The 56,744-nt window shown below is 37.3% G+C and overlaps 1 long non-coding RNA gene and 1 pseudogene across 2 annotated transcripts; both read left to right on the top strand.

Moving 5' to 3' along the window:
* The first annotated feature begins 11,128 nt into the window (after positions 1-11,128).
* On the top strand, positions 11,129-37,986 carry LOC143682413 (uncharacterized). Of its 2 annotated transcripts, XR_013175121.1 has the most exons (4): positions 11,129-11,210; positions 13,904-13,979; positions 37,135-37,251; positions 37,644-37,986. It is a non-coding gene; the product is annotated as an uncharacterized LOC143682413 (long non-coding RNA). The 2 variants fall into 2 exon arrangements; XR_013175122.1 differs by lacking the exon at positions 37,135-37,251.
* LOC143682162 (Na(+)/H(+) exchange regulatory cofactor NHE-RF3 pseudogene) lies at positions 14,326-17,128 on the top strand (annotated as a pseudogene).
* Positions 37,987-56,744: the final 18,758 nt, after the last annotated feature.

Here is a 56,744-nt window from a genome sequence, read left to right on the forward strand (position 1 = left end):
CTAATGAAGACCCACCTTGAAAGGGCAGAGTCACATCTCCATCTAATCAAAAGGCTACATCCACAGATTGGGTGTGTCTCATCTCCATGAAAACATCCTAAGCAAAAGGTCATATCCATAAATATTGGATCAGAATTAAAAGAACATGGCTTTTCTGGGGTACATAATAGTTTCAAACCAGCACAGGAGAATAAGAAAAATGGTAATTTGAGTTTTCATGTACTAGTTGTGTGACTTTGGTCAAGTCTCTTAGCTTTCTTTCTGTAAAATGGAAGTAGAAATATGCATTACACAGCTTCTTTGATAATGTATGTAAAAGAATAAACAGTGTAACTGTTGACATAATAGGTGCTCAATATTATCAGTTTATTCATTTTAAAATTCATCTTAAATTCTCATAAACTATTTCAGGAGTTTATCCAGATACTTATAGTCAAAATTCCTATTAAATGATCCATATTTTTCCTGCATTCAGAGTTTATAGCAATAAAACAGATTGTTAAAGATGGATTATAAAATCAAGAAGAGTTTGATTTAAATGGAATGAGATGGTGAACCATTGTAAGGCAGTTTCCCTTCTATTCCAACAATTAGATGTGCCAATGAGAATATGTATGCAGACTTTTATAAAATCCACATTTCTTAAATACAGTTTCAATAAATGGTTAAATGTATATCCTTTAAAAACCGCCATTGTTTTAAAGGAATAACGTATTTCAGTCAACCATTGGTTTCATAGATTTCTTGAAGCAGCTGTAAGAAAATTAATTCTGTTCAACAGGAGTTTCTTTCATTATCTTTTACCATACTTAAATCAATGAATTTCTATATTTTCAGTACTTTCATCTTTGTTTTTCTTTGAGGCTTTGTCATACTCCAGTCTGAGAAGTTCCCATAGAAACTATGTGGGTTAAAATGCTGAAATGTATTGTAAATCACTGCATGCTAATTAAATTCAGTGTTATTCAGTGTTAGTTTCCTTTTTACAGGAAGATATCTAAAGATAATTAGCAGAAATGTTGCACTTGGAGAAACATTTATGTCTTTGTGCATTCAAGGAAAAAAGAACTCGTAGCACTAAGGCTGAGTTTGTGAGGAAGAAAGATGTCATTTATATTGAAAAGTTTGTAAATTTAATTAAACCATTTCATTTTAGTAAAATGGTTGGTAAAATGAAAGTTTCTCAAACGATATCTTGCCCTGATAATGATGGCCTTTTACGTTGGACAAGTGATGTCTCCAGGAGATGGGATTCCTTAGGCCGCTGAGCACAGAGCCTGGTGGAAAGCTGTCCTGTGTGATGGTTAAAAGCACCAGGTCCAGGCAGTGCTGTGGTGGCTCAGCAGGCAGAGTTCTCGCCTGTCGTGCTGGGGACCCTGGTTCGATTCCCGGTGCCTGTCCATGCAAAAAAAAAAAGTACAGGGTTAGATTGGCTTGGTACCTCAGTTTGCTCATCCATGAAAGGAGGGATACTTTGGTACTTAACCTCAAAGGGTTTGGGGAGGGAAATGATAAAATAATCTAGAGTGATTGGCCCTGGTATACTGTAAATGCTTGATCAGCTTTAATTCAATTACTTTAATTTATGGCCCCATTTCCAAAAACAATTTCTGTAATGACAACCCAATGCTTTTCTATTACCGCCCTAATAGCCTTTATTTCTAGAAAACCTAATGTTGTTCAGGCATTACATCAAACTGTGGCTGCCAGGCCTCAATCCCAGTGGGATATCCTTATATTTCAGGGCTAATCCTCATTTTAGATGAGTATGGTGGAACAGTTCAAATGGCCAGTGGAAGGAATTTAAGACTGTTTCCTTTTAAAACAATGAATCCCCCCAAACTGTCATGAAAAAGTTAAAAACAAAAACAAAACCCAACAGTGGTATCCATTATCCATTATGTAAAGGAATCAATGGGATACATAGCTGAACTGTTACTTTCCATCTCCAGAGGAAGAATAATCTCAACTCAGACCAAACTATTACTGTCCCAATATGTGGTGTGTTGTAACTGCTTCTTTTCCCACAGGAAAGTTCTCCAACACCCCATTAATTCCTCCTGCAGTCTCATTCTCACACCTCCAAAAATTACTCCTGGATTTTTCCTCCACTTTCCCTTAATAATCTATTTGCTCTGCCTTGATATTATTTAATTATCTTGATCTATATTTAACCTGATTGTTTGTACTGAACAATCTGTTCAATGCAGAATTTCAGGTTCTCCTTCAGTTCTTCCTTTCCTGGGTTCTGTGCTCCACAGCCCACTGGCCAGGATTACTCTACCCCATTCCTGGTCCTGGCACCTGGAACATAATTCTTGTCCATCACTCAGGTGCCTGCTGTTCTGGTGATAAGCAGTCAATAAGTGACCAGAACCATGGGTTATTCTCCAGTCTGGAGAATTGGGGACCCATGTTCATTCTTATGCAGGCTAATTCAGAATGGGGCCTCTGAGGTCAAATCAGGCCCCTGCCCAGGTAAACTGGAGCTGATCCTGGTATGCTCTGCACCTTCTCCAGTGGATGTCAAAAAAGCAATAGTGTAACAAATTCCTTAAGTGTCATAGGTGAACCCAGCCTGAGTCCATTCCTTGGGGTATTAGTTTAGAAGTGCATAGTCCTCTAGATATGAGAAACAAGGGTTTGATGAATGTTTCTCAAGATCAGACTTGCAAGAGTTGAAAAAAATATACAAAGTTAATGCCATTGCTCAGAGATTACTTTTGCCCCCAAGCTTGAGATGAGTTTATTCTGAGCAATTTCTCTGACTTAGTCCTCTTGCAGCCAAGAGTACTCACTGGTTAAAGGTACTCTTTCTGCCAATTTTTAGAGAATTTCCCAGCCAGTGGCAACTGGCTTCTATAGGTTCCTGAAACTATGCCCAGCATAAGGCAATATCAACGCCACAGTAAACGAACCTGTAGCCCAGCCTAAATTTCCAAGCTCCATTACTTAACTGGTAGATTTTTTTAAATGCATTTTTCACTCCGCATATTGCATTGTTAGATTGTGTGGAGAATACAAAAAATGCATGGATATTGTTCTTACCCTTGTGCAGATTATGAGCCATACAAAAATTCGGAGAAATGATTCAAAGACAAAATATGCTTTTAGTGCTCTAATGCTCTAAGAGATCAGAGATGAAAATGACCATTCTAGGTGAGTGGCAAATGACTTCATGGATGAAGTAGATTCAGGTGGGGTTTGAACAATGCACATCTGTGCAGCTATGGAGAACATTGGTTGGGGAGTGTTCAGAAGGATTCACATTACAGCTGGAACAAAGCTGACTGTGTCATTCCCATGATTAAAACCTTTCAAAGGCTTCTTATGCTTCCCAGACTTGAATGTACAAATACAATTAAACTGAAGACCTTGTTAAATGCAGATTCAGATCCAGTGGGTTTGGGGTGGGATCTGAGATTGTATATTTCTCACAAACTCTCAGCTTCTGCTAGACCTTAGTTGAAACAGATAATGGTCTGTACCAGGGTTGGGCAAACTAGAACCCATGGAACACATCTAGCCTGCCACCTGTTTTCATAGATTGTTTTATTGGAACACAGCCATGCCCATTGTTTATGAACATTCTATTACTACTTTTGTGCTATCATGGTAGTATTCAGTAGTTTGACAGACAATATGGCCCAGAAAGCCTAAACTATTTACTATCATATCCATTTCAGAAAAGGTTTACTGACCCCTTCACTATACTATAGGATTAAACTCAAATTCGCTAAGATTGTATTCTAAGACATGCAAAATTTGGCTGCAGCCATATTGTGTCTCCTTAGGGTACACTCCTGTCATATGATCAACTTGCTGGTACCCGAACCCGGAGTGGTCTTTCTCATGTTTTTGCATATGCCGTTTACTTGAAACAGCTCTTTCAGGTATCCACACCTCCCTTACTTACTCACCTTTAGGATTCCATTCTGATGATACCTCTTCTGGGAAGCTTTCTCAAGGCTGTGGTGCCATTGTATCCATCACATCTCCTTCCATCAGAGCTCTTGTCTACATGCACTATTTCCCTGTCTCCTTCAGTTGGAGCCAGGGATTGTGCTTCATAGGGCATAACATATACTAGGTGCTCTACAAACATTGACTTAGTAAATGAATGAAGTGGTAATACTTATATTATACTTGGGAAGAAGGCAGTTTTAACATAGAGTTCATTCAGGAGAGTGTTTGGAAAGAAGGTTGCACAAGGCAGATGCACCCAAACAATAATGGCCTCAGAACCAGGCACAAGAACTTGCTATTCTTATTCTTAGTTCAGACATCAATTCCCAAATGACTTCTGAGAAACTGTGAAACTATGAGATGCTCTGTGATTTTTTTCCATGCTTTTATTTTTTTAATTTTTATTCTAGTAACATACATACAACCTAAAATTTCCCCTTGTAACTATTTCAAATATATAATTCAATGCTGTTAATTATGTTTACAGTACTGCTACCATCACCATCATTCATTACCAAAACTTTATGATCAACCCAAATAGAAAGTCTGTACAATTTAAACATTAACTCGTTTCCCACCCCAGCTCTGTCCCCTGGTAAGTTATGTTCTAGATTCTGACTCTATGAGTTCCCTTATTATAATTATTTCATATCAGCGAGGTCATACTATACAATATTTGTCCTTTGGTGTCTGGCCTATTTCGCTCAACATGATGTCAAGTTTTACCCATGTTGTCTGCGGGTCAGAACTTCATTCCTCTTTATGGCTGAATAATAGCCCATTAATTTTAGTTCTTGTGCTTAAGTCTTTGATACATTTTGAGTTAATTTTTGTATCTGATATGAGGTAGGGGTCCACCTTCATTCTTTTACATGTGGTTGTCCAGTTTGCCCAGCACGATTTATTGAAGAGTCTATTCTTCTCCCACAAAGTGGATTTGGCACCCTTGCCAAAAATGAGTTGATCATAGGTGTGAAGGTTTATTTCCGAACTCTCAATTCAATTCCATTTGGTCTATACGTCGTATTTGTGCCCTAACATATATGTAATGATTACTGTACCTTTGTAATACTTTTTATTTTTAATAAGTTTTATTTACATACACCATATAATCCATCCTAACTGTACATTCAAGGGCTCCTGGTATAATCACATAGTTATGCATTCACCACCACAATCTATATGAGAACATTCCCATTTCTTCTGAAAAGAAAGGCAAAAAAAAAATTCCCATACCCTTCCCTTATGTCCCCGTTATTGACCTTTCACTTTGGTATAGCGCTTTTGTTACAATTAATGAAAGAACAGTACAATGTTACTCTTAACTATAGACCTTAGTTTGCAATAACTATACATTTTCCCCATATACTACTACATTATTAATACCTTGTAATAATAATGACATACACTTGTTCTAGTTCATGTAAAAGTTTTCTTGTATTTGTACTATTAACCACAGTCATTATCCACTCTAGGTTTCGCTAAGCTATAAAATCCCAGTTTTTATCCTGTAGCTTTCCTTCTGGTGACATACATAGCCTTGATCTTCTTTTAGCCATACTCACACTTAGCTTTTTGTTAATTACACTTACAATATTGTGATACCATCACATACTATTATGCTAACCATTTCTGAATCTTTACAATTAACCTTATTAAACATTCTGTGCTCCTTAAGCATCAATTGCCCAATCTCTGTCCTCTTTCTATTCTTGATAACTATGCTCTTGAATTTAACTCTCAGAGTTTGCTCATTATAGTTAGCTCATATTAATGAAACTGTACAATATTTGTCCTTTTGTTTCTGGCCTATTTCAGCCAGCATAATGTCCTCAAGGTTCATTCATGTTGTGGCATGCACCACAACTTCATTCCTTCCTGCAGCCACTCAATATTCCATCATATGTATACACCACAGTTTGCCCTTCCATTCACCAGTTGATGGGCCCTAGGGCCACCTCCATCCATTGACAATCGCGAATAATGCCACCATAGACATCGGTGTGCCTCTCTGACCTTTTAAGATCTCTATGGTCAAGCAAGTTTCAGATGTCTGCACAATATGTCCTTCTCCTACAGATTGACGGTGCAGAGTTTTACGATAAAGAGTTTTACGATAAAAAGTTTAATGCAGGATAGCTCAAACTTTCTTGATTGGGATATTTTCCACCCTGTGGACAAATAGTACATTTTGAAGAATTCAGACTCTGTAGAATCCACTTTAGGAGATGGTGATTTGGCAACACAGAGTTGTGCAGTCCATGATTGAGGTAATATTCTCAGAGGATACTGGAGGCATAGTGGATGTACCAGAGGATGGCATGATGAAGGCTTAGGTAAAGGCAGAGTATATACATGCCAACTTAGAAGACAAGTCTTTAAACTAGTAAGATATACAAAATGCCCGTGCACCCTCCCAGCTATTTCTGCATGCCTTCTTAGAGCATCTCTAATAAGAAGGGCCAACTTTTTCTTGAATAATCCTGCAATAGGCTACTCCACATATTGTACTAGCAAGTCATTTTACACACTGTAAGAAGATTTTGTTTTCATAAAGCTATTTTCCTTATCTTCTTCTTAAGCAATAATTCTCAGGTCTTATCTGAAATAGCAATACAGAGTATCCAAAGTGTAGAAATACTGAGAAAAAGTATATTTATTATATTCTTCTAGTTTAAGAAGACACTCACTGCTTTAATTTTAGAAAAGTCCATCAGAAAAAACTGAAAATTAAACTAACATACTCATTTAAGTGTAAATTTGCTCTATATTTCCTAATTTTGCAGGGACCCTATAAAATATTATATATTCACATGTGAAGCATGCTGAGAAGTGGAAAGTAGGTGATGTAGGGATAATAGCTGTGGGTGAAAAACAGTTGGACACTTCTATAGCTTTTTTTTAAATATGTATCAAGCTTTGGGCTATATTCACATGGATTTGCATGCTTATCCTGAGCTTATATGAACATACCTGTATGTTGGTCAAAAATCCAAGAGTACTGTGTTTCCCATACTATGCCCCATTAGGATTTCACTAAGTGTTTTATACACACATTTTGAAAAATGCTGAATCACAGATTTCTTTCCTGCAGGAATTTTCAGACCCTTTATATAATAATGTACATTGTGATTCTCTAAGAAGGGCATGAAATATGCAGGACTTCTTCAGAATAATTGACCATGGAAACTTTCTGATGTGAGACAACATTTATCCTACACTAGCATTTTGCGGGATATTATTTGAACATTGCTGTACCAATGTACAAATATATCATATATATTTTACAGAATTACTATAAAATTACTGTACAGCCCAGCTTTAATGTCAGATTTTCCTGAACGGCTTTAACTGGCTTAACTGCTGAATGCATATGTGACCTTGGGCAAGTTGTTTATTCTCTCTGCAAGTCAGTTTCTTCATATTTAAAATGGATACGATATTTCTGATAGTCCCTATATCATAGGGTTGTTGTTAGGTTTAAATAATACAGTGTAAGTAAAGTGTGTAGCCTGGTGCCTGGCACATTATAACCACTAATAAATATTGTCTTTTCTTATAATTCTTAGTGTCACAATTCTGCACCTACTGTTTGGCTTCCTCACCACCATGTTTGCCATCATCCTTTGGTTTTCCTGCCTCGTGATCTGATCTGGAGTCATTGATAAGGATTCTTTTTCAAAAAGGCTGGAAGATATATACTGGCTTATTTTGTACTGTTTTGTGTCATTGTAGTAAAATAAGCTTTAATGTTGAAGAGGATGGCATTTTATCCTATAATTTCAAAACATTATGATTCAGTACACTTTAGAATTATTTTTCATATAATTGTGGTGGGTAGTAGGTAAAATGAATATTATTTTAGTCTTCTGAGGCTCATGAGACAGAAGAAATTTCTCATTTCGTGTAAAGATGACAAAAGTATCATTCCCTGAAATTTATTACAGTGAAATGCTGAAGATAACAACCCACTTACAGAATGTTTAGAAAGAAGCTTCTTGTTATTTATTTAGTTGATGTGGTCAGAATGTCGGAGAATAAAAAAATCTTGCAGAAAATATACTCTCTTTCTCTTTCTCATGATATACGCCTCTAGTTAGTGGAGAAAAACTTATCCTTGCATGGATCTTAATACCAATACCAATAATAATTAGAGTATGATAGTTTAAACTTATATTTTTCAAAATATGTACGTTAATGATCTCATTTGATCTTCAAATATATCCTTGCCCTAGGAAAACCCCAGAATTTGGGAATTATACATGGATTTATTCTGAAAATCCTTGCATAAGAGAAATACGTAAACTAAAATATAGCAGAAATCTGTATAGGTTACAGCTTTCTTTTTAAGTTCTACTAAATTCTTCAGCACTGAGTAAATGTAATATTTGAGTACCTATAGGTTCAAAGATATTAACAGAAGGCAGTACAAACAAGAATCAGTACAAGAGAACATTATAAACCCTCAAACCTAGATGACCTAAATTTAAAAATTTAAGTGAATAATAAACAGCAATTAAAACTTGTAGTTAAAAAAAGTCACAATTTAAAGTGAATCTTGTATATTTTACAAATAACTGAAACTTAGCTTCAGCTTTCTTTTTCTTGTCATCTGCGCTCTACGTGACGCTTGTGTTTCTCAACTAGAGAATATTCATTTTCTTTGGAATCACAGTATCAACAAACTAGGTCAGGAATCCCTGCAAGGGACAATCTATTGGTCCTCTCTAACCATCTTCAGAGCTCTCAAAAATCTAGTTTCTTATCTGTGGAATACAGCAAAAGATATCGACTGTATATTCTTCAAAATATTATTGTGAGTATTTAAAAAATTAATGTGTGCAAAGTAGAAGTGAAAAGCACAGATCACAATGTAAATCTTAAGGATCATTATGGGTCACAAGCCATCCAAATAATTTTTGACCTCCAAAGCTTTGCCAGGCTGTCTTCCTCTCATCATTTAAGTTTTAGTTTAAATGCCATCTCCTCAGAGAAGGCTTCCCTGACCAATTAATCTAAAGTAGAAATCCACAGCTTCCACCAGTCACTTCTGACCCTGCTACCCTGCTTTGTTCTCTCCATACCATTCATAACTATCTGAAATTAGCCTACCTATAGCTTTTGTGCATTTTAGATTCCTGCTGGGTAATGCAAGCTCCACATGGGCGAGACTCTTTCTCTTGTGTTCTTTGCTGTTCTCTAACATTTGGGACAGTGTCCAATGCAGAAATAGCCTCTCTGCATTCACTCCTCTCTCCAGACACATCTACTCAAATGGATTTTAGGCCTTAGAACTAAATGTTTTGTATATAACTTTTCATGTTCTCAGTAGTAAAAGCAACTTACGGCTCTCCAAACCCAATGATAAATTGTATCCTAAAAAGAGGACTTCCTCCATGGAGCCATTTTCACTGCTGATAAAGTTACTTACTCAAAACACCACACAGAATTCATCTAGCTCCAGAAAATCAGAGGGGAGATTTATTATCATTTTTTAAATTTTCACTGTTTAAGTAATTAAAATCATTCAGGCCGCTGTCTTAGAATTTCACTCTCCAGGACTAACCTGGAATTAAAGCTACTAGGTCAGTCTGGCATCATCAATTGGCACAATTTTGCCATTTATTCCTATCAAATAAGCACTACCAAACTTTATGATCAGAGGGCCAAATTATATTTACATTGCAAAACTAATGAGTAAACCCCAAATCTTTAAAATCGTCTATAAAATCTTATGGCATCCAGCTTCCTGTTAGCCTCTCTGACCTCATCACATACTGCTTTCCCCACCATGTCCTCAGCTCCAGCCACAATGGCCAGTTTGCTCTATCTATAGCCTTAGAAGTATGCTCCTGTCTTAGTCTTGCTCTTTATTTTCTCTCTGTCTCTGTTCTAGTTTAAAGCTGCTGGAATGTGATATACCAGAAACAGAATGGCTTTTAAGAAGGGGGCTTATTAAGTTATAAATTTACAGTTATAAGGCTGTGAAAATGTCCAAATTATGGCACCAACAAGAGCTTACTTTCACTTAGGAAAGGCTGATGAAGTTCAGGGTTTCTCCTTCAGTTGGGAGAGCACATGGTGACATTTGCTAGCTTTCCCCCCAGGTTTCTTGTTTCATGAAGCTCCCCCAGGGGCGTTTTTCTTCATCTCTGAAGGTCTCTGGCTGAGTCGCCTCTCATGGTTTGGGTGGCTCTCGTTGCTCTAAAGCTTTTGCCAAAATGGTTCCCTCTTAAAGGGCTTCAGTGAGCAACCCCAACTTGAATGGGTGGAGATGCACCTCCATGAAAACCATCTAATCAAAAGTTATCACCCACAACTGGGTGAGTCACATCTCCATGGAAGCAATCAGAAAAGTCTCACCAGCAATACTGGTGGTGGGGGGGGGGGATTAAAGGACATGGCTTTTCTGAGGTAGACCACAGATTCAAACTGGCCAGCCTCCATCTCTCTTCCCTCTAGACAGCCACAAAGCTTGATCTCATATATCCTTCAGGCTTTTGCTCAAATGCCTCCTTAGCAGAGAAGCCTTTTTGACCACCCTAGTTTTAAATCACAGAATCCTGCTCTATTCCCTACTACTCTCTGTATTTTTCCCTTATAGTACTGAATCACCATCTTACATGCTTTGCATTTTATTTCCTAATTTGCTCATTGTTCTTTTTTCTCTCACCATAATCTAAGTTCTATGAAGGTAGGGATTTTTCTGTGTTCACTGCTATGTTCTGTCTGCCACATGGTAAGCCGTTAATAAATATTTGTTGAATTAATTAAAGAAGGAAATTAATTTGTAAAAGAGTAGCATAATCTGAATGAAGTTAAAAAAATTCATTAAAATTGATTTTATACAGTTCTCTAACACCTGAAGCTTAGTGTTAATTAGATTTCTACAAGGAGCAGAAATTGTGGGAGTACCCCGGGTTGTGTGATTTTATTTTTTAGCATGGGCAGGCTCTGGGAATTGAACCTGGGTCTCTGGCATGGCAGGTGAGAACTCTGCCACTGAGCCACCGTGGCCCACCTGTGGGATTTTATTTTAAAGGATTTTGGGGGAGGTAAGAAAGAAGCTCATGGAGGACGGCCATGCAGGAGTTGCTCATGGAAATGGAATGCCATACAAGTCACTGTGTAGGGTACAATCACTGACCTAGTACCTGGTTCTAGAACTTAGTGGTACAACAGAATCACCTTGGGTGCTTACTAGAAACACTGTTTGCTGGACTGCACCTGCAGTTTTGGATGCAGTAAGTCTGGTGTAGGGCCCAAGAATATGCCTTTCTAATGAGTTCCTAGTTGAGCCTGATCTGGTCTGGGGACCACATGATGTTGGTATGAGTACTATGACCTAGCAGTATGACAGCCACTTTATTCACTTGGAACAGTCTAGGGCTTGTGACTTGGTTTCTTGAGCTTTATTTCCATATTCTTGTGTGATCTTACTTTTATACCAACTCTTATTTTTATCTTGTCTTCTCCTTACTCATGAATTCTAGTTCCTCATCACTTCTTCTTTCTGTGTGACCCTGTCTTTGCACTACTTTACTGCCTGTTAACTGTGTCTGTATGTCTCATATTTGAAGTTCCCCAGATAATTTAATGGCTTGGTTGGATATTCCAGTCACTCTTAAGTGATAGCACTTATAATAGAAACTTCATGGTTCCTTCGCTCTTGCAAAGATGCCTGGCTAGCAAGATCACATGGAAGAAAGCATGATCATTTATATAGAAGACATCTCATATAGCTCTGTTCAGTAGGGGCTGTGATAATGAGTGCACTCCAAGAGTTTTTGTAACAATGTGCATGTGTGTGTGGGGGGCTGTGGGTGTGGGTGTGTGTGTATCAGGGAATTTGCATGGAGCATCTGCTTCAATGTGGTTAAGGATATTTTGTAATAGTGTGGAAGAGAATACTTGCATTCTACTGCCAAATTAATCATACATTAGCCTAGTAATAATGGACACATCTTTGATTTTCTCTGTGCTTCAGTTTTCCTAGTGAAAAAAATGGGTGAATGGGACAGGATGAGCTATAAGTTCCCTTCCATCTGTAGTGTGCTATGATTTGATGAATTCAATTCATTTGTGTACGCGCATGTATGATCAGGTCAGCCCCCATTTCAAAGTTGCTATGATCCAATTTGTTGTAGTTGAACATTATATTCTATTATTTTCATTGGCACGAACAACGAGGTGGTTAAGAGTGTCAGAGTCAATTTACTTGGGTTTGAATTCTGGTTATGCCACTTTCTAGCTGTGGGGTCTTGGGCAAATCACACTCTTTGGACCTAAATTTCTTCATCCATAAAATGAGGATAATAATTTCCTTAAAGTTTTGCTGGATTAAATGAGTTAATACATGTAAATCTATTTAGAATATTGGGAGTGAATATATTCATATTTATATGAAAACATATATTTCATGAGTGAATATGTTTAGGAAAGTATCTGGCACATGGAAAAGACTAAATGTTTCTAAAATTATTTTTATGTATTTCATTAGTGCTATATTTTGTCTACTTTAATACTTGTGACACATTGTGCATGAGATTCTTAGAGTTGTGATTTGAATATGGAGTCATCAAAAATTCATGAAACAATTTGGGAAGTGTTCAGTCTTTCTGATATTTAAAAGGCTTTATGAAAGATTGGGGATAATTCTGCCTTAAAAGTTTGGAAAAATTTACCAGGGAAGACATCGCTCTTTAGTAGAATTTTGTTCTTTTACTTAAATTTTCAACATATCATCATGCTTCACAAGATTTCAGCACAAAAATTTTGCATAACATGTTCTTATATCTTTTATAAGGCATATAAAATATGTCTGTAGGGCTTATAGTGCTGTCGCCTTGGTTATTTGTGTTGCATCTTGTTTTTCTTGATCACTCTACCTAGAGTTTTAACAATTTTATTAGTCTTCTTAAATAACTAATCTCTGACTTTGTAAATTCCTTCCAATGTGCATGTGTTTGTTTCATTCATTTCTGCTCTTATCTTTGTTTCCTTCCATTTTCTTTGGGATTGTTTTGATTTTCCTTTCCTTACTTCCTGAGATGGAAACTATAATCTCCTTTAACACTTCTCCATCTGTTTTACATAAGTTTTGATAATTGAACTTTTGTGATAACTTATAATATAGATAAAGACCTTTTTTCCAATTTTTATTGTGATTCATTCTTTGACGCATGGGTTATTTAGAAGTTAGTTTCTTAATTTCCAAATGTAGAGGTTTTTTTCTAGTTATTGTTTTGTTATCTATTGCTAATTGAACTCCTCTGAAGTTAGGTTTTAATTTCTTGAAATGTGCTTTATGACCTAGCATATATTCAATTTTGGTAAATAATGTGCTTGAAAATAATATGTGTTTTCAGTTGTAGTTTTAGTGTTCTGTATAGGTCCATTTGGTCAAATTTGTTAATCATGTTGCTCAAATATTATATAACATTTCAAATCCTATATCTTCTTTTAGTATCAAGTACTGATGCAGATACGTTAAATTTCCACATTGATTGTAGATTTGTGTATTTTTTTGTAGTTCTGCCTACAGTTATGCAAACTTTTAAATGTTATATTTTCTTGGTGAATTGAACATTTTATTATTATAAAATGTCTATCTTTATCTCTAGTAATGCTTTTGCCTTAAAGTCACCTTGATCCAATAATATGGCTACAACTGTTTTTGACTTGATTAGTGCTTGCTGGCTTATCTTTTTTTTGTCCTTTTAATTTCAATTGTTATGAATGCTTATGTTTCAGGTGACTCTCTTATAAATAACATATAATTGTGTGTACGTAAATGGATTTATTGTTTTCAAAATTTCAATGAGAAGTTTCAACCATGCTGATAATTAACATACTCATATATATATTTACACACATGAAGAATTAATAGATATACATATAGACATAGAGTAAATACATGATTAATATTTCATTTCAGCCATTTCAAACTAATGGCTGCAAACATCATGCTATTTCATCCTTAAATGCTTTTGCGAGGATCTCCCAAGAATAAGGTAATTTACCCACATAAGTACATCACCGTTATCATATCTAAGAAATTTAACAGATTTTACTAATATTACCTTTAACCAGTCTATATTCCAATTTCTTCCACTGTTCCCCAAACTTCTAATTGTGTTATAAGTGTGCAAATGTCCATTTCGTGTTATCTTAAAGTTGGGTTTAAAACTGATTAGATTCCAATTAAATGTCCCATTGCCATTAAGGTCAGTTGTTGTGTAGCTGTTCCTCTTTTTAAAGCAGTGGTTTTCAAGCAAGGTTAATTTTGTCTCCCCCTACCCAGGGACATTTGAGAATGTCTGGAGACATTTTTAATTGCTACAACTGGTAGGGTGTGGCATGGGGTGCAAGTTGTATCTAACATCTAGTTCCTGGAAGCCAAGTGTGCTGCTCAAAATCCTACAAAGCAAAATCACAACTTTCTGTGACAAAAAATTATGTGGTCTGAAGTGCTGAGATTGAGAAACACCATTGTGGAGTAACAGTACTTTTCTGTCTAGATGCTTTTAGGCTGTCTTTTTGCTTTTGTTTTCAATGGTTTCACTACAATGCAGTCATGCATTTTGTTTTTTGTTTTCATTTTTCATACTGCTTGGGGTTTGTTGGAATTATTTTTAGATGTGTGAATTGATGTCTGTCATTACTTTGGGAACATTCTCAGCCATTTCTTCTTTAAATATTGTTATTGCTTAAGGATAGATGTAGGTTTCTTAAGCCCTGAAGATTTTACAATGTGGAAACCACTAAAAAACACAAGCAAAGTTGTGTATAAATGGTATTAATTATTTGTAGTGATAAAATAAATCACAATATGTTTCAAAAACTTTTTAAGAACACAAAATTTTTAAAAACCACATAATGTATTAATTGGCTGTCTGGCATCTCGATATCATTTTCCCCTTATTTGTTGTAAGCTCTTTTCTTTTCTTATAGCAACAATCTGGTTATAACATTTCTGTTTAAGGGAATAAAAATAAATGTAGAAGCTTTCCCAGCCCAGGGCCCAGCCAACTAGCAGGAAGTATGTCAGAAGTCACTTGAACTCAGACCACACGTCCCTGTGTTAGATACATCAGCTTTTCAATCAATCTTTGTTCAAAGTCCAGTGAGATCCAAGACTACTGCTCACCAGCAGAGAGAAAATGCTCAAGGGAATGGAGAAGCTCTTTTTCCTTCCAGATCCAGAAATGACCTCCATTCTCTAATCCCAAGAATGTAAGTTATCCAAGCAAAAATGGCAAAGTTATGGCTTCTTCCTGCGAATCAAGAAGGACACTGATAGCCACCTGGTCTGGGGGTTGAGCAGGGTAGCCCAGCAGAGAAGGCTGGCCTCCAGGATGGAGACTGAGTTCTTAGGATCAGTGGTGTGTTTGTTTACAAGGATGGGCACATGCAGGTTGTGGATCTGGTCGGGAAGAGTGGGCATTCGGTGACTTTACTAGCTTTGGATGGTGTATTAGTTAGGATTTCTCGAGAGAGACAGGATCAACAGGAAACACTCACAAATATAAAATTTATAAAAGTGTCTCACATAACCATTGGAATGCAGAGTCCAAAATCCACAGGGCAGTCTGTGAAGCTGATGATGCCGATGGAGGGTCTGGACGAATGCCACAGGAGAGGCTCACCAGCCAAAGCAGGAAGAGAGCCTGTCTCTTCTGAATCCTCCTTAAAAGGCTTCCAGTGATTAGAGTGAGCATCACTCATTGCAGAAGACACTCTCCTTGGCTGATTACAAATGAAATCAGCTGTGGATGCAGCTGACATGATCATGATCTAATTCTATGAAATGTCCTCGTTGCAATAGACGGGCCAGCACTTGCCCAACCAAACAGGTACCATTACTTGGCCAAGTTGACACATAAACCTGATCGTGACAGATGGGAATTCCTATGAGAAAGCCATTTTAAAAAATGGGTGGAATTGAAGGAATTGGGTCAAAATCAGAAGGTGCCAGGTTTCAGTGATAACGAACTACCCCTGGTGATGAATGGTGAACCAGACTTGGACCCAACTGTGGCTATGTTACCTGGTAAAGGAGGGGAATAGCTAGGGCTTCTCTCTGGGAAAAAAGGGAGTATACATGACTGATATAATATCCTCAAGGTTGGCTATGAAAGCTGGTATCCTAGCCGATGATCACCTGATTGGAGAGACTGCAGAAAATGCCAGCCATGACGAGGTGGTGGAAAAGGTGAAGTCAGGAAGCCATGCTATGTGTTCCCGCTAGTGGACAAGGAAAATGATATGCACCACAGTGAGCAGAAGATAAAATTCAAGAGAGAAACTGCCAGTTTGAAACTGTTACCCCACAAGCCCCAGGTTGTAAAGATGACGAAGGGAAGCAGTGGCTGTGGGTTTTACCTGAGTGTAGGTGCAGACCAGAAAGGTCAGACCATCACGCTCATTGATTCCAGAAGCCCAGTAGTGGAGCCTGGCCTAAGCAGCAATGACCAGTAGTTGTTGTCAATGGCAAGTCTGTGGAAGCCTTTGGTCATGACAGTGTGTTGGAAATGGTTAGGGAAGGGACTTCACTGTTGGTGGTGGACAAAGAGATGGACAACATGTATAGATTGGCTCATTTTCCTCCATTTCTCTACTATCAAAGTCAAGAATTGCCCAATGGTTCTATCAAAGAGGCTCCAGCTCCTACTTCTGCCTCTCTCCAGGTCTCAAGTACAGATACTATAGAGGAAGTCGGAAATCAGAAACCTAAACTCTGCAGGCTGTTTAGAAGTGAAAATGGTTATGGCTTTTGCTTAAATGTAATTTGGAATCTGCCAGGCTCACTTGTCAAAGAGATACAGAAGGGCCGCCCTGCTGATCTGGACATCAAGATGAAGACATCATCACTGAAGCGAATGGAGTAAATGTGCTGGATGAGCCATAAGAGAAGGTGGTGGACCAAATACACAGCAGTGGGAAGAATGCTGTGCTCTTGGTCTGTGGAAAGAAGGTCTATGATTATTTCCAGGCTAAGAAATTCCCTATTGTTTCCTCCATGGCTGACCCATTGAATGACCCCCTGAAATCCGAAGAAAAAACACTGGCAGAGTCAGAGCACAACTCATGTACCACAAAAGAACGAGCCTACAGTATAGACTCCTCTTCTTCCTCCAATTCTGAAGCTACAAAGATGTGATGAGAACAAATAACAGCTTTGGCTAATAGTTGTTTCTGGCGATTTACTAGGAATCCTTTCTCAAGGAATGAACTGCCATCCATTTATTGTCCCTGCTCGAGAAGAACTCTAGAAACCAGTTTATCATGTGTGATTGTTTTCCTTTGGCATTTGTCTTAGGGGTGGCTATTGCAGATGGCTTATTTCTAGTCCACTTAGAAAAAGCTAAGACTGGAGCCACCTTCTTTTCATGTGCTATCTTTCAAGCTTCAATTTAACTACATTTTCTTGTATGGTTATAATTCCTACTGCTATAAGCTCCATGAACATGAAGATAATTTATCAATCTTTATATGTAAGAACAGAGAACACTATTAAATTTATGCTTTTGTAAGAATGTCATGGTTGTGAGAATAAATAACATTAAAAATGTCTTTTGAGTATGCTTAAAAAATAATTGTAGTCTTTCTTTTAGCATGGATGATAAAAAATATTTATTATTGATATTTTACATAATGAGAGAAAAAAATGAGGAAGTGGGGCCAAATATAGCATGCTCTTTTGAGATGTTTACTGTAAAAGAGAACACAGAAATATGGAGAAATGAGGGCAGGGAAGAAGGTCACAGGTTTTTTAAATTTTTCTTTTAAGGTAGAAATATTAAAGAATGTTGGCTTGCTAACGTTAATGATTAAGTAGAGAAATACAGGAGATGGGAATTATTTCAGGAATTTATTCCTTGGGCAGATGTATATGAAGAACTGGAATTTAATGCACAATTAGAAGTGCTGGCCTTATCTGGGGTTTTTAGTCTGGAGTTCACAGACTACCAAGGAATCCATAGATAGAATTCAGAAAGTCTGTGAACTTCAATGGCAAAAAATTACATCTTTATTTTCACTAATCTTGAACGGAAATTTAAATGTCACTCATTTCTTTCAATAATGAATGTAGTCAACAAATCAGAATTAAGCTACCAATACAGATATTTTAAAATCATATAACAGCTTTTGCACATATCTTGAAGCGCCATTTATTCTCCTCAGCACATCTAGATATGGTAGTTATTAGACTATCTATCAGATCATCTTATATAATGCATTAATAAACACATATTTTACTATATCACAATATTTTAAATATTTTGATAAATGAATTGTAATATAATTTGTGTCCTTTGTAATCTTAGGCATTCTATTTATGCATTTAAAAACATTGCTCTGTAAATAGCCCATAGGCTTCACCAGCAGCTCATGACACAAAAAAAGATCAAGAACATATGCTATAACAGGAAGGGAGGCAGAGTATATGTGTACAGAAGCAAGAAGTTTAGCAGATCTGAGGTTGGATATTTGAGATATTTTTTGCTGACTGCTTCTAAATTTCTCAGTTAAATAAGAGACAATGTCATCAGAGGAGACTGAGAAAGGGGGGAGGAGATAATGGAGATTTGAGGATAGGAAAGAAGGTGTGAATTAATTTCTAAGAGAAGAAGAAAGCTAATTTACTAGGAGAATGCAAGATTGCAGGGCAGTGTCCAGTGCCCACTTGTATTTCCAAATTTAAAGGGAGACCACAGTTTTATGTTTTTCTCCTGCACTGCTCAGCTCCTTCTGTATAGGTATAGGATGAGTCGAGAATTGAGTTTGCAAAAAGAAAGAATTTTTACCAACCTGAAATTTAGGATCTCACGGTTTTATTGAGAGATTCCTGAATTGGGTAGCATGCCTTCCAGGAAACAGAGAGGAGCTCCATGGGGAAGTACTAAGGGCAGGGTTATCTAGACAGGCTTTCATAACCAACAAGGAAGCTAGCAGTATAAATGACTCCATTGGCTGTATCAAGATATTTATACTTATTTAGCTAATGCCAAACCAAAGGGGCTTGGACTCCTAAGTTAAACTGGAGCTGGAGGAATATGCTTGGGTGGCCTTAGGTTTCCTGCTTCTGGGGGAGCCTGGCATTACAAGAAACAAGAACAAGCAAAATTCTGGTTTGCTGACATGAGATTTAGCATGAGTGACTCCATCTTGTTTCCATGTGCATTTTTAAACAAGTTTAACGAGGGTTAGGGTTTTCTAAAAGAATGGGTGAAGGGGAGAGAAACAAGGAAATTAATGGTATATACAGAAGAGTGATTCTAAAAGTAGACTTGTCAAATCTCGGCTGTATAAAGAGGGAAGTGAGAACATCAGGTTTTGGGATCAATGGATAAGGGGTTTCTATAAGTTGGCTGAATTTGTAGAGTCAGGGATGCTCTAGTAAATAAACTAGAGAATCATGAGGTGAACTGAAGAGAGCAGAGACAAAAAATGTTTTAAGCCAAAGTGATGTTCACAAATTATGGTTTAAGGGGGTGAGAAGCAGGCAGATATTTTAGGAAGGTTCATAAGCTAATGACTAAAATGTTGACATTACAATCAGACTTTCTCCTTGACTCTCTCCTTCCTAAGTATCCATATCTGACATTCTATTCATGCTCATAGAACAGGATGAAGTTGGCTTTGCCCTTCTTATTTGAAAGACACGTGCTCACTGTCCCTTCTCCTTATGGAGTATCAGTCATCCTACTTAAGAAGACAATGGCTGAGAATTAGCATATACTTAATGTCTGCTTTGTGCTCTGCTCTGAAGCACTTTCCTTGTAACTTTCAACAAGACTTCACCACAATTCTGTGAAATATAGATTACTAAACTGAAGCTTGAAGAAGGAAATTTATAAGACTAATATAATAAAGGTAGCAACTGATAGGACTGGAATTTTAGGAACGAACTAACTATAAATGGTTTAGTCTTTCATGCCATTACCTGGGATACGAGTCTTATATTGACACCATTTGCAGGATATGCTTATACAGAAATGTAACATGGTTATTGTTGATAGCTCTCTGGAGAAATCCATTAATCTTATTAAATAACAGCAAATAGAACGTATTTAATTTTGCCATAATTAAATGATTAGTTAGATAATTGAGAATTTGTTTGTAGTTGACTGGTAGTAAGACAAATTAAGGGCTTGAACATATTAAGAGTAGCATTTCTGTTAGTTCCAGCTTAAATACTTTCCTTTCTCATTGTGCTTTCATCCTAACCTCATTATTATTCATCATGACATCCTTACTGAAAACAGTAGTTTGAATTTAAGAAATTTATTAAATGAGCTGATGTCCAATTTTTCTTTTCTTTTTTTTCCTTGTATTTTTCTTTTATGTCTATCATCTTTGAACCAGCAATCTCAGTTTTAAGGACATTTGAGACTATTTAAATAAGTTGTCCCTCAAATCCTCCCAACTTAAGAGTATTTGAAAGTTATTTGAATTCTTCCTTTCCTCTCTGTCATCATATTGTTTTCAGTTATAATTTCTGTAGGTCATGATTTAAATTGTTCCTATACAATACCATTAACAAATTAATTATAAAATCCATGGAGAGAAAAATCAAATTACTTGTTCAACAGCATGTATACCAAGCATGTGGTAGAGTGATTAGATTTTTAATTTTAATTTTAATTTTTTGAGTGATTAGATTTTAAAAGTATCATTGAGTGCTTTATGTGCTGCCTAAATTTAGCACATGTATTATAAGGATAAAGCAGTTTAATTCAAACTTCTAGTTCGGCTGAACATATTCATTCATCCATTCATGCATGCATCCATCCATTATTCATTCATACATGCACTCACTCTGAAATGTTTACTGACTTTCCAATTTATGCCAGGTACTGTGCTAGGCACCATGATTGCAATGACAGACAGGACAGATGCAACTTCGTCCTCGTGGAATATAGTATACATTTCAAGAGACAAGAAGGAAAAAGATAGTCAGGGTAGAAGGAGCTTCTTAGTAATGGAAGATGCTTCCAGACAACATTCAGCTTGGAAGGCATCTGCTCATAGCCTAAACTCTGGTTCCTTTCTTGTACAAAAGGATATTGTACAAAATCAGTGCTGTTTCTAAAATTGTCCTTAACCATAAGGAGCCCTTAGAAATCACTGGGGGTGGGTTGAGGAAGGGTGGGGAGACAGCTTGGGTCTTAGAAAATGCAAAAACAAGCAGACAAAGAACAGGCAAGGAGGGCCCAGTCTTATATTTTCATTCAGTTGTTCTAGGGTGAAGGTGAGATAAGCCCACTGTTGATTTATACAATGCCTCTGTGCACTAGAGACAATGGTACCTTTCTGGTGAGTGCAGCCATTTATGGGACGTGGCATGCCAGTCAGACATTGTGCTGGGTAGGCAGTCCCATGTGGGGGACTGAGGTTGGCGAGTAGAGCATGGGATGGATTTTAGTTTTCTTTATCCTTTTGATCAGACACATCTGTGTAGGGTACAAACTGCACAGCCCCACGTGGTAGCGCTGGTGTGCCTTAGGGATGGAAAATGCTTTCCTTCTGCCATTCTTAGGTGAGCCATTGCATAGCCAAGAAATTAGGATTTAAGGGATGAATTTAATTACTGAATCATTATACAAATATTCCTTTTTGCTTTCTGATATATTGGAGTAGACAGAGGGAAGCACCTGAAATTTCTAAATTGTACTCCAGCTGCCTTGATCTCTGATAATGATTGTATAACACTTATCTTTTGCCTCTGTGATTGTAAAAAAACCTTGTGATTAACCTTCATTTGTACCTATTTATTCAGTTTTTCAACTTTAGAGCCTTGTAATCACTAAAGACAGCCCCTAATATTTATTAATGAAGGGTCTTGGGTCAGTCCAGAACTAAACCACACCGAAGTTATCTTGATAACCAAGACTCTATCTAATAAAGTGGGCCTGCCTGACATGTGCAGTGGCTTAGATTTTAACCTACAAGTCACCTATATCTCATTATAATACTAAAAATCATGCCCATCTTCATATTAAAGCTGCCATTTCTTGCATATGTTCTGTGACTAAGCATGTAATCAATCTGCGCCTGCTCAATAATTAGATGACCTCTAATTACATCATCTGCCCATCTAAACTCTGCCTATCTTTTTCTCTAATAAAACAATAAAAATTACTGCAGTTCAGGGGAACAGTTTGTGGGCTGACAGGCCATCTGCTCTCTTGCTGTGGGCCTAGTAGTAAACCTTTTTTCTCTCTAGAAAGCTTGGTGTCTCAAGAATTGGTCATTTGAACACATTGGGCCAAAGAATTCACTGCCTTTGTCCAGTAACAATTGTTCTAAAAGATTCCCTAAAGTGAATGTTGCCTGTGAGCCTCTAACTGTCTGATTATTGTGTAGATGTGTTTTAGGAAACCAAAACTCTGAGTTTTTCTTTCTTTCATTGGATTTGTTTTAATGTTGCAGAGAATCGACCTCTTTATGTCCACATGGTGCCCAGTATTAGAATAAATACATCAATAAAATAGCCTAATATATTATCTACATAGAAATCATTTGAGTATTTCTAAGCTCTACCTTTGTCTAAAGTTTTCATGATTGGGTAAAATTAATAGCCCTAATTTTAATGCTAATAATTACAACATAGTAAATTTGTTGGCTATCCTCAATGGACTATTTACTGAGATTTGTAAGGGTGAATTTCTGTGATCAGAAACACGAGGATACCAAAAAATTATCTTCCTGGTGAAAGTAGTAATGGGGGACTAGAAAAGGTTGTGATTAAAAACTTAAACTTAAAAATATTAAAATACTTTGGTGTTTTCAGTATTTGACAAGTTATTTCTAGGAGAAGTGGTGTTCCTCTGCCAAATTCCAAATATATATAAAATCATAATAATAATGCCAGAAACAGTAAAATAGAATTGATCAGGGAGATATTATCTAGGTCCAACTAGGGCATAAGATAAAAATGACTTTGAATTCTCAGGGGGAAAAAAAAGGATAATTACTTTTCAGATGCTTTGGCTTTTCTGAAGTTTCTTGGTCCAAGATAAAGTAATGATTTTGGGAAATGAATGCAACAGATCAAAATAGCTCTCTTTTAAAAAAAGACCTAAATATAATGGTCATATTTAGGAAGCAGTGGTAAATTTTTCTCTTAAAAAAAAAATGAAACTAGTCTTCAAAGGAGGAAGAACAAAGGAGGGAAAAAGTGTAGAAGGCAGTTAAATAACTATGATGAAAGTGATTCAGAGGACTTAGGGCCATAATGAATTATGAATATATACCTGAAGTAGTTCTAAGATTTGCAGTGGTCTTCAGGTTAGTTCTCCAAGCCTTTTGACATGACCAGAAGCTTTCACAGCTTCCTCACTATATGTTTTGACAAGATTTCTGGCTTGTCTTTTACATTTCCTGTCCCAGACCTTGAATTAGTCATTTCTTCAAGAAGCCACCATTCTTTTATGTGGAAATGGCATTTGGAGACCATCCACAATCCAAAGGTTAAGGAGACTCATTGCTACTGGGTAGATCAATGCCTCTGGGCTCCTTTGTGGACAGAAAACATACATAATTTTTAAAGATAAAATATCTCATCTTGATGTCTGCAATTTAAATTTAGGACCACAGAATTTTTACTTAAGATCATTGTAGTGGCTTGAAGCTATATATACCCCAGGAAAATGTTGTTCTTAAATCTAATCCATTCCTGTGGGGTGTAAACCCACTGTAATTAGGACCCTTTGATTGGGTTACTTTAGTTAAGGTATAGCCCAACCCAATCAGGATGTATCTTAATCCTATTACTAGAGTCTTTTATAAATGGAATACATATGGAGGGAGAGAGAGAAAGCTACGGAAGCTAGAAGCTGAAAGGAACGAAACCTGGAAGAGAAGGGACAGACCAGCAGATGCTGCCACGAGCCTTGACGTGTGACAGAGGAGCCAAGGATCACCAGCAGCCAGCCTTGGGAAGAAAGAACCACCTTGACAATGCCTTGATTTGGTTGTTCTCATGGCCTCAGACTGTAAGTTAATAAATTCCCATTGTTTAAAGGTAACCCATTTCATGGTATTTTTCTTTAAGCAGCCTAGGAAACAAAATCATCTATATTACGTGTATTTCCCAGTTCTCAAAGGCAGAATATGATAAAATTAGAATAGCCCTGTTACTTTAGCTCATATTATACAGCAGCCTTAAAATAATTATGCTGTTTTAGTTTCCCTGACACCGCAAGCAAATCCATGAAATGGTTCTGGTTAAATAATGGAATTTATTTGCTCATGATTTGAGGCTGTGAAAAAGTCCAAATCATGGCATCATCATGGCCATGTTTTCTTTCTCCAAATTGTGGCATTCTGCTGACTACTGGCAGTCCTTAGTTCTTAACTTTACTGTCACATGGAAAAGCACATGGCAATGCCTCCTGGTCTCTCCCTTAATCTTCTTGGTTCCATTGATGCTCAGCTGCTCGCTTCCTGTGGCTTTCTCTTCGCCTTTCTGAATTTCACTCTACTTATAAAGGATTCCAGTAACAGGATTAATACTCATACTGATTGAAGTGGGCCACACCTAAACTGAAGTAACTTCATCAACATCAAAAGGTTCTACTTACAATGAGTCCATACCATGGAACTGGAGTAAATTTAAGAGCATGTTTTTCTGGGGTACATACAGCTTCAAACCATCACAAACACCAATACTATTATCACCAGTATAATTAATGAGAACATTCAAAATTATTTTTACACATGCTGTCACATGTTGCATTTTTTATAATTATACCATATTTTTTATAACTATACTGTATCTACATTGTCTAGACATGTAATTCTTCTAAGCCTTATTTAATCTTAGTTCTAAAAATAATTATATTCTCTGCATATTTAATTGTCTTTAGTCATACTCTACATATTTCACATACTATGTCCTCTTGGTTCTAGTATATTCTTTAGGAAGGGTTCAAGAAAGCAATATTTCTTGCATGTTAATGTTTCTTGCATTTTTGTATGGGAAAAATCATATGTGCCCTTTATATTTGAAGATCAGTTTTGCAGTATCTAAAATCCTTAATTCACATTTTCTTTCATTGGATATCTTAATATGTTACTCTATTTTGTTTTGTAAGAAAGTGAGACTATTAAAAAGTCTATTAACAAACTAATGTCATTCTCTTTTAAGTCATTTGTGGTTTTTTTGCCTAGGTGTTCAAAAATTTTTTTCTCATCCAATTACTTTACTAGAATATGATAGTCTCTAGTACATGAACTTTTTCAATATATGGTTTCCATTTTTTTAATTTTAGGAGAGTTTTTGAATAATGGTATTTAGTATTTGTTTTTTTCTGTTACTTTAGTTTTCGTCTTCAGGAAATACATTTGTATTCATATTTTGAATTTTTTCTTTTTTTACCTATTTTAAAAACTTACCAGTTTCTCTCAGATTCTTTTATATTCCCTTTACCATTTCTATTTTTCTTTTAATGTTCCTCATTTTTGTCTTGTGATATGATAGCTTTGTGAGGGATTTGACCTCCATACTTCACTCATTGTTATGTGACACTAGTTTTCCTGAAATTTTAGGAGACTTTGCTCATATAACTTTGCAACCTTCATAGTGTCTTCTATTCTGTTGTTTTTGTGTGGTGTTCTAAAATATGACAACTTGCCTCTTAGATTTCCTGACTCCCTTCCCCTTCCCTTCTTTTATCTGGATCTTACATTTTTTTAATCTCTGTTTTGCGTACCCTGCCTGACTTTTCTTCCACTGCCAGCAGTTTCTCCTTAAAGTGGACCCTCTCCTAAAAGGGGACCATGAGAAGTCAGTTTCAGGAGTTCACAGAGTCAGGAGGCTACAATGATCAACCCTTTTAGCTCCCTTCAGGGACCTTCTTCCTTCATAGGATATTGGATTGAACCAAACATCTCCGCTTTAATTTTTGTTTCCAAATCAGACTGCTGCGCTTTCCAATGATTAGCTGTTGGCTCTTTGGAATTTTTCCTGGTTTCAGTTCCATCAAAAATCCTATTACTTCCTCTGCTTTCTTCTGCTCAAATGCTGATCAGGCATATCTCTCGGCTATTGGCAGTTTTCCTTCACCTACTTAATTTTGAGATTCATGGGAATACTTTTTAACCTACTGTTGTCTATGGGCTTTTCTATGTAGTTCTGTATATATTTTTATGTTGGGATTCAAGACCTGTTGCTGATACCATCTTCCCAGAATAACCTTATACTGCATTTTGATAGATAATTTGTAGTAGGTACCAAATTTTAAGAAAAATATATAAAAGAAAATTAAGATTGAGAGCAGTTTGGCCATTAATTATTATTGCTGTTGGTGTCATTATTTTTCAAATTTGGAAGAAATTGAATCTCACTTGATTTACATAAGCAAAGCAGCTTTTTTGATACTGGTCTTGGAAAACCTCTGTGGTTCTGAGATAGCAATAGCGGGGAAATAGTTCTAGAAAATAAACTAATACATTCAAGTTGCTCATGGGAAACTACTTACCCATAGTCAAGAAATAAACTTCCTGATGTTTTTGACATGCATATATTACAAGAATATGATAATTATCTGAGGAAGGCTTTTTCCCTGAATGTATAACCATTTCCTTCTTTAACACATCTGTATTTTTAACTTAGTTGTGTAAGAGTTTCAATAGGAAGGTAGAAAAACTATTCAAGGTTGTTCTTTTAAAAATAAAGATGACAGTGGGCTTATCAAGGTCCTATGGGATCGAAATCGCTTCTCTGGATGAAATTGCCTCACTGGATTGAACAGCTAGGAAGGCAAAATCATTTCTTTCAGGTGACCAGAGCATCTTTAAGAAACTGCTAATATTACTACTAAAGGTTTTATCCTTGTGGGTCATGAGAGTTAATGCAGCTTCTAGGGAAGGGAGGCAGAGTGCCAATAAGCAAAAGTGTTAGAGAAATAAGATCTGATTCTAATCTTGGGGTCACCATTTATGATCTATGCAATTTTAGGTAAATCATTTAATTTATTTGAGCTTTTAGCTCTTTGTCTCTGAAATGTCTATTATTTATAATTAATGGCAAAATAAAAGCCCTTGAGATCATTTAAAATAATTATATTGCTATTATTTAAATGTTAATCTTATTTCTGAGGAGTAGCTTACATACATTAAAAACTGTACTTCTTCCTCAGTTTCCAATCTTCATTACCTATCCATATACTCAAACCAGAAACCCTGTTACTCTCTGCCTCAGTTAACATGAAACCAATCACCAGGGTCTATAAAGTCAACTTCCTAAATATCCCTGAAATCCATCAATTACGTACTGTACCCTCCACTATCATCTTATTTCAGCCGCTATTATCTTCTGTCTGAATTATTCCTAAAGCATCCTTATGAGTTTCCCTACCCATGGTCTTATACTTACCAAAAATTGTCTGCATGGTGTAGCCAGAAATGATTTTTCAAGAGTGCAAACCAGATTTATGACACTTTCCTTCCTCAATGCCCTTTAATGACTTTTATCATATTTAGACAAATTGCCAACTCTTTAACATTGCTTGTAAGGCTGTCATCTTTTCAGCCCCATTGGTAACACTACTATAGTCCTTGCTCATTACTCTTTAGCCCAACACAACTACCTTTGGTTCCCCAAATGTACTGTACTCTTACTTTACCTCTGCAACAGGGCCCTCATCTGGAATATATTTTTAGCTTCTCCGTGTTTCAGAGTCAACCCTGACTCTCCAAGACTGGATTTGTTATCCTTCCCATGTACTCCCACAGCACCTTAATTTGCACTTATTTCGCATTGTACTTGCCTCTTCATTAACAGCTATCTGGATTCAAACTCAACCTCCAAGCACCAAAGAAACAGAATATGAAATATTCATTTTTTTATCCCTTGTGCTTCACTAAGATATTTTTTTGATGAATGATTTAGCACATTGTTTCCAGAAAACTCACTCTTCAGTCAAAATGGTGTGCTGTACTTCTCTATTCAGACTTAAGAGATTATTCTGTATCAAATGACAAAAATGTCTCCAATTTTGAAGGACAGGAACTAGTAATATCTGACCAACCTCACACACCTTCATACTTTCCTGTAGATGTTACATATTGTGTTCTAGTATTTTAAGAAAATCTCTGACAGATGTAATGATGATTTTCCTAATAGTTCTTTTATTTTCCTTCTAGATATTAAGCAGAATCTTTGCTCCAGGTTGAAATTGTTCTGTATCCCAGGAAAGTCATGTTCTTTGACCCTGATTCAATATTATTCAGTGGGAGCTTTCGATTAAGTTTATTCCATGGAGATATGACTCACCCAGTTTTGGGTGAGACCTTTAGCTTAGGAGATGTGTCTCCATCCATTCAAGGTGGGTCACTTATTGGAGTCTTTTAAGAAGGACCCATTTTGGAAAAGGCTTCATCCCACACAGCCAGAGACCTTTGGAGATGAAGAAAAAAAAAAATGTCCCAGCAGAAGCCTTTTGAAATGAGAGGCCTGGAGAGAAAGCTAGCATTCTGTACTATGTACCTTCCCAGCTGACAGAGGTATTTTGGACCCATCAGCCTTTCTTGAGCTAAGGTATCTTCCTCTGAATGCTTTTAATTTGGATATATTTATGGCCTTAGAACTTTAAATTTGCAACTTAATAAATTCCCCTTTAAAAGCCATTCCATTTCTGATATATTGCATTCTGGCAGCTTTAGCAAACCAAAACAATTTTACACATAAATATGTGTGCCTCATAACCCTCTGTGATACCTGCTTTCTTTCCCTCAAATGTAGTGCCTGACACTCTTGAAAATACAGTTACCCATGAATCATTCTCGTTTGTCTTGTCTTACTAAACAAATAAATCACATTTTTATTGTTCTCAGTGGGAAACCAAAAAGAAATAGGTTGATTACAAACAGAAAGCCATTGTAATCCCTGGTACTTCTAAAGAGGAAAACAAAGACAAAAGTAAAAACAACAACAGTAAAAAAGAAGCACAAAAAAGACCAAGGTACTAGAGGGAGAAAAATCGTTTGAAGTAACTATTCATTCAAAACCTCCATGACTACCCTCTGTAAAGAGGATAAGGGAAAACTACTTCTCACGGGGGAAAGATTTTACTGACTGTAGCAGGGTCATGCTGTGGAGCCCTCTGCCCACTTTCCACATTCCAGATTTCCCCTTTTCAGGAATGTGGAATATGTCTGATCAGAACAAAGCCTACCCAATGGCTCTCAGTACAGACAGTGTTTGTCTACCTGCTTCTCAGGTGTATCTTTTCCCACTATAGGGATATCAGGAAATAAAAAGAATTATTACCTTTAAGACTGCCAAAGAGGGTTCTAATACCCTTCTGAAAATGTAATGGATCTTTTGTTACTATTTATTTTTTAAAAACTCAGGACATAGCTCAGCTAAGTATGTGGATCCCCATTTCATCCTAACATGTCTGAAACTGTATGAGTGCATTGTTTCAGTAGAGACATTACCAAATGACTATCAGTTTGATAAGAGAATCAACATTATCATATTTAAGGTAATAGCAGCATGTTGACATTAGTGCTGTAAGAATGTCCATGGACTCTGGATAATTTTAAGAACTGAAAATCAAGGGAAAACTCAGGAGTTTCACCAAATGGAAAGAAGGCTAAACTGAGAGCTTGGAATCTTGAGTGCAGGTCATACTCTACCACTAACTTTGGAATCCTTAAAAAATGCATGAATATGTGATTCAGTTGCCTATCTTACGGAAATGACAGTGGTTGTATTTAATATCTAGTATTACTGGGGGTTAAGTGAAATAAAAGAAGTCAGTGGATTTTGAGATGTTAAAAGTGCTTTACCAAATTTACTCTAATTGTCATGGAAGCAACTGAAGTACCACTAGCATACAGAAGACCTGGACGACTCCTGGTAACCCCTCTAGTGGGACTCAAATCAACCAGGCACCCTTTGTGGTCAACATTTTTAAGTGTTTTCATTGAAAATATATGATGAGGCAATTTAAAAATATAGTAATTTGTACCTTATAACTGAGACCAAAGTAAATGATCCAGAATGACTTTGCATGTATTCATATTTGACTTGTACTTTTAAAATGATTTTGTGCATAGACAATATAAAGTGTGACTTACAGTTGTCCTTTAGTGGCCAAATGATATATAGATATAACAGCTGCGATCAGTGCTCCACCTGTATCCCTCATTCTTATCACTTCAGTGCATCCTGGCCCATCTTCCTTCTTCTAGCACCTGTGAGTCATTGTCTGTGGGCCTTCTCTTTTGTGGCCTTTTGCCATCACCATGTCACCTGAGGTCGGCTCGGAGTGCTGGGAAATTGACACCACTCCTTCTCTGCCACCAGGCAGCCTTCAAAAATTCCTGTCTGGTATTGGTGTATAAATACCCCAGCTCCCTTGCCCCTTAGGGAAAACTTAAGCTTGTTCTGAATATTGACTCAGAATTTCTCTAGGGAGATTAAACTCCAGTTACCCATATCTGTTTTAAATGCACACTTTTGCCTGAATCTGTTCCCTCTCCCCTACTCAAAACTCCTGCATCTCCCTAATAAACAACTGGTATTTGAATCCTGTCTCAGTATTTCCTCTAGGAGAATGCAAATGAAGAAAATGAAATTGCACATTGTATTTCCAGTTACCTTATCACTGATCTTTTTAGAGTCCTTTTCCTTTGTTGTGGGAAGGGCAAGCAGCCCCATCTCCACTCCTTTCACTGGGGGACCATAGATTGTGAGAGAATGGAAGTCTTCTTTTTAAAAATGCCAACTTACCCAAAAGGGCAGCCTCCTCTCTCTTCGTCCTACCCTTAAAATGCCTTGTGGTGAAGGATAGTCCTGGTTGGTGTTAAGACATCGTCTTTGAACTGACATCTCTCAGTAGTCCTGGTTGGCAGGTGGATAGCTCAGGCATTGGTGTTTTCTGAGCTCAGGATGGGGGGATCCTTAACTAGACAGCAGGAAAAGTCCTACCCGTGCAGTGTCACTGGGTTGTTAGGTAGTCTCCAGTAGTGAGTTGAAAGGCTCTCAGAGAAATTCAAGGAGGTATTGTAAGAGCTTGTTGAGACAGGGACAATAACCCTGGGGCAAAGGTGAGCTAAGCCAGCTGGGGAAAGGAAATGCAGCCAACTGATTGGGTGGCATCCTCACTGTATATTCTTGATACTGATCAAATGTGAGGTTCTTTGCCCAGTGTGCATAACAGTCAAACTATGATATTGGGCTTTCAAAATGACAGTTTATTGCTACACAAAGCAAGGATAACAATGCTCTATCAGTCTAAAATCTGTCTTCTCAAACTACTGTAACTCTGATAGCTTTGTGGTATCAAAAGACGAGCAGGTTTTAGAATAATGAGCACAATGGCTCAAGATGACAAAGTTAGAGGTGATCTAATTGTTGAGCATGTGAGATTGATTACATTCTTAGTTACAGAACACATATAAGAAAATGGTAGTCATAATGTGATGATCGGCACGATTTTTAGTATTATAATGAGGTATTGGTCACATATAGGTTAAATTTTACGTTACTGTGCATGCCAGGTGGGCCAATTTTGGTAAGATCCAGCTTTGTCTAATAAAATAGCTTAGGAATTAAATAGTTTATGCTCTGTGATGACTCAAATCCTTCCACTAATAAACATTAGGGGATTGTCTGTGGTCATAGGACTCTAAAGTTGTAAAACAGGATAAGGAGATAGGCAGGGAGTTTTTACAATCACAAAGTTATACAATTATACAATTACTTTCAAAGATCAAAGCATCCTGGTTACAGTTCAGTGGGCTTTAGTAACTTCAGGTATTTCCTTTTGGCTCTTCTACAATATATTAGAAAGTATGAGAAAGGTATCTATATAATGATTAAGTTATCTAAATTATTTGTTCTTTCTTAATTTCTTGGTTACACTCTGAGTGAGGTCTAGAAAAACTACCAGTCGGGTAGAGGTGAATTGCTTCTAGCAAATCCATGGGGGAGGAGACTATTGGAACCTGGGTCTTGGATGCTAAGTACTGCACTGGTTAGTGGGGTGGGGGACATGGGGTGGGGCGGACTCTAGGTAAACAGAACTCAACATGCAAGTCATAGATGCTTAAAATAGCTAACATATTTACTTTGTGAAAGCATTTTCACAGTTCTTGCTGCTGCCTCTGCTGTCATCACTTATGGAATTTTGTATTTTAATTTTTAATTAGTATATTTAAAAAGTAGTTTTAGATACCAACTGTGACAGGAGTTATAATTACTTAAAAATTTGAAAGATTCTCCACCCATCCCACTCCCTCCAAAAAACTCATTATGACTAAACTCAAAGCTATCACCTGATGGCTGTTTAAGCCACTGCTTCTTGGCTGGCTTTTCTGATCTTTTCCCAAGACTTGTGGGTGATGTCACTGCTTATCATCTCCATCATCACTCATCTCTCCTCCCTGTGGGCCACCCGCACTCCAGAGGTCAGGGCAGCGCAGGTGATTGGCAACGTTGGGACTGAATGAAGAGGAATTGCCTTAGATGAAATGACTCATTACCTTCTACAGCCTTCCTGCTGATACAGAGAACCTAAAATTTCATAAGCGATCTGACCAGAGACATATTAAAAGCATAGTTTAGCTGTAGGTCATCTTTTTGTTTATTTTTGCTTTTGTGTTCCAACAAGACACCAGGAGTCACATTTACTAGCTGGCTGGCATATTGGGTGTTAGTTCTTAAAGACACATTGCTTAATCTTCCAGCTCCGTGGGACCCTATTCTTGAAGCAGGTTTTTTTGTCAAGAATTTAAAGGGAAGTGTCACTCCATGGGTAAAAATTCTTCTATGAGACACTTAATGTCATCTTGCTGCCTAGTTTCCTAAACTGGGATTATATTTTAATAGAGGGTGATTTCCTTTATGGCTAAAAGGAAATCTATGCTCAGAACATAGCCTAGCATATAGCTGACACATTTTTTAAAAAAAATCAATGAATATAAGAAAAAAATTTTAAGGGCCTATTTAGCTGTACATCTACAATATAATATTTTTTGTTGACAAAAATTCACTTGTATAACACATATTAAGAGCTTTAAATATAACTTCATACCTTCTGAGTAAAGTTATAAGACTCCTGGGAATTTATTCTAACTAAATAATCAGAACAGAAAGAAGGTTATATACAAAAAAGTTGTAAATAAATATCCAACAGAAAATAAAATGGTTTAATTATTTCACTCAATTGAGTAATAGGATTTATTGTGAAAATTTCTAATAGAAAAATTATGCTATAATGATTATGTTAAGGAAAATCTTTATTTTGAATTATGCAATTATTGATTGAACACTTATAAATCATTTGAAACAATGCTTCAATCTGAAAAATAAAGAATATGCCTGATATTTAGGGTTAAGAAACATCAAAGAAAGCTAAGAGTAGTTGCTTATGTGGCAAAAAAATGAGGTGGGAAAAGATAGCATCTAAATTTCCCCCCCACAAGCCTTGTAAAACTATTCGACACTAAATTATGTACATGCCTACTTTATAAAAATAAAAAAGGGAGCTATAAAGAGATTTGAAAGTTCAGAAAAGACTAGTGAAGATTATATATTTATTTTTTAATTAAAATTATCTAAGAATTTATATCTGTTTGATTTGGAGGGAATTATATGAAAAGAGGAAATAATAATTGCTTAGGGAATCTCTTTCAAAGGTTAATGTAAGAAAATAAGAAATATTATGCCTTCTCTCCCTAACTATTTTTGTTTAATTCTTCTAGCAATGCCATACTTATTGCGTTTTCTGTATTATTAAATTGTTGACACTGTCGTGTCTGCAAGAGCAAAGACCCATCCCAGTATTCAGAATGTAAGTTCATTCTTGGTGTGTCTGGTCTGCTAATGCAGCCAGAATGCAATACACCAGAAATGGGTCAGCTTTTATTAATGGGATTTATTAAGTTACAAGGTTACAGTTTGAAAGGTCAAATGGTGTTTGGGATTTCTCTGTCAGCTGGGAAAGCATGCGGCTGGTATCTGAGGTTCTTGCTCCCAGTTTGTTGCCTTGTGCTTCTGATTCCAGTGGCTTCCTCTCTAAGTGTCTGCAAGCCTTCAATTAGCTTCTCTGGAGCAAAACTCTGTGTTCTGGCTTTCTTAGCATCTCATGGGAAGGCACACAGCAATGTCTGTTGGGTTCTGCATCTCCAAATGTCTGTGTCTCTGTAGGCTCTGAAGCAACTGTTCTCCAAGGGCCTAAGCTTCCTCCAAAATATCTCCTATTTCAAAGGACTCCAGTAAACTAATCAAGACCCACCTTGAATAGACTGCATCACATCTCCATCTAATCAAAAAGCCACAGCCATAATTGAGTGGGTCAATCTCCATGGAAACAATCTAATCAAAGATTCCACCCTAAGCAATAGGTCTGGCCTCATGAGATTGGATCAAGATGGAAAGAAAATGGCTTTTCTGAGGTATATAACACTTTCAAATTAGCACAGGGTCTCTTTGTTTCTCACTGGCCTGGGAGGACTTCCTAGGCCAGTAGGAGGTACAGAGTCTGAGAAGAAGGCAGAAACAATTTTTGCCACCAGAATTATTTGAAGCCTGTGGGAAAAACTAGGTTGTAACCATGAAAGGTTGCTAAGGATACAGACAGAGGAATGTGTGTCCAAAATGACTTCCTAGTGTAAAGTCTTCTAAGGTGAATAAAAGGGACCAAAATTGGAATTCAAAGAGAGTCAAAGAGTAGGGAATACAAGAGCAAAAGAGAGTCTGGTCAAATGCTGGAAACAATACAACTAGACTTTTACATTTTGTTGATTTCATATTTTGTGGATGGCCCTGTTCTACTTAAAGAGCTCTAGGCAGAAGAAACTTCTATTCTTCCCCAAACCTCCATCTCGAGTTTATGTCTGGAAAGTCTGATAGGTTTCATTGCTTGCTGAGGAAGGAAGTGAGTTCTGAAGAAGTATTGTTCCATATCATTCTCATTGAACTATGTCCTGGAGAAGTCCTGGTATTGCCAAGCATCTGATCCTCTGCAATGATGGGCTCTTCTCATGTTCTTTATTTTGGATAGTCATGTGCCATGGAGTGGTGCCAGAGAGGGAACTGTCATAGAGGGAGCCAGTTGGAGTTGGCAGGTCATCTCAATAAGCCTGAGGTAGCAGGTCTTCTGTTTCTCCCATAGGTGGGTGGTATACATATATCAGGAGGACACGCAGTTATCATCCCCCTGGATATTTTCCTTCATACTTGTCCCTGGGTGTGCTGGATGGTTCTTTGGAGCATTTCTTTGAAAAGGGAAAAATTCCATAAGTTTTTTAGATACTGGCCAGGTGTTCCTATTATTGGGAAAATGGCAAAGAAGCAAGAATGGAAACTCGGTGTCGTCGTTAAGTCTATGACTTTGCATCCCATAGTGACTGGGGAGGTGGATCAATTACATTATATATAAAAGAAATGTAAGAGAAGAAATATTTGTTGTCCTAATGACATAGATCAGTGGGTCAACCATCTGTGAAGGTTGAGTAGCAGAAACACATGGTGGTTGCAAATGTGAAGAGCTTGGAATAGCATTCTAGAAAACCAGGATGAAAATTTTGGACTTGGGCTAAAGGCCAGGTAATTGGCAGCTCATTGAGCAGAGATTTTAACAAAGAACAGTGACTGTTGTGAACTTGGCTAAAAGATGGCTCTGGGACAGGTTTTGATGAATTCAAATTGTAGATGAAAAGTTTTACATTTAACTGGAAAAAAACTTCACTTCTGGTAGAACTGGAATTTGGTACCAATTAAATTGATGAAGTATCCATTCATAAGTACTATTATATTAATAATAACAATAGTTAGCAAATGGTTGACTGTTATGTGTGAAGTACCATGATAAATATTTTAGGTGCATTAAGTCATTATATAAAACCCGTTAAACAATAATATCTTCCATTTTTATAGATGTGCAAACTGAGTTACAGATATGTGATTAGATGGTTAGTAAGTAGTTGAAGTTGTGCATAAAAGGTGCTGTTAAGCAGAGAATGGAGAGAAGACGGCAGGGTGGAGCCCTGTATGACTAGAACTGAGCTAGAGGAGTTTTAGCTCTGGCATTCCTGACTCATGTTTAGCAGCAAATAAATGAATCAACACCCTTTCCTTCTCCATTGGGATGTATAGTCAAATGATTTTGTATTTTGTTCATTTCTATTTCTGTTAGCTTTCTTGCCCTGTCGCCTTGTAAAATATTCAACAGATGAATAAAAATCATATTTCATTTTTAAACAGTTCTTTCCTCCCTCCAGCTATTTTCGCCATTGCTTGCTTCCATTAATAAAGCAAAATGGGCTAGTTAAAACATTAATGTCAAATGGTGAGAATCAGGGATCATTTTCCTTGTGAGTTACTGAAATATAAGGTTCTGTACCAGTAGCAATGACTGATGGTGTTCTCAGAGGAAACAAGACCTCTGTAAAATTGTGAGCATGATTAATGGTTATTTCATCCTCTGTTTACATGGCACAGTTTGCACTCTATTAATCCTGGCCTTTTTGATATATGCTATATTTAACCATCCCCTTTCAATTTTAAAAAATGGAATGAACATATGGTATTTAGGCTTATTCTCTTCACAGGTACACATTGCCTAATATGTACACGATGCTGTTCTAGCTTTGGGCATATAGATTGAATAAGATGAAACCATTCTTAAGTTCATATAGGTGAGTGTGAGTCTGGTAGAGGTAAATATTAAACAGATAATTCTACAAATAGTTGGTTTTTACAATGGTGTCAAGGGAAAAATGTAAGGTTTTTGTGATATCAGGGATACCCATTCTATTGTTACTTCCAGGGAAGGGAGGTGGGCCAGATCATAGAATGCTTTATAGGCTTTTAGTGGATTTTATTCTGAGAATAATAAAAAGTCATTAAACGGAGAGACTGAAGAAGTAGACAACTCCAGTAAAAGACCAGTGGAATGGTGACGTCATCAAATGTAGGGTCTTGCCTTAGTGTGGTAGCCTCCAAAAAAAAGAAAAGTACACTTTAGAAAGATAAGTATGTATCAGTAGGTTCTGGACATTGACAAAATCTTGATATTAGAAAGAACAGGAAATTTAGATGGGAGAAACTAATTTCAATTTTTTGACATGCCAAATCCTATGTAATCTTAGAATATTCATAGGACTCCTTTATAAGCAACCCAGAACTTCTGTTTTCCCTAGAAATATAGAATTAGAAACTATTTCCAGAGCTTCTGTGTACATTTTGAACCATGGTTGACCAGTGGAAGGGGCAGGTTTTTCCAGTTTGCATAAAGGTGACTTCAAATTTGCATACAGGTAAGTAAATGAAAGTTCATTCATTCATTTAAAGTATTTATCTAACCCCCTACTAAGAACTAGGCATGTGCTGAGTTTTCTGAGTGCCTGATGATGATGCTAAGAGAGTTTAGTATAGAAAAAAGACGATGGGAACTAGAGGAAGGCCCCTTTATGAAGATTCATTCAAGAAAAATCTAGTTATGTTTAACATAGAAACATGAAAAGCAGTGAACAGAAAGAGATTATGGATAATAGGGATATTAAGTAGAAAAGGAATAAATACAGCTGCTGATATATATAATCACTTCACTCAAGCAGCCTTGAATTATTTTAAGCATAGGAAACCCTTGTTGAAATAGTTTGCTGCTGGACTAATCTCAATCTAAAGAAAGCCTACTCTCTGTTCCCAGACACCCTCCCTTGCTCTGCTTGCAGGAATGAAGCATCATGTGAACTAATATTAGCACCTTCTTCCTCTTGAAGGACAAAATCAAAGGCCTGAGTGGTCCACAAAGAAAGAAGGGCCTCCCCGAGGATAGGACGTGCTGCCCAAACAAAATGGAGCAAGTGATCATTACTCAATCTTACTGAATCCTGTGAATTTTACTTAGTTTTTAAATTTTTTCTGCTTTCTCTCAGACATTTCTTTGCCTATTTGGGGTTATAAAAACCGAAACCATCCTTCCCATTTTGGTCTTGGGAAGTTTTTCTTCCAGTACCTTGATGATCCATCTTCAATAAACTCACATTCTTACCAAGATAAAGTGACTTGTTTTTCTGAATGATGGGGTCCAGGCAGGCCTGATTATTTAGGACCATGTCTTCTGATAGTAACACTGCTAAAACAAAATGCCATACAATGGGTTGGTTTAAACAATGGAGTTTATTGGCTCACAATTGTCAGAGAAGAAAAGTCCAAAATCAAGGCATTAGCAAGACCATGCCTTCTCTGAGGTTGTAGTATTCAGGAGCTGGCTGCTCATGATCCTTTGTTCTTAGCTTTTCTCTCACATGGAAGTGCACATAGGGACCTTTCTCCTTTCTCTTTCTGGTTCCTATGAGTTTAAGCTTCTGGCTTGCTCCCTGTGGCTTCTCTCTCCACCTAACTTCCACTCTGCCTATAGACTCCAGTGATCCGGATTAAACCCCAACCTGGTTCAGTTGGGCCACACTTTTACAAAAGTAACATCTTGAAGAGATTTTATTTATAATGGGTCCATACTCACTTGAATGTGAACCAAGACCAAGAACACAAATATATATATAAATATATATATGTTACATACATATACATATACACAATTCAGTCCACTACCTAAGGGAATAAGGACTTTAAGAGATTTGAGAAGGAAAAAAGAGAGATAGTTATAGGATGAGAATGATGTTGAGGTACAGAAATATAAATTTTATTTATCATAGGCACTGGATTTATTGTTTAGATGATTTGCATGTATATTTTCTCTACTGACTTATAATGCTTTTCAAAATTAATCTCCAGCATGAATATCAGTGTGGAGGGACTACTAGATTAAAGGACATTTACATGTACAATTATATCTCCAACTAAATTAGCCAAGCAAAAATTATGCTTCCAAATTAATAATTTGGTTTATTAGTCCAATTCTTCCATAATTAGATGCTTGCCTCTTAAGCTCGGTTAAGCCTTTGACAAAGAGTATAGACACAGAAGGAAAGGCCTTAAAGGGAACTCGAAGATGCATTTGGTTAAATGCTTTAAGAGTTTTTCTTTCTAATGCCACTTATCAATTCTCTTTAATAGTTTTATGGATGAAGAACCAACCAACTCATTAAGAAAATGCTTGAAACTAAATTGTGTAAAATAAATTTCATGTGTAAGTAAACCACTCTAGTGGTTTATATTTTCATAACAAAATTTGATTTGCTTTTAAAAATATTTTTCACATGATAAATATGAGATAGTAGAGATTAGTGTTTCCATATATTAGCAATAAAAATTTGGAGAGCAAAACTTAAAAATAATAGACTTTATAAGAGCAACAAAAACATTATATACTTATGAATGCATTTATTAAATGTGTGCACACCTACACAGTAAACTGAAACAATCTCGAAAAAAAAATAAGGTTGGAGGACTTTCACTCCCTAATTTCAAGACTTATGAAGTGACAGTAACTGAGACAGTGTGATATTCATTTCCAGATAGAAAAATAGATACTTGAAATAGAAGAGTTTAGAAACAGGCCTACCATATACAGTCAATAGATTTTCAACACAGACACGAAGAAATTTCAGTGAAGAAAGGAATTTTTTTCAACAAGTGGTTTTGGAACAACTGGATAAACATGAAAAATAATGAACCTTGGTCCCTACCTCAAACCATTCACAAACATAATTTTGAGATAGATCACAGATTTAGACATAAAAGTATATAAAAAGTATATAAATCTTCTAGAGGAAAATGGATAAACTGGACTTTATCAAAATGAAAAAGCCATAGACCGGTCCTGGATACAGAAAATAGAAAGAATTCCTACAAGTCAATAGTAAGAAGACAAAAAAACACAATTAAAATGGGAAAAAACATTTTATCAGAAACTTCACAAAAGATGATATAGGAATAGTCGATAAACATATGAAAAGCTGCTCAACATCATTAGTCATCAGGTAGATGCAATAGAGAGGTTGAGAGCATAGCCTTCAGAGTCAGATGGCCTGGGTTTGAATAAAAGCTCCAGTACTTAGAAACTTTAACTAAAATATATAGCATTTCTGAGACTCAATTTGCTCATCTGTAAAGTAGTGTTTTCGTGTGTGTGTGTATGTTTTATTAGAGCAGTTGTAGATTTATAGAAAAGTCATGCAGAATGTAAAGAATTTCCGTTTACACCATATGATGGTTTGGAGGTTTTATGGACCTCAGAAAATTATGTTCCTAAAATTAATCCATTCCTGTGGGTATGGACATATTTTAAGCAAGGTTTTGGGTAAGTAGGATCTTAAGATGTGACCCACCTCATTTAGGATGGGTCTTAATCTTCTTATTGGGGTCCTTCATAAAAGGATGAAATTCAGAGAGAAAGAAAACCACAGAAGCTGAGAGAAAAAGCCCCAGGGACCAGAAGCTGAAAGCAAAAAACATAGTAGAGAAAGGGGGAACCAGTAGACCTGCCATTTACCTTGCCATGTGACAGAGGAGTCCTGAATCATTGGCAGCCTGTCCTCAGGAAGAAGGTATCATCTGGTGATGCCTTGATTTGGATATTTTCATGGCCTCAGAACTCTAAGCTTGTAAGCTAATAAATCCCTATTGTTAAAAGTCAATCCAGGCTGGGCCATGGTAGCTTAGCAGGCAGAGCTCTCACCTGTCATGCCAGAGACCTGGATTCAATTCCCTATGCCTGACCATGCAAAAAAAAGCAAGTCCATTTCTGCTATATTCCATTTTAGCAGCTTTAGCAAATTGAAACACCCCACTTCCCCCACATATTTTTTCCTATTATTAACATTTTGAATTAGTGAGGTACCTTTGCTACAATTGATGAAATATTTTTCTCATTATACTCTTACTATATAGTCCATGGTTTACATTAGGGCTCACTCTTTGTGTTGTACAGTTCTATGGTTTTTTAAAAGAAGTTTATTCTGGCAACATATTTACAATCTAAAATTTCCCATTTATCCACTTTCAATTATGCAATTCAATGGTTTTAATTGCATTCACAATGCTGTGCTACAATCACACCACCCATTACCAATACTTTTCCATCACCTCAAACAGAAACTCTGTACCAATTACTCTAGTAATTTGCATTCTAGTTTCTGACTATGAATTTGCATATCTAATTATTTTGTGTAAGTGAGATCATGCAGTATTTTTACTTTTGTATATGTTTGTGTTTTGCATTCATTCTTGTTTTTCTTTCAGTTTTTGATTTGCCTCCTCTGAAGCCTTTCCTCAGCAACCACTGGCTTTGAATTCTTGTTAAATATCTCATTGAATAGTGAAGACATGGATAGTTCAGATTCAGTCTTATGTTGACTTGACCCAAGTACTCTGCTTCTACCACAAAACGAGGCAAAGCAATGAGCAATGGCTACAGCTCAGACTCCATGCTTAGCCCAAATCTTCCACCCTATTTTACAGAAAACCTGTGTAAGGCATTTAAGTATCCATTATGTCAAAGACTCCAGCTGCCAGTTTAATGGCCTTGATCAATAGGTTCAGCTCTTATTATTTTCTTCTATTCTGGTCCTGGACCTCATCGTTTTGAGCATAGCTTTGTATTTTTAAATTAAAACACTTATGTCTATTGCTCTTTGTTGGAGAGATCTACATTGTACTGATGGGAAGAAAGAATGCTTCTTACATGCTTTTACATGATAATCTCTCTTAAATTAAAATTTGAGGACTAGGACATGTAAAGCTTACAGAAGAAAATAAATTGGATTAGGGTTTGGTGAACTGGGTACTTGGTATGGTTCGGTCAACACTATCTCTGCTATCATAGACAAATTATTTAATTTTTTGAGGCTAAATTTTCTAGTTGATAAGATTACAAGTCTGAACCATATAAACTCCAATTCCCTTTCACTTCTTTTTTTATTTTACTCTGACTGAGAGTGTATGAACTGGCAATTCATAGAACTGCTTGAATTACCCATAACAATTCTTTATATATATATATATATATATATATATATATATATATTTTTTTTTAAACTGTTACTAGCATTTAAAAATCTGGAGATTTTACATAAAAATCTAGATTTTATCTTAAAAAAAAAAAGAGAAGTAATTGAAACATTGGGTCAACACTGCAATGAAGCAACAATAACAGGAACCGCATAATGTTTGTCTCCTTTCATTGGGTCATACATTCCACAGCCCCCACCATTCCCTATTGAAACACTCAGTGCCTTCATTTGTTTGTGTTACTTCCTGGCCACCTTGGCATGTGAATTTAAGCCAATTGTTCTCTAACTTTCATGTATATAAAAAAAAAACCCACTAAGAGAAATGAAAATTCCTGAGCAACATCCCTAAAGGTTCTGATTCATCAGGTCTTTTCCTGAGACAAGAAATCTACATGTTCAAGAAGCATTACAGATGGATACCACAGAAGCTGTGGACCACACTTCAACAGGCATTGCTTTAGGCTGTTATACACAGGCATCATCTTATCACCTTGAATATTGTCATTAATTGCCAGTCTACACACCACCAATATTGTTATTAGGAAAATCACTGGCTGCCATGTCTGTTGATGGTCTTTGAATCAGTAATTATTAGCATGTAAACTCAAAGGAGTTCCAGTTAAATGGTACATAAATATGTTAAATAGGGGCATGTGGCAGACATTGCTGGATTTTGTTTGAGGACAAAAACGTGCCTGCTAAAATTCACATTTCTCTTGCAACTTGGAGTGTCCATGGGATACAATTCTGACCAACAAGATGTATGTAGAAGTTACTAGGTGAGGCATCTTGGAAAGTTCTGTAAGAAAGAATGATTCAGCTGGCAAATGTTTTTTGCCCTTTATCTTCCCCCTTTTCTGTCTGAAATACAGATTCACTGTTGGAGGTACAGCAACTATCTTGCTAAGGATAGTCAGACAGAAAAGAAGAAAGCTTAGGTCTGCTTGTGTGATGGAACTGCTGTATCAGTCCTGGATAGTCTAATTTTCTTTCTTTTTTCATATGCAAATTCTATTTTACCTGATACAGTGTATAAAAACTTGGAGAGGGTCCTCTTTTATCATATTTTCAAAGGGACCAATGATTTTCACAAGAAAAAGGCACTCATTTTTCAGCAGGCATTCATTAGGACATCAATTTGGAATTCACAGAACAGATTAATCAGTGCACCATGGCATGTATTTTCTAAAGAAAGTTATATCAATCAGAATTAATTCATCAGAGAGGAGATTTCAATATGTATTTACTCAGCCTCTGCAGTACCAAACAGTGCAGGAATGTTCTCTTACAGAGTTGTTAGGGAAGATTAACGATTTAATGTATTTGTATCATGCTTTGTGGTTTTTAGGACACTTTGCAATTAAAAAAACATGGGCCTCTGTGCCCTGGTGACAATATTCAAGAATGTATTGTGCTTCCCATCTCATTCAAAATTTTTTTTCTTAAATTCACTAGTCAGTAGATTCTCCTAGAGCAAAAGTCAGACTATTTCATATTGTCAAGTTTAGAAGGGGTTTAAAAGTCATCTACTGTCTAGACTGCTGATAGACTACAAAATGTGGTTGCCATTTTTAACAGTATGTCCATGGCCAAAAGGATCAAGAGACAAGACCAGGATTAATGAAGGTTGAGTATTGTGGGGGAAAGAAGCAGCTCATCTCAAAAGGACACAGGAATCCAGAGTGGATGGATACAAAAAGGTGACACATTTGCCAGGCAGACAGCCACAGCTCTGCCTCAGTAGCCTTGATAAAGATAAAAGTGGAGGTCCTAGGAGCTTTCAGCCCTGGGCCGGTTTGAAAGATTTATGTACCCTAAAAAAGCCATGTTTTAATCCTAATCCCGTTTTGTAAAGGCAGCCGTTTCTTCTAATCCCTTTTCAACTCTATAGGTTGGAAACTTGATTAGGTTATCTCCATGGAGATTGTGGGTATTAAACTTGATTAGATGGAGATGTGTCTCCACCCATTCCAGGTGGGTCTTGATTAGTTTACTGGAATCTTTTTAAAAAAAGAAGTGAAAGCATTTTGGAGAAAGCTTGAGAGTGACAAGAATGATATAGTCACAAAAAACAGAGAGTCCACCAGCCAGTGACTTTTGTAGATAACGCAGGAGAACACCCCCAGGGGAGCTTCATGAAGCAGGAGGCCTGGAAAGGAAGTTAGTAGATGTTGCCATGTGCGCCATGTGCCCTTCCAGTTGAGAGAGAAACTCTGAACTTTATTGGTCTTTCTTGAGTGAAGGTAACCACTTTTTGGTGCCTTAATTTGGACATGTTTATAGACTTCCTTTAATTGGGACATTTTCTCAGCCTTAGAACTGTAAACTAGCAACTTATTAAATTATCCTTTTTAAAAGCCATACTAGTTCAGGTATATCGCATCCCAGCAGCCAGCAAACTAGAACAAGCACAACTGGGAAATCTGTTTCTTTTTTTTTTTTTTTTTCCTATTTACTGCTCCCTGAATATTTAAGGGGCTCTACCTCACTTTCTTAGAATAACTGGATGGATCAAAGCTCTGTGTGGAAGCAGTGGCCACTGCAAGGTCCCTTACAGGAGAAGGAACACGACAGCTTCCATGGTGGTCATTGGGCTGGTCCTCAGTTTCGTCATTGGTCACATAGCCCCTTCCGATGATAGCATTGCAGAACATGGCTGCTCAAAGTGACCTTGGGGACTGCCAAGCCCTGAGTTTCCCAAAATGCGTTTTGCACAACATTAGAAAAAAATATTACATCATCATTTAAATTAGCTACTAAACAGATTTCTTAGTTCAGGACTTCTCATAGCTTTCAACATGCCTAATATGCACTGTGAATTTTTGAGAGGATGGATTCTCAAAATTACTTGATTGTGGATACCACTATGTTTTTTTTCCCCCAATTTTACTAAGATATGTTTACACATTACACAAATCATCTAAAGTATACAATCATTGGCTCATAGTATCATCACATGGTAATTCGTACATCCCTATGATCAATTTTAGAACATTTTCATTACTCCAGAACAGAAATAAGGATAATAAAAAAAACCCACATCCTCCCATACCCTTTATCCCTGCCACTGTTGACCCCTAGTATTGGTGTAGTAAAATTTTTAGTGTTGATTAAATTATACTAAAATATTACTGTTAACTATAATCTATAGTTTTCAATAGTCATGTTTTTTTTCCATATACCCCTCTATTATTTATTTTACATTTGTGGTAGTTCAGACAAGAACCTATTTATATTCATAGTGTTAATTGGTGACAAAAAAGACTTTAAGGAACCACTTACAATCATATTCAAATAAAATATGGCCCTAGTATTTATAATCCCAATAATAAGTTACTGTCACCTCTTTTCATTCCCAAACATTTAAGTTCACCCTTTTTAACTATTCTGTACATATCAGATAACCACTCCCCTTCTCTAGCTTCTGTCTATTCCTAGCCACCCTATATTCTGTGTTTTAAGGTTCTGAGTTTACATGTTCTAGTTAGTTTGTATTAGTGAAATCACAATATTGGTCCTTTAGTGTCTGGTTTATTTCACTCAGCATTATGTCCTCAAGGTTCATCTATATTGTCACATACTTCATGACCTCATTCTTTCTTACTGCTGCATAATATTCCATCACATGTACATACCAAATTTTGTTCATCATCTGTTGTTGGACTCTTGGAACGTTTCCATCTTTTGGCAATTGTGAATAATGCCACTATGAACATCGATGAGCAAATGTTCATGTTCCTGTTTTCGGATGTTCTGAGTATACACCAAGTAGTGGAATTTCTGGGCTGTAGGGCAACTCAATATTTAGTTTTCTGAGGAGCTGCTAAACTGTCTTTTACATTTGGAAGTGAGGAAGTGGCTGCACCATTTTACATTCCCACCACCAATAAATAAATGTTCTTATTTCTCCACATCCTCTCCAACATTTGTAGTTTCCTGTTTGTTTAATAACAGCCATTCTTCTAAGTGTGAGATGATATCTCATTGTGGTTTTGATTTGCATTATCCTAATAGCTAATTAAGATGAACACCTTTTCATGTGCTTTTTAGCCATTTGTGTTTCCTCTTTGGAAAACATGTCTATTCATATATTTGTCCATTTTACAATTGACAAAGTTTGTTTGCCCTTTTATTGTATAGCTGTATATATACTGGACATCGAAACTTTATCAGATATATGGTTACCAAATATTCTCTCCTATTGAGTTGGCTGCCTCTTCACCTGTTTGATAAGGTTCTTTGAAGCACAGAAGTGTTCAATCTTGAGGAGTTCTCATTTATGTATTTTTTTTAATTTCATTGCTTGTGCTTTGGGTGTAAAGTCTAAGATGGTTCCTCCTATCACTAGGTCTTGAGGGTGTTTCCTTATATTTCTTCTAGGAATTTTATGGTATTAGCTCTTATATACAGGTCTTTTATTCATTTTGAGTTTGTTTTTGTATAGGGTGTGAGGTTTCATTCCTTTAGATATGGATATCCAGTTCTCCCAGCCCCATTCATTGAAGACACCATTCTGTACAAGTTCAGTGGATTTGGGGTCCTTGTCAAAAATCAATTGACCATAGATCTGAGGGCCTTTCTCTGAACTCTCAATTTTATTCCATTAATCAATATGTCTGTCTTTGTGCCAATATCATGCTGTTTTGACCACTGTGACTTTATAATAAGCTTTAAAGTCAGAAAGCGTTAAGTCCTCCCATTTCATTTTTCCTTTTTTAAGGATTCTTTTGGCTACTTGAGGCCACTTTACCCATCAAATAAATTTAATGACTAATTTTTCCAAGTCTGCAAAGTAGGTTGCTGGAATTTTGATTGGCATTGCATTGAATCTACTGATCAGTTTGGGTAGAATTGCCATCTTAATGACATTTCGCCTTCATACCCTGAACACGGACTGTCTTTCTACCTATTTAGGTCATCTTTGATTTCTTCTTGCAATGTTTTGTAGTTTGGTATGAATAGGTCCTTTGCATCCTTGGTTAAATTTATTCCTAGATACTTTATTTTTTAGTTGCTATTGTGAATAGAATTTTTTTCTTAATTGCCTCCTTGGTTAGGTCATTACTTGTGTATATAAATTCTACTGATATCTGTGCGTTAATCTTTTATTCTGCTACTTTGTTGAATTTATCAACTTAAAAAGCTTAGTTGTAGATTTTTCAGGATTTTCCAAACATAGGATCATGTCATCTGCAAATAATGAGAGTTTTACTTCTTCCCTTATGATATGGATGATTTTTATTTCTCTTTCTTGAGAACTAAAGAAAGCTAGAACTTCTGGCACAATGTCGAGTGACAATGGTAACAATTGGCATCTTCGGAGGAAGGCTTTCAGTCTCTGTGGATTTTCCATATATGTCCTTTATCATATTGAGGAACTTTCTTTCAATTCCTATCTTTTGAAGCTTTTTATCCAGAAAGGATGTGAATTTTGTCTGATGCCTTTTCCTCATTAATTGAGATGATTATGTAATTTTCCCTTTAAATTTGTTAATGTGTTTTATTGCATTAATTGATTTTCTTGTGTTGAACTACCCTTGCATGCCTGGAATAAACTCAACTTGCCTCTCGTTGATATAATTCTTTTAATGTGCCATTGAATTTGATTTGCAAGTATTTCGTTTAGAATTTTTTTTATCTATATTCATTAGACAGACTGGTCTGTAGTTTTCCTTGCTTATAGTATCCTTATGAGGTTTTGGTATTAGAGTGATGGTGCTTCACAGAATGAATAAGGTAGTGTTTTAGTTTGCTAGCTGCTGGAATGCAATATACCAGAAATAGAATGGCTTTTAAAAAAGGGAATTTATTAAGTTGCAAGTTTACAGTTCTAAGGCCAAGAAAATGTCTCAATTAAAGCAAGTCTATTCAAATGTCCAAATTAAGGTACCAATAAGAGACTAACTCAACTCAAGAAAGGCCTATGAAGTTCAGGGTTTCTCACTCAACTAGAAAGGCACATGGTGAATATGGGGACATCTGCTAGCTTTCTCTCGGGTTTTTTGTTTCATGAAGCTACCCTGGGGGTGTTTTCCTTCTTCATCTCCAAGGTCTCTGACTGTGTGGGCTCTTGTTCTTGTGGCTTTATGACTCGCTCCAAAATATTTTCTCTTTTAAAGGATTCCAGTAAAGTAATCAAGACCCACATGGAATGGTGGAGTCACATCTTCCTCTAATCAAAGGTAATACCCACAATTGGGTGAGTCACATCTTCATGGAGATAATCTAATCAAGTTTCCAACACACAATACTGAATGCGTCAGGATTAAAATATGGCTTTTCTAGGGAAAATAATCCTTTCAAATCAGCGTACTTAGTGTTTCCTTTTCTTCAACTGTTTAGAAGAATTTGAGCAGGAATAGTGTTAGTTTCCTTGGAATATTTTGGTAAGAAACGCCATCTAGCCCTGGGTTTTTCTTTGTAAGGTGGTTTTTGATGACTGATTGACTCTCTTTACTTGTGATTGTTTGTTGAGATCTTCTGCTTCTTCTTGAGTTAGTATAGGTTGTTTGTATGTTTCTAAGGAATAGTCCATTTCATCTAAGTTGTCTAGTTTGTTGGCATACAGTTATTGATAGTATCCTCATGACTTTTTAAAATTTTTATTTTCAGTACATTAAATTTACCCATAAAAACATTCTAAAAAGTACAATTTTCTTTTTTAACAGAGTATGATAAAACATAAAGAGATCCAAAACAGAATACTTGACATTTACAATTCAAATCAAATTAGAATATTAAATATTTACAAAACTATATCTTTTAAAAATATGTATAAATGTATGGTCCATGCAACAGTGGTTCAGTGGCAGAATTCTTGCCTGCCATGCCGCAGACCTGGGTTTGATTCCCAGAGCCTGCCCATGCCAAAAACATCAAAATTCAAATAAGACTTTTTTTTAAGTACATGCAATTTTTTGGATTAACATAAAGGAATGGCTCAAAAAATGTAAGAGTTTTCCTTCATTCCTAAAAGGAAAATATGTCCAATAGAAGCTATGAAGATTCTTGAGTACACAAGGTTTGTTTTCAGTTTCAGTACCAAAGCCTTTATCCTTTTTGTGCGTATGAGAACTTACACATAGTTCTTTTAAGAAGCAAGTGGTGAGGGCTTCCCACAGCACTAGGAGCTGTGGCTGGGGACGGGTGATCTTTGCCCCCCTCAGTAATAGGAACGCTGATCTTTTGGCCTCAACCAGCAGAGTATGTAGTTCTCTGGAATCTTGCAAGTCTTGCTTAAAGATGCTCTTTTTTCATTCTGACCCATGGGACCTGTGACTCTTCAGCCTCTTCAGAACCCACTGCATTAAGTGTCACCAGACTCGTTCTTTGGGCCCCACCTGCGCGGTGGGGAAAGGCCTCTGTGATGGGTGGGGCAGAGACGCGGCTTCCCTGACAGCCACTCAGCCATACCGACATGTAACACCATCAGTTATCAGTGTGCAAACCAGGAAGGCCTAAAATAACACCCTACTGCAAAAGAAAAAGCGACATGAAAATGATAGGAAGCCAGAAGGGCGCACCCATCTCCCATGGCAAGTGCTCACTAGCAATCCCGAGCATGCGTGCCAGGGGCCGACAGGGCGCAGCTGGGCCCGGGGCAGGCAGGGCCACCTCGCCACAGCTGCAGCGTGAGCCGACCTAGAGCGCTAAACAGTGAATTAAAATCCTGAACCTAGTAACTACCACAGGAGCAAGCCGACTGCTGTAATCCTTTAGAAACTGTTGGTGATGCTGGCTTTTATAATCCCAATCACATCGATGCTTCCGAGAAGTTTTTGTCTGTATCGTTTTTACTGTAAGTGCTAGCTCCCATTTCCCCAGTGCTCTTCAGCAATTAGGCGTTTCAAAATATTTAAATGGCTCATTTTTTTCTCCATTCCATATTCAACAGAAAATAAGGTAGACATTTGAGTGTTTTGCTTAAAAAAAACCGAAAGATGTATTCTACTGATCTGGACATTCTACTTCCCCCATTCTTGGAGATAACAAACAGGGTTAGAAATGTGACCGGCGGGAAGGTTAGGCTGCACGGATGCGCGGACAGGACCTCCTGGCAGTCGGGAGTCGCCAGAACCCCGCGGGAACTGCGATCTGGGCTTCCAGCTCACTGGCTAGGAAGCCTGCTGCCGAAACCAAAGATGCTCTCTAGCGTATCGACTTTGGTTGTTTCTTGAGAGAAATTCCTCGGATACAACTCTAGATGCAACACCCCCACCCCCACTCCCGCCACCTACAGCGCCGCCGGGGTCTGATCACAGGAGTCCAGGGCGCCGCACATACCCCTGGCCAAGAACAAGTTCTCCTGGGATGGCTGGAGCCGCCACACGCTGTCTGAATCTAGTCACCTCAATGCAGCACGTTAAAATATTTTGTCGTTTTTAAGGTTAACATCCAATATTTACCAAAGCATTTAAAGGGGAACACTTACACTCCCCAATACTGACCACTGAAACAAAAACACTTAATATGCTGTTTTTTTTCTTTTGTGATGAGACAGTTTCCAACAATGCCACTGTGTCCAAACAGGATTTGTTTAAAATATTTCTTTGCTTTTAAAAAAACAAATACTCTAAATGTTTGGTCTTCAGCAGATATCCGGGCCACTGCAAAGGTCTTTGGGGATATTAAAATTGGAAACATTAGTGAACACCTCTGTTCTCCTTGACAGACCATGCCAAGTGCCAGTCTAGTACTCTGTAAAGCAAAGTTGGGTCAGTTTTCATTATTTTGACATTTTGTAGTTGCAATTTTTTAAGAGATCAGTGTAACATCTCCCAAATCAGTTGTTGTAAAGGGTCACCATTACTACAAAACTGTAGGTAATACCATGCACGGGAATAGGGAATAGAACAAGGAGGCTTGTGATTCTGGGCATAGAAATAAAACTCTCGTAAAATAAAACTCTAAAGAGCGATACTAAAAGCCTTTCTAAAAAAAAAAAAGTCAAAACTTACTGCTTTCGTTTTAGTGAAGCCAGGAAACTGATCTCAAAATTTGAAGCCTCATGTCACAGTGTGTTTTAATTTGCTAGCTGCCGGAAAGCAACACACCAGAGACGGATTGGCTTTTAATAAAAGGGGATTTATTTTGTTAGTTCTTCAGAGGAAAGGCTGATAACTTTCCACTGAGGTTCTTTCTTACGTGGAAGGCACAGGATTGTCTCTGCTGGCCTTCTCTCCAGGCCCCCGGGTCCCAACAACTTTCCCTGGGGTGACTTCTTTCTCCATCTCCAAAGGCCTGGGCTGAGCTGCAAGTGCTGAGATGAGGAATGCCGAGCTGCTTAGGCTGTGCTACGTTGTGATCTCTCATTTAAGCACCAGTCAATTAAGTCAAACATCACTCATTGCAGCAGACACACCTCCTAGCCGACTGCAGATGTAATTAGCAACAAATGAGGTTCACGTACCATTGACTTATGTCCACAGCAACAAGACTAGGTATGCTCACCTGGTCAAGTTGACAACTGAATCTAATAAATACACAGCGCTTCACATTTTAGAGTATATTCTTTTGATTCACACCAATTCTGCATGAAGCTGATTGTCCCATTTTTAGAGCCCTCTGAGTATTGTGATTTGTTCTTTTTTATTTATTCTACTGGAAAATTCCTGGCAAAAACTTACCAATCGATATTTTACTATTGAAGGCTTTTAGCACTTTAGCAGAAAATTCCCTTTAACCTTTAAGATTTAAGTCCCTACACTTCAGACTGAAACGCTTTCATTCCAACGGGGTGAAATTTAGAGACCTCCTGCAGGGACTTCCATTTCCTACCTTAATAAAATTAGACTTCTAACAAATATGTGAGATCTATTTCGTTTGGGTGGTGTCTTTCAAAGTCTTATCACTTTCTCCTGAAGTTTTCCAGGCAATTTTAATGGAGCTAGCTAGTAATACACAATCTAGTACAAGAGCAGTGGAGAGAAAACGTTTTTAAATTTTTGCTCATCAATTCTAGGATTATTATTGAAATGTCTGTCTCAAGTGTGACTCCTTTAGCAGTGAGCTTAGGGGAATGAGTCCATGTCACAATAAACTTTGCCAACAGTGTGCAGCATCCTTCACTAAAGAACTCCCAAGACCAGCGATGTCCCGGGTCTGGGGAAGGGTTGGCGCCTGTGGCCTGATGGCAGCACCACACCCCAGTGAGGAGGTGGCACCCTCTCAAAGCTTGGACCACTAGCCATTCTCTGGGGCTTGGACTCTTAGAATGAAGTTGTTGTGAGTAAACTATTTCTGTGTGATATTTTATTCTAAGAAAAAATAACTAAGAACCTGTGGTAGTTAGATTCAGTTGTCAACTTGGCCAGGTGAAGGCACCTACTTCTGTTGCTGTGAACATGAGCCAATGGTGTGTGAACCTCATCTGTTGCTCATTACATCTGCATAGGCTAGGAGGTGTGCCTGCTGCAATGAATGATGTTTGGTTTAATTGACTGGTGCTTAAATGAGAGACCACAATGTAGCACAGCCCAAGCAGCTCAGCATACCTCATCTCAGCATTTGCAGCTCAGCCCAGGCTTTGGAGATGCAGAAAGAAATCACCCCAGGGAAAGTTGTTGGAACCCAGAGGCCTGAAGAGAAGGCCAGCAGAGACCATCCTGTGCCTTCCCACGTAAGAAAGAACCTCAGTGGAAAGTTAGCTACCTTTCCTCTGAAGAACTAACAAAATAAATCCCCTTTTATTAAAAGCCAATCCATCTCTGGTGTGTTGCATTCAGGCAGTTAACAAACTAGAACAGATTTTGGTACTAGAGAGTGGGGTGCTGCTGCCGTTTGCAAATACCAAACATGTTGGAATTGAGCTACACATGTGCTAAGGAGGGAAGAAGTCCTGAAACTGACATCTGTGTGCCAGCGAGTCAGTCATGGGGCTGTTGGTGGTGCTCACTCTTGACCAGCTGGTCCCAAAGGAGTTGTGTCTCCCAGAACTGCAGAGACTTACATCATTTTACATTCTTCTGTAGTGCAATCCAGAAAAATCCCAGAGATTTAGTGCCTCATCACTTTAGGGGGAAAAAGACCATGTATCTCACCCAGGAGAGTCAAGAGTCTGACTCAGGGCGCTCCATAAACTTCAACCTTGGGTTCTTGGCTCCAATCCCATGGGGCTGCCCTGGAAGCCTAAACGCCGGGAAGGTCGAGGTGGTGACGCTCTCGGAGGTGGGATGTTGCTGCCTTGCAGCCGAGGATGGAGGCTGGGGTCCCACCAGTCAAGGAGACAGCCACGAGGCATGTCCTGACATCAAGCTCCAACTAGGGTTTTGGCAATAAGTTGAGTTTGATGCACTTCTAAGCTAGATTTTTCTATCCAGTCTAGTAAAGCACCTTTGGATTAAAAATATTAAGCACAACAGTAACTAGCCTTCTCAGTTTTGGATTTAATTTTCCTTAAGTCTCTTCTCCATGGTTTAATAATGACACTCCTTTCACTTCTAATTTTATTTATTTGTATCTTTTCTCTTTTTTACTTTGTCAGTCTAGCTAAGGGTTTTCCAATCTTGTTGATCTTCTGAAAGAACCAACTTTTGGTTTTATTGATTCTCTCCATTGTATTTTTGTTCTCCAATTCATTTATTTCCAATCTAATCTTTGTTGTTTCTTTTCTTCTACTTTAGGATTCATTTGCTGTTCTTTCTCTAGTTTCTTCTGTTGTTCAGTTTGGTCTTTGGTTTTAGCTCTTTCTTTTTAATGTAGGCATTTAGAGCTATAAATTTCACTTTTAGTGCCACCTCTGCTGCATCTAATAGGTTTTGGTATGTTGCATTTTCAGTTTCATTCATTTTCAGATATTTACTGATTTCTCTTTCAATTTTGTCTTTGATCTACTGATTGTTTGGGTAAGTTGTTAACCTCCATGTATTTGTGAAAGTTCCAGTTCTTCAGTGGTTATTTCCAGTCTTATTCCTTTTTGATCAGAGAAAGGGCTTTGAATAATTTCAATCTTTTAAAAATTATCAGGACCTGTGTTGTGCCCTAGCATAGATTTTGCCCTGGAGAATGTTTCATGAGCACTTGAGAGTATGTATATCCTATTGTTTTGGTTCTCTATTTCTTTATTGATCCTCTCTGGTTGTTTTATCTATATAAGAGAGTGATATGTTGAAGTCTTCCACTATTATTGTAGAACTATCTATTGGTCCTTTTGGTTTACCAGTTTTTACCTTATGTACTGTGAAGCATAAACATTTATGATTGTTATTTCTTCTTGGTGAATTGCCCCCTTCGTTAATATATAGTTTCCTTCCTTGTCTCTTATGAAATTTTTACATAGTTTACACTTACATTTACAGTTTATTTTGCTCATATTAGTATAGCCACCCCAGCTTTCCTTTGGTTGCTACTTGCATAGAATATATTTTTTTCCATCCTTTAACTTTCAACCTATTTGTATCTGTGGATCGAAGATAAGTCTCTTGTAAGTAGCATATACATGAGTTTTATGTTTTAAATCATTCTTCCAATCATGTCTTTTAATTGGGGAGCTTAATCTTAACATTTAAAGTTATCTTGATTAAAGAATCAAGAAAGGCAGTTCTTGATTCAAGCATCTTATCCTTTGGTTTTTATTTGTCAGATATAGTTCTCTCTCTCTCTTTCTTTTTATCCTTTAAGCTACCCTAATACTCTTCAGCCCTGTGCCCTCCTCTGGACCTCTCTCTCCTGTCTTTTTTTCCCCCAGTCAATAGAACTCCCTTTAGTATTTCTTGTAGGACAGATCTCTTGTTAACAAATTCTCTTAGCATTTGTTTATCTGTGGAAAATTTAAACTCTCCTTTACTTTCTTTCTTTCTTTTTTCATGGACAGGCACCAGGAATTAAACCCAGGTCTCCAGCAAGGCAGGCAAGTACTCTGCCACTGCATCACCATCGCTTGCCCTCTCCTTCACTTTTGAAGGATGGCTTTGCTGGGTAAAGAATTCTTGGCTGGAAGTGTTTGTACCATTGCCTTCTCACCTCCATGGTGTCTGATGAGTAGTCAGCATTTAACCTTATGTGGCTTCCCTTACATGTGGTGATTTGCTTTTCTCTTGCTGCTCTCAGTACTCTCTCCTCTTCACATCTGACAGTCTGATTCTGATTGGTATGTTTCTTGGAGTGGGTCCATTTGGATTTATTCTAATTGGGCTTCCTTTATTTTCATATTTATAAGGGTTGGGAAGTTTTCCCCAATTATGTCCTAAAATAATCTCCCCGACACTTTGCTCTTCTCTTCTCTTTCTGGGACACCAATGATTCTTATATTTGTACTCTTCATGTTGTCAATCATTCCCCTGAGACCCAATTCAAATTTTTCTATCTTTTCGACTGTTGTTCTTTTGTGCGTTTGTATTCAGTTGTCCTGTCCTCCACTTTGCTTATTCTTTCTTCTGCCTCTTCAAATCTGCTGTTGTGCCTCTAGTATATTTTAAATTTCATCTACAATATCTTTCATTTCTTTAAGATCTTCAATTTTTCTATTTACTCTTTCATATCTTTTTTATGCTCTTCTAGTGTCTTCTTGATACCCTTCATCTCTTTTGTAAACTGATTGAATTTTTTTTTAATTTAGGAGAGTGGTATGAACATCTTTGATTGGTTGTTCCAAATTCTGTGTTTCCTGTGGCTTTTAAATTTGGCCCTTTGGCTTGGCCATATCTTTTTGCTTCTTCATGTGTTTTGTGATTTTTTACTGCTTTCATGGCATTTGATTATTTTGGTAAGGTTATTTTGAAAGTTGATTTCCTTTGCTCATATGAGATTTTGTAGTTACTTGGTGTTTTGGTTTGCTAAAGCTGCCAGAATGCAATATACCAGAAATGCAGCTTTCGATTTTTCAATGGGGATTTATTCATTCAGAAATTTACAGTTCTAAGGCCATGAAAATGTACATATTAAGGCATGAAGAGGAATATACCTTCTCTGAGAAAAGGCTGCTAGTATCTGGGGTTCCTCTGTTATGCAGTGAGGTCGGCTGGTCCTTCACTCCTGGGTTCTGGCTCCCTCCACATGTCTCTGGGTGTTTGTCTTTCTAAACTCCCTCACTGTTCCTGCCTTTTATCCTCTATCAAGGGCCCCAGTAAAGGACTGAATTGGGTGGGTCACCTTTCAATTGAACAACCTAACCCAAAGGCCCCACCCAAAATAGGTCTGCATCCACAAGAATGAAATAAAAGAACATAGCCTTTTCTAAGGTATATAACACCTCCAAACTACCACATTTGGGTTTGCCTTGAATGTCTCCTTTGACACTTGGTTTGTCAGCAATTCCCAGTCAAACTAGGGCCGGGGCCTCACCCAGGAGATACAACCCCTTCTGGAATTCTATTAGAGGCTGGGCAGAAAAGCAGTTTGCAAGACTGCACATTCCCTGTATTCCCAGAAGATGGTGCTCTTGGGCCACATGTTTCCCACAATCCAGTTTTTCCCTGACTGCCGTATCCTGCTGGGCCGGGACCCAACCAGGCAACAATCCAATCAAGGCTACAGTTTTCCATGTGCACTGGAAGCTGCCGACTCTGGGGGTAGGGAGTGGGTACTGGGCACTTTGGCTGAGACCCTGCTTGTGGGCACAATGTTTCTGGTGATTCTCAGACTCCCATGTAGAAAGACTTCAGTCTGGGTAACTGAGAGGTTCAATTTTCCCGGCTAGCAGCCAGCCCAGGAGTGCTCTGCTTTTCACCAATGAATAAGACCTGGGTTCGCTTTAGGGCATTGCTTTGACGGTTGGGTTGTTCATATTTCTCAGCCAAAACAAGGCAGGGTTCCCATGAAGGGTATAGGCCATCTCCAACGGGCCTGGGATAGGGTCTGGAGAGGCTCTGAAAAGCTCTGCACTTTCCCTGCACTTT

The sequence above is a fragment of the Tamandua tetradactyla genome, chromosome 5 (assembly GCF_023851605.1).
Source record: "Tamandua tetradactyla isolate mTamTet1 chromosome 5, mTamTet1.pri, whole genome shotgun sequence".
Classification (NCBI taxonomy): domain Eukaryota; kingdom Metazoa; phylum Chordata; class Mammalia; order Pilosa; family Myrmecophagidae; genus Tamandua; species Tamandua tetradactyla.